General features: G+C 32.9%; 1 protein-coding gene across 1 annotated transcript; it reads right to left on the bottom strand.

The window, feature by feature from the left end:
- Window positions 1-10,934: 10,934 nt before the first annotated feature.
- Window positions 10,935-49,175, bottom strand: LOC134684399 (uncharacterized). Its single transcript, XM_063543682.1, has 15 exons — window positions 48,182-49,175; window positions 47,133-47,459; window positions 45,922-46,227; window positions 45,015-45,062; window positions 43,889-44,185; window positions 42,003-42,365; window positions 35,805-36,029; window positions 35,197-35,529; window positions 32,791-33,165; window positions 20,710-21,054; window positions 19,556-19,903; window positions 18,422-18,658; window positions 14,706-15,011; window positions 12,131-12,422; window positions 10,935-11,856 (listed from the first exon to the last, which is right to left on the bottom strand). Exons 1-15 carry the CDS (start codon window positions 49,173-49,175, stop codon window positions 11,439-11,441), a joined length of 5,214 nt encoding a protein of 1,737 aa, XP_063399752.1. The 3' UTR covers window positions 10,935-11,438.
- Between the last annotated feature and the right edge of the window lie 11,773 nt (window positions 49,176-60,948).

The raw sequence follows: 60,948 nt of genomic DNA, 5'->3' as shown, positions 1-60,948 counted from the left end.
TTCCTGCATCAAATTTTGCTAACTTGATAGAAAATCTGGACCTCTGGTTCTATGTTTTTTTACAATCCAAGATTGAGGAAGATTCCCATACCACCTTAAACTGGGAAAACCAACGGTCTAACTAATGCGGGGTTCACACATTGCCGATTATTGCTCCCGTTTGAGATCAGACAGCAATACGATATGAAAAGTGAAAAAGTCGGATTGGTATCCTCAATTATCTGGAATGTCCTATCATTGTCTGAACGCATTCGTTTTAGTTCGTAACAGATTCCTACGGATCGGCAAGGGTCCGAATAGTTCGGCAAAGCATCCCGACAGTTAGGTGCGTCCCGTAACATTCGGGGCAACTCAGCCGATTTTGTCTAATCGGATTACAATCGTGGCTATGTCGTGACAGATTCTGCTGTATCGGATCGAATTCCGAACAATGTCTTGTGTATTCTGGACGGTGTCCTGTGAAACGGGAATGATCCGGAGTAATTTTTCATAGCTGTTTTTCTGCCGATTGAGTCCAGATTGCATCCAGATCTTGTCGATTGCGAACCGTTTTTTGCCGAAACCGTTCCGAAACAGTCCCGTTATTAATACGAAATTCGTCAACGATACCCACGTCAGAGTCCCGACAACTACAGAATACAATACGACTGAGACCAGACAAAGCCGTTTGCAATACGATAGAGCGGGCCATGATAGGATTACGTTCCGACAGTACCTGATCATCCCGAATATGCCGACAGTTTTCGAACAAATACCTTCCGTCAGCGTCGGTTCACAGTCTGGTCACTGTCTGATCTCAGTCGGATTACATTCGGTAGAGTCGGGACGCAGTCGTGACAGACTCGGTCGAATTTTACCTGGCGAAAAATACAAATCGGATTAGAAGCGGATTCAGAACGGGATTATCGGGACTTATTCGCTTAAAAACGGTTGAATATCGGTGCTTCCTGGACACTATCTGATTGTTGTCGTGATCAAATTATTTTTTTTACAAATTTTAATTTAAGTTTGAATTTCCATCCACGATTCACAGGATCTTGATCAGACTTTGATAAATTTTAATCGGGAATGGTCCTATCAAGAACGGTAGTAAAAATCGGGAATGTGTGACCCCAGCTTAATAGAGAAACACAAACAGATGACAACCACTGAACATCAGATTCTATCTGACCTAAAACAGGTGCAAACAATTGCAGCGGGATTAAACGTGTTAATGGTTCTCACAGACAAACAATCCATAATTAAAAAAAATATGTTCTGAGTTCCTTTATCAGTAAAATACAAAATACAGCTGTTAACATAAGACAAAAATATTAAATTTTTGCTGTGATTAGTATCTTATAATAATAAAAATTCTTTGTCTAAGCTTCACAAATTTCAATGAATATTTGAAAAAAATATTGATGTCTTGCAAACTGAAACCAACGATTTTCTTTAAATAAACTGTAGGAACATCCAGTGACAAAAAGTAGCAGGCTTAAAACAATTATGTTGACGGGATCTCACCATTTACTGTCATAAGAAGCTTGACATCAAGAATGCAGCTGCAAAATTCTGCCAATTATCTATTACATATGTATCAGAAATGACAATAATTCAAAATGACCTCTACAAGAAGGAACAACAAGCTGCTTGCATTGTCTTGTAGTATAAAAACAAATAAAAAATATCAAATATTTCTGTTTTTTGTTTGACTGCTATCTTATCAATATTTAACATGCTGTATTTCTCATTAACACCAAATGAACTCAGCATCTTAAATAAACTCATCATAGATACCAGGACTAAATTTAGTATATACGCCAGACGCGCGTTTAGTCTACAAAAGACTCATCAGTGACGCTCGAATCAAAAAGAGCTAAGGCCAAACAAAGTACGAAGCCTAAGGGCATTTTAGGCACCAATAACAGAAGGGGATAATGGTCTTTTTTCTAATGCAACTAAAAACTCAACAAACTAGAAAATCATTTCATTAGAAATCCACAAGAATCAACATTTTGTTATTGTTTAAACATAAAACATTTTATAAAGATCACATATGAATGATCACACAGCCTTTATGACTCGATCATGGTTCACACGCTGTCGATAATGGTTCAGACTAGGTCGAGTATGGTTCAGACTATATAGCTAGGTTGAGAAGGTTCAGACTAGGTCGAGTATGGTTCAGACTAGGCTGAGTATGGTTCAGACTAGGTCGAGCATGGTTCAGACTAGGCTGAGTATGGATATGACTAGGCAGAGTATGGTTCAGACTAGGCAGAGTATGGTTCAGACTAGGCAGAGTATGGTTCAGACGAGGCAGAGTATGGTTCAGACGAGACAGAGTATGGTTCAGAGTAGGCAGAGTATGGTTCAGACTAGGTCGAGCATGGTTCAGACTAGGCTGAGTATGGATCAGACTAGGCAGAGTATGGTTCAGACTAGGCAGAGTATGGTTCAGACTAGGCAGAGTATGGTTCAGACGAGGCAGAGTATGGTTCAGACGAGACAGAGTATGGTTCAGAGTAGGCAGAGTATGGTTCAGACTAGGTCGGGCATGGTTCAGACGAGGCAGAGTATGGTTCAGACGAGGCAGAGTATGGTTCAAACGAGACAAAGTATGGTTCAGACTAGGCTGAGTATGGTTCAAACGAGACAGAGTATGGTTCAGACTAGGCTGAGTATGGTTCAGACTAGGTCGAGCATGGTTCAGACGAGGCAGAGTATGGTTCAGACTAGGCAGAGTATGGTTCAAACGAGACAGAGTATGGTTCAAACGAGACAGAGTATGGTTCAGACGAGGCAGAGTATGGTACAGACGAGGCAGAGTATGGTTCAGACGAGGCAGAGTATGGTTCAAACGAGACAGAGTATGGTTCAGACTAGGCTGAGTATGGTTCAGACTAGGTCGAGCATGGTTCAGACTAGGCTGAGTATGGATCAGACTAGGCAGAGTATGGTTCAGACTAGGCAGAGTATGGTTCAGACGAGGCAGAGTATGGTTCAGACGAGACAGAGTATGGTTCAGAGTAGGCAGAGTATGGTTCAGACTAGGTCGGGCATGGTTCAGACGAGGCAGAGTATGGTTCAGACGAGGCAGAGTATGGTTCAAACGAGACAAAGTATGGTTCAGACTAGGCTGAGTATGGTTCAAACGAGACAGAGTATGGTTCAGACTAGGCTGAGTATGGTTCAGACTAGGTCGAGCATGGTTCAGACGAGGCAGAGTATGGTTCAGACTAGGCAGAGTATGGTTCAAACGAGACAGAGTATGGTTCAAACGAGACAGAGTATGGTTCAGACGAGGCAGAGTATGGTACAGACGAGGCAGAGTATGGTTCAGACGAGGCAGAGTATGGTTCAAACGAGACAGAGTATGGTTCAGACTAGGCTGAGTATGGTTCAGACTAGGTCGAGCATGGTTCAGACTAGGCTGAGTATGGATCAGACGAGGCAGAGTATGGTTCAGACTAGGCAGAGTATGGTTCAGACTAGGCAGAGTATGGTTCAGACTAGGCAGAGTATGGTTCAGACTAGGCTGGGTATGGTTCAGACTAGGTCGAGCATGGTTCAGACTAGCCTGAGTATGGATCAGACGAGGCAGAGTATGGTTCAGACTAGGCAGAGTATGGTTCAGACTAGGCAGAGTATGGTTCAGACTAGATCGAGTATGGGTCAGACGAGACAGAGTATGGTTCAGACTAGGCAGAGTATGGTTCAGACTAGATAGAGTATGGATCAGACTAGGCAGAGTATGGTTCAGACTAGATCGAGTATGGATCAGACTAGGCCGAGCGTGTTTCAGACACGTATAAAATGGTTATTTACTGTTCAAGTAAAGGTCCAGTACAAGTTCAGACTGATAAGTATGGTTCAGACTACAGTCGAGTATTATCAACTGAATTTTAACCAATTCAGGCTAATCGAGTGAAAATCAGTACAGTCAAGGTCAGATAGACATTTCATACTTTAACTGGCTTTTAGTGTCCCTCATATCAATATGACGTTGGCTCTATAACTTATATTTTACGAAATGAACTGAAAGCGGATTACGACATATTGGTTTGAGAAAGATTGTAACATCATGAAATGAAGTCATAGAAAGTAACACCACGACATAATGCTGTTGTCACAGATCATCACAAGGGTAGAATAAATTGTATGAATGAAATGTTAATTAGTTTAGTTTAAACAATATTGTTGAGCTAACTCAACAAAGTTAATGTTATATTTCAAGAAAGAAAATCGAATATTTGTTGATTACTTTTAGAATTTTGTATTGATAGCAGAGTTTTGATAGTCTTTGCGAAAACTATTCCCAACTCATCTTGAGTTAAATATAGAGCTTTCACTAAATAATGTAAGACATTAAATTAGGAGATTTGTAAAGTTGAAATGCACACTTAGTTTCTTATACGCTTTTGAAAAATGAAACTTTACAGTAATGGTAGAAGTCTGGTTATGAACATATGTTAAAAGTAGGTTTTACGGTGTAGAGATATTCTTTCCGTATGCGAAGTTTATCAAAAAAAAACTATCAAAAAAAAAGTTACACGAAAATATTATTTTCAACATAAGGAAGTTTTCATGAAGATACATATGAAAGTTAATTATTATGAACATGGTTATTGTTAATTCAAGATTTCCGAGAAAGGATTTTTATATTATTTTCAATTATGACATTTGCTAGCTGCTCGAAGAAATTTACCGTCCGGAAAAACCAGAATAATAATGTAGTGTGTGGTTTAGTAGAGCACTTGGAAGACCCTGCAATATACCGTTGTATGTTTAGGTATCCAATACAGTGATGGAAGATCCAGTTCTTCATCTTTATTTGAGAATCCAAAGGAATGTAGAACAGAACTATGATTATCCAGGATTTTCTCTCGGTAAGTGTCGCAAGGGTATATTTTGAGATTCCAAGTGAATTGTCAATACCTTATTCATTTATCAAGCAGTTTATGTAATGATATTTACACACTTAAACGATGTTGTTTGGGGCTTTATCTGCGGGGATAACATCATATTTATAAGGGAGGCAGGAAAAGTATTTTGCAACATTTTGGTTTTAAAAAAAAAACGTTGCTCCAAATATTCGTTAGAAACAATAAAATAAAATGGAGCTTTGAAACATCCAAGGTATTTTTTTATGACTCAAATTTGTTTTTACTGAAATACTGCAATGCAATTTACATCCTACAACTGTCAAAATTCAAGCGAATATCCATTTTCAAACCTTTTTTTATGCAAAATTACATTCACAAAAATACTGAACTCAGAGGAAAATCTAATCGGAAAGTCCATAATCACATAGCAAAATCAAAGGACAAAACGCTTCAAAAACGAATGGACAAGAACTGTCATATTCCTGACTTGGTTCAGGCATTTTCAAATCTAGAAAACAGTGGATTAAACCTAGTTTTATCGCGCCAAACCTCTCACTCTGATGACATTTTGATCAAATTGCGTTATATCCACAACGATGCATGAAACAAACAGACAGGAGAAATAAAATAGTCAAAATATGGGTACAACAGTCATCATCGTATAACTTGGTGTGATTATACTTCATTTCAAAGATCTAACAAATCAATTGCATAATACTGTGCAATTGAAGATTTCTTCTTGAAATTTTTTTAAGTTCGAAATTTTGAAAATAAAAAATCCTTTAAAAAAATGGTAATGGTAAAATTCCCCCTCCCCTCTTTTTGAAACCCCCTTGAAACAATAACCCTTAAACTCAATCCCATCCTTTCCTTTGTAGTATTGAATCTTGTAGTACAATTTTAGAGAGATCCATTTACTTAAACACAACTTATTGTTTGGAAACTAGAAACATGCTTCTTTTTGGCCCTCTTTTGGCCCCTTATTCCTACATGTTTGGGGCAATCCGAAACTTAATACCAGCCTCCACTTTGTTATATGGTACATTGTGGTATAATTGCAGAGATATGCATACAATTACACACAAGTTATTGTCTAGAAACTAGAAAAATGCTTATTTTTGCCCCTTTTTGACCCTTATTTCCTAAACTTTGGTCTAATAACCCCTCAAATGAATCCAAACCTTTTACGTGTTGTTTTAAATATTGCGGTATAATTTCAGAGCAATTGGAATACTTGTGCACAAGTTATAATCCTGAAACTAAAAAAAATGCTTGTGTTCTGCCCCTTTTTAGCCCATAATTCCTGAACGGTTGGGACCATCATCTCCAAAATCGACCCCAACCTTCGTTTTGTGGTATTGAACCTTCTGAAAACAATTCAGAAAGATCTTAACACTTGGATAAAAGTTATCCGGAAACCAATATGTCTTTGGTCGCCGACGACGACATCATACCATTATACGATCCCAAAAAAAGTTGGGGTCGTATAAAACATTTGAAATCAGTTTTATCTCCGCATGTACATGTAGTATTAAAGTGTTCTACTACTAATCTATCATTGCTTCTAACTTCATCCCTTACTACTTTCAAAGAATCTTTTTTAACTTTCGTAATTAACAGATTAAGCTTATGAAAATTATGGTATGAATTATTTCGGAGTGTTGAAAATCTTTAGATATTAAAGATAAAATACATGCTTTTGTTGGTCCTTTTAATTCTGTTGACAGTTATGATTTTCTGTTCTCTACACTACATATCCCCACAATTTTATCAAGAAAAAGATTTCATAATTGCTGAAATGCTCTTTTGAAAAAATCTCATTGCAAATTTACTTGCTGTAACTCGCTAAAAGCATTTTTGTAACGAAAAAGGAACGTATGCTAGAGACACTTACTAGAAATTCGAATATATATGATTGAACCTTGAAACGTGTCGGGAATAAAGTGTATCCATAGGTACATGTAGTTGGTATTCCCATGGGTACTAACTGTGTTCCATTGAAAGCAGATTTATTCCTGTATTGCTATGAATCTCAGTTTATGACTAAAATCAGTAAAGACACGTCATTGTTATATTTTGTTGATAGAATCAACAATACCTACCGTTGTTATCTAGATGATATGTTTTTGTTAAATAATCCGAAGTTCTCTAAATATACAACCGAAACTTACTGAAACGAACTTACTTTATCTAAACCTACATAATTAATAAATACAAGCAGCTTTACCAGTTAACTTGCCTTTATCATTGTGTATCGTGTGATCGTTGATATTCCTATGAGTACTAACTGTGTCCCATTGAAAGCAGATTTATTCCTGTATTGCTATGAATCTCAGTTTATGATTAAAATCAGAAAAGACACGTCATTGTTATATTTAGTTGATAGAATCAACAATACCTACCGTTGTTATATAGATGATATGTTTTCGTTAAATAATCCGAAGTTCTCTAAATATACTACCGAAACTTACCCAAACGAACTTACTTTAACTAAACATACATAATGAATAAATACAAGCAGCTTTACCAGTTAATTTGCCTTTATCATTTTGTATCGTGTGATCGTTGATCAAGAGGTCATACCCAGGTCAACGAGAATATACAGAGTCAAAGCGGTTCACGAATGTAATTTTTTCTGACAATTTATTTCTGTAGTTATCTGTTGTATAGTATTGATTAATAGAATGTCAATCTAACCATTTATTATCATTAATTTACTGAAGAATCTCCTTGTTTGTTTAGTTCTGTTCCCGGTCAAATCATGTAAACATGATATTCATTATAACAGCAACAGTTCAATAAATCATAGTTTGGATAAAAAAACACCACTAAATCTAAGTTTAACAGCAGCAGTTGTCCTTTTCTTGTTTTAGACATTTCAACTTCTAAAGGAAAACTCCATACTAAAACTTACGACAAAAGAGACTATTTTTCATTCCCTATTGTTAATTTTCCTGTTTTAGACGGCTCTATCTATCAATAAGGTGTTTTTATATCATAATTCGTTCGGTATGCCCGTATGTGTATAGATTTTAACGAACGTAATCAATGCATCACTGGTAAATTTTCGTTACTATAAATTACTTAAAACGTTTACTAAATTCCTCCAAAGATACAAAGATTTGATTAGTAAAATTTGGCTGTACCATTAAAAAACTTATTAAAAATGACATTTCATATTTGAGATCCGTGAAAACTCATCGAACCTTTAAACAAACTTATAAGTAAGGGTTGTTTTACAAATCTTCGAATATAGTTAACATTGGTTTACATTGGTACAAATATCGATTTCGTCATCAGCAAATTAAAGCATAACTGGATTTGTATTCTTTTCAAACGGGATTTATAGAGACACACACACGTTCATTTTATCTATAAAGAAGTCAACTCTCCAACTATCCTTTTCGCTGTCGATACATTTGTTGTTGGCATTGCACAAGTCATGTCTCCTTTGACTGTCCATTACGTCAAAATTAATTTTTAGTTACTGATTGTTTTGGCTTTTAACTCGCTGTCAGTAACTGCGAATACTCTCAAATCGTACTTTCTTGTTAATTTGACCTGTTGACTACTATTTGTAATTCTTTTATAATGTATCTGGTCTTTATAGCAGCTTTGATTGTTAATGATGTGAGAACAGCGGTATATTACTGTTGCCTTTATCTACAACAAACAACCTAAGAAAAAAAATGATGGAAAGGGCGCAACTGCTTATATCAATACAAAGAAGTATACGCAGACCGGACGTCGAAGCGTACTAATGCATTCACGCAACAAAAGTAAGACTCGATGTACAGATATGCAGTTACTGGAAGTTAATGACAACTAATTCAAAGCCAAAAATAGCATATAAAAAAATATGCATCTAAGACTTACGTACACATTCAATATACAAACATTTAATATAAGGAGTCAATGGAAAACATAATATTTGTACTGCCAAAATACAGGTATCGACAGATTGTAGAGCCATGAATGCCATATGCATTAAACACATATATAAATGAATTGTAATTTACTATTAACAAAGTCGATATTATAAAAACGAAGTCTAAAGATCGAATAACAGTGTTGTAGAAAAAAAAATAAGGAATAAGTGTATTTAAAGAATCAATATTCGGATCGTATCTAAACTTGCCGTCTCAGTTAAAACTCAAAATATCGGGAATTTTATGTTTAGGGCGTCTTGAAATCTTTTGACAGCTTCCGAAGTGCTAGTTTTAAACCTTTTTCAGCTGGACCAAATCACTACTTTCATTTAAAATTCTGGACTCAAACTTTTTTAGTGTCATTCCCCCCCCCCTACTTGCAATTTAAGGCATTAAACATGGAGAAATAAATTTGGAAGGAGTATAAAAACTAATGGCAAGTAACCCACTGTCAACACGAGGGACTATATTTTTTGAACAACGAAAATCAAGGGACGACAATGGTGGTCTCGGACCTAATGGTTTACTCTGATATATTGTTTCTTGGATGGAGAGTTTTCTCATTGGCACTCGTATCACATCTTCCTATATCTATTAAACATAGGAAAGGATTCATAATAAAATTGTTCCTTGGATGGAGAGTTTTCTCATTGGAACTCGTATCACATCTTCCTATATCTATTAAACATAGGAAAAAAATCATGAAAATGATTCAATTACAATGTAAAATGTTATAAAAACTATTATAAAAACTAAACATCAAAACATAGAAAAGATAGTACTACTGACGGCATGTAAAGTAGAACAAATACAAAATTTCAATAGCTCACCATCTCTGGTAAAACGGAGAAATATAGGTAAAACTAAATCTTACTAAGACAGAAAAATGGACGTACAGACAGACACACAAAAAATCCTCGTACTGGAGGCAGGACATGAAAAGGTTTGCGAAGGGAATCTATACACGTGTAACTCCAGTTGCGCAAAGTATAAATTAAAAGAGGAAACAGTATTTCAAACGAGAACACTACAATACACATCAAAAGCACACTTTTTATCATCAAGTCGTATTACTGAATTAAGTATGACATATATATGAGATAATTTGAAAAAATTCCATGGTAAATGAACTCATCATAGATACCTTGTCCTTGGGTACTAGTAAACTATAAGTGTATCAAAATTTAAAAAAAACGGAATGGGCATTTAACTAATTCGTGACAAAAACACTTATCTTAAAACAAATGCATGAACTAAATCGTCATAAAACTGTTTTTTTTTTAGTTAAAAAAAAACCGGTCTAGAGTTTTTAATTTCATCTACAATGGAATCATAACGACGTCTGATCCCTGTTTTGTGGCAAATGCAAATTTAATTAATGTTATTCTAAAGTATCATGATTAATAAAGCAGACTGTTTAACTAATCAAAGCAATCGAAGGGTCATTCCTGTCAAAAACAACCATCCAATATTTGCATTTCATAGGCAGAAATCTAGTGCGCAATTTTTTTATGAAAACTATACGGTTCGGAAAGTGACTTTACAATAATATCAGATTATTACATGGCATTTTTCATTTCAGATGAATTATCAGCCAATGTTTACCATATTGACCCTTTTAAGTAGTCAAGTAGAAGTTAACAAGAATGTGTCCCCAGTACACGAATGCTGCCCTACTCGTACTATCATTTACTATGTTCAGTGGACTGTGACATTGGGTAATAACTCCAATTTGGCATGAAAATTCGAAAGATCATATCATAGGGAACATGTGCACTAAGTTTGAAGTCGATTGGACTTCAACTTCATCAAAAACTACCTTGACCACAAACTTTATCATGAAACGAGACAGACGGACGGACAAACGGACGCAAAGACTAGAAAAACAAAACATAATGCCCCTCTACTATCGTAGGTGGGGCATAAAAAAAGTGAAAAGTTTACGGACCTTGGACATCCGATATAAAATATTTATAGCATATGCATGAACAGAGGAGACACACAACAGAATAATATATTTTCATATTGACGATAGCAAAATTTTTCAAAATATAATGAACCTTGATTGAAAAAGTCAACACTTGTAAAGTTCCTTTCTTAATAATGATGGAAACGATAAAAACCCATTATTGTATAATTTATTTTTACATTAAATATTATATATTTTCCTTTTTCCTTAAAATTGTTTTGTACTCCACTTTGTAATGTTTTTAACTAAAATATGTCGTTGATGCGTTTTTTACATTATTTGCAGAGTACCGCCAGAATGCCATGCGATAATGTTCAGGAAAGGCATGTGATAATTGCATTTGCAATAATGTCCCAATCATGCCGCTAAACACCATTTCGTAAAATATGATTTAATACTATTTTCATGCGGTAAAATTAAAAGTAAAATACTCCTTGATTATACGAAAACTCTTAAATGAAAGTGCGAAAAAAACACCAAATAAGATATTAAAGACATGATTGAACAATGTATGCACAAGTAGTTCTGTTTCTAAAGTTTTGTACTTAGGGAAACATAATTGTTTAATGAAGAAATTGTTTGTTTCTGAAAGATTCGCCACATCGGCGACTAAATGTTTCCCGATTATTTAGAGAACCATTTTTCTAGATAGATGAAAAACAATCATATATTTTATTCAAACTGAATAATTTCGTTTTCCAATATACATTCTTTCAACGACAAGAAACGTTTTATTTTCTCTGGAAGTGGAAGTGTTGAAATCTTTGTTTCAATCTCAGAACCATTTGATACCAGTAGGAGTTGCTGTCGAATTTGTTTTATACATATTGTTGTTAAAAGTTTAGGACCCTTGTCAACAGTCTGCAAAAATGATTTGAATTCTGCCTTTTTTGCCTCAACATCATGCCGTTTATAGCTGCTGTAATTCATTATGTTATTTTCAATTAAATCAAGCTTTGAGACATCAAAGGCATCAAACCATTCTTCCTTCTCCACATCCCATCCACTACGTAGCAAATATTCCGCAGTTTGGAAAAGTCCGTTACTAATTAACAAATACAAGGCAGATTTATTCCTGTTTCGATAGTTCCTGAAAGGCGTTAAAGAACAGTGAATATTACAAGGTTAACAGTAAGATATCGAAATAGTTAATCTCATCAAAATTCATGCATATATAATTGATATTATCCTACTGGATGAAATTTTAACCTACTACACAGTGTTTTATTTTCCTTTCAAATTCAATTCCATATCCAATTTATTTATTTTCCAAAAACTGTTTTAAATACCAATCCTGGGGACGCTAACCTGGAGCGACTTTTATATTAATTGAAGAACCTATAATAAGTAAGTTGTATACTTACAATGGTGTTGCATGTACTGTAAATGATGAACTTTCATAGAATTGTTCAATTGTGCCAGTTATTACAGGACATAAATCTGCACCTCCACAAACGAGTACATTCAATAAGGACAAATCTACCGTGTAAGTGCCACAATTGTTTGCCCTTGAAAAAAAAGCAGCATTTGTCATTTCTTTGATCATATTTTCCACGACAATATCCAGAGGTCTTTCGCCTAAGATGGATGCTACATTTAAATTTGATCCATGTTTCACGAGAAGAGTTGTTATTGCATATCTATCTTTCGAATGACCTATGAAAATACAATAGTGATTTAAAATAAATATAAACACGAATATTTATAAATAAGAAATGAGTAACATTCATAGTTAAAATAAATTAAAACTAAGTACAAGAGTTAAGTTTTTTTAATCAAAGGCTTTCAAGTTAAGAGGGTATAATCGAGTGTATTTTTTTTTTTTTGAAGTAATCATACTTTATTGATATTTTTACATTTGTTAGTGGATACATCAAATACCGGTACCTTATCCCGGCCTCGTTAACCGTTAGTAGCATATAATTAATTTGATTAGTATTTGTTAGTTTCTTTAACTGTGACATATACATTCATAAATCATTGTAAATTATAATATATCCAAAGAATAAATAAATAAAAAACAGTGTATTTTTGGTACGAGGTCTGCGAAGTTGATCAGCTTTTCAACATCAAAATTAAACAATGCAGCGGTTTTGTTATACATTATATACATTTGGTGTGTACTGATTATTTGTAATTGGCTTTACGATATGTGTAAGTATTCTTGTATAGATGAATTATATTTGTTGTATTCTATTGATTTTTTATGGAACTTTAAATCGAGGAATAATAACCATTAACATTAATTTTTAACCCAACTACCTTATGCGGGGTTCACACATTGCCGATTACTGCTCCCGTTTGAGATCAGACAGCGATACGAAACGAAAAGTTAAAAAGTCGGATTACTATCCTCAATTATCTGGAATGTCCTATCATTGTCTGATCGCAGTCGTTTTAGTTCGTAACAGATTCCTACGGGTCGGGAAGAGTCCGAATAGTTCGGCGAAGCACCCCGACAGTTAGGTGCGTCCCGTAACATTCGGGGAAACTCAACCGATTTAGTATAGTCGGATTACAATCGTGCCTATGTCGTGACAGATTCTGCTATATCGGATCACAATCCTTACAATGTTCTGTGTATTCTGGACGGTGTCCTGTGGAACGGGAATGATCTGGAGAAATTTTTCATTGCTGTTTTTCTGCCGTTTGAGTCCAGATTGCATCGAGATCTTGTCGATTGCGAACCGTTTTTGCCGAAACCTTTCCGGAACAGTCCCGTTATTAATACGAAATTCGTCAATAATACCCACGTCAGAGTCTCGACAATTCGACTGAGACCAGACAAAGCCGTTTGCAATGCAATAGAGCGGACCGTAATATATAGGATTACGTTCCGACAGTACCTGCTGATCCCGATTATGCCGACAGTTTTCGAACGGATAACTACCATCAGCTTCGGTTCACTGTCTAGTCACTGTCTGATCTCTGTCGGGTTACATTCGGTCGAATCGGGACGCAGTCGTAACAGACTCGGTCGAAATTTACCTAGTGAAAGATACAAATTGGATTAGAAGCGGATTGAGAACGGGATGATCGGGATAACTTCGCTTGGAAACGGTTGAATATCGACGCTTCCTGAACAATATCTGCTTGTTGTCGTGATTAAATTATTTGTTTAACAAATTTTAATTGGAGTTTGAATTTCCATCCACGATTCACAGGATCTTGATCAGACTTTTGACAAATTTTAATCGGGAATGGTCCTGTCAAGGACGGCAGTAAAAATCGTGAATGTGTGACCCCAGCTTAACATACGGCTAAATCATTTGCAAACTCGCCATGCATATATTTGTACGGTGCAATTTCTGTCAAATCGAAGTAATGGTCAAAGACGGACAATTTGTTGTTTCACAAGACGTACGCATTTGTTGCATATTCTGTCTTTTGAATAATTAAAGTCTATTTGGAAATATGAAAATATAAAAAAAACAAACTTTGAACAGTGACTATTAATAAATTGCCAAACGCACTTTAAATCGAAAATAAACTGACAACACCATGGCTTAAAATGAAAAAAAGACAAACAGACAAACAATATTACACATAACACAACATAGAAATAAAATTATTAATGACTAATATTTCTGTAACATCTACATGTTCTAGTGTTGATAAAACGCATTTTAAATACTAGTATATGATAAAGGCGACTTTCTGTTGTTACATGGCTATAGTATAAGTCAAATCGAATAAGATAAAAAAAAACTAATTTCTCAATTATGAAATGTTTATGAAAACACAGTGACTAAGTCAGCATCCTTTCTGTACGTAAGTGTCCATAACAAAACATTTTCTTTATCAACAAAATATACATTATGTAGCTCGAGTTAAGTAATATTACTCTTATAACCAATTCCAGTGCAACGGACCGCTCCTATGATAACTCCGCCATTTTAACACCTTAACCTTTTTCACAAATAAGTTAACTTCACTTACCGATGTTACAGGCATAATGAAGAGCTGTTTTCTTAAAATTGTCACACCCATTTACGTCGGCTCCATACTTGATGAACTCTTCAACAAGAAGGATGTTTCCGTTTTTAACACAGTCAATTATATTAGATCCCTCTATTCTACGTCTATTTGGATCCGCCCCTTTTTGGAGCAGTGAAGATATAAGCGAAAGAAAACAACTTTTATTTCCGTATATCTGCAAACTCTCCAATAAATTTTGAAGGCAGCATCCTTTCTTTGGACTTGCTCCGCTCTTCAAAAGAATGTATCCTATTTCAACATTTCTTCCTGTGTACAAAAAACAATACTATTACGGAATGACTGTAAAAAAAAAATCTGTCTATGAAGAAATAACATAATTTTTTTTTAGTGTACACTGAATTACTCGCGTAGCGGGTTATTTAACAGTAAGCACCACATTTTCTATGTTATTTCGAATAGACAAAACAATTATTACAGTCGTTTCTTATAATTTAATTCTAAATTCCATCTTAAACCGTAGAAAACCATGAATAAACGTTCATGATGTCACGGTCACATGACTTAAGTATGTCTATGAGCTGATAACAAAATAACGTCAGCCAATTAGAAGACGCGTTACTAAAAAACTAAATTATTACAATATAATAATGGCAAATTGTTTTAATCATGACATTAAGTGTTGGTGCAGACTAACACAAGAGGATAGCAGAATAGCGCAGTGAAACAGGGTTGAATATGGCAACATTCCTATCAAAGTATAAAAATAATCACAAGGCAACTTATGGATCGTCAACACAAAAAGGAAATTCCGCACCAGGAGATGGGCTTCAGTTGACCAAAATAGGGGCCGGTAACAAGAAATTTTATTAAGAGAGATCGTAAGTATTGAATTAAGGGGAAGAAGAGATAATTCTAAGATCACTCAAAGAGTGTAAATCAAAGCTCCCTCATGTTGTTCGTAGATCGCTCTTATTTCTCTCTTGAGTTGCATCGTAATAGTTTTCAATAGAGTTCTTAATAATTTTCTGGTGTCTCCGTTTTTGGTTCCTCGCAAAGAAATTAGAATCACCTTAAATGAATTATAGAAACGTTTTAATGAACGATTAAATGCGCATAACAGTCAACTAACCATTTAACCTAAGGAAAACAATTGGCCGCAGACCACCATTATTCTTCCGGCCCTTTTTTGATAAAAGTAAAATTGAATCCAAAAATTTGCACTGCTTCAAGCATGAAATTATTTTAACTGCTTATAGAACATTATTATTTTAATAAACATATGCTTGTCTCAGTACAATCCTTTGAGGTACCTATTATTCACCAGGCCAATGGTAGGATTTGAATCGAGTATAAATGACGAGCCTCAAATGACGTAGGATTATTTTTCTATCCTACCGTTCATTTCGGTCAAATCACTACTAGAACAGTTTACTTTTATAATTTGTAATTTCGATGGAGAGTTGTCGCATTGGCACTCATACCACGTCTTCTTATATATTTTTCACTTTAAACAATATTTTTTTTTCACATTTTAAAAGCCTTCTTACAAAAAATAAAATCACAAAAATACTTTACTCCGAGGAATATTCAAACCCGAAATTAAGTCCTTAACCAAATGGCAAAATCAAATGATTAAACACATTAAACGAATGGACGACACTTGTCATATTCATATGATGGAATGAACCTGGTTTAAAGTGCTGAACCTCTCACTTGTATGACATAAAATTGAGAAAGGAAATGGTCAAGGTGTCAAAGCGATAAAAATCTTGTCAAATTCCATGATATTGATAACGATTCGTGAACAAAAAAGACACAATAGGCAAAAATGTAAAAAAAAAAAAACGGTATACAACAACAACACCCAACCCACTTAAAACTGAAGATGAGTTTAGATGATTCGGAAGGGTAAGCAAATTCTGCTCCACGTGCGGCGCCCATCGTGTTGCTAATTGTATTACAAAGCCAGTAAATAATTGGGCAACCAACTCATGATGGCTTCCGTAAAATTTAAGAAGTGATGATGTATACTTCACCATTTGGAACTCTTAATTTAAAATTGAAAAAGGTCACACATTTCTCCTTGCTTTATATTTAACACTTCCGTCAACAAGCCAAAATTATGATGATTTACAAAAAAGAGAAACTACCATCCTCCACATACATGGCCAAGAAAACACTGATATATAACTTCCTATTCAGATGAATTAATAATTATAATAAAAAAAGTTCTAAGGTTGATGTATTAACTTTTTTAAGCAACTTGTTCTAATATTAACAAATGAACGTACAGCTAAGAGCAGTCGGGACCACTCTTACAAAAAATGTCAAGTAAAGATATTGCGAATTGTTCTTGGTGCACCCCTAAGTTGCTAAGTTTGTTTTAAGAACACTTAATAACTGACCAAAATTTAAGAATGATTTTGTGTTACCGGAATTAGTAAGAATGCTTTAATGTAGACGTAAGAATCGTTCTTAAGTCATGCACTTTTGCAAAACATTAAGGGGTGTCAATCATTCTAAGATAGGTCTGAGGTAGGGTCTTGTTACATTCTTAAATATTAAGAACCCCGTTAGACGTTCCTAAGACATACGAATGCTTCTTGTTACCGGCCCCAGAATAGTAAACAGGTATACTAATTTATCGAAACGGACAGTTCACTTAACTCCAAAAATGTCTATGTACTGAAATAAAAAAAATAAAAACTAATGATTGCAAGAGGTCACATCTCAATTAAAGACTAAATTTAAAATAGCTTTTATACAATTGCCCAGAAGATGTATATCGTTTTCCGTATGGTTAGCATTGCGATGTGGTAAAAAGGCTAAAAATACTTTGGTAAAATATAATAAAACATGTTTTTTAACAGATGGGAAAGCTGACTTTCTTCATTTTTTGTTTTAAGGTTTTGAGACTTTTTTTTTTTTTTTTTTTAGTATGATAACTTTAAAATTTAAAGACTTTTAAGAGATTTAGGACTTTTCCAGTCAGATTGAAGTCACATTTTCAAGTGGAGCGCAACGAATCGAGTTTTGAGGATCAAAGAAGGTCGGGAGATACTAAAGGGACATTCAAACATTGTAAAATGAAAACTGACAATGCCATAGGTCAAAAAGTAAAAAGACCGATTCGCCGAACAAGTACGTATTTTCGCTTATAGAACGTGTTTTTTCTCGTTGTGTTAAAGTCCAGCTAGTGGCTTTGGACTGGGCGTAAGTTTTACTGATGTAATATCCGTTTCACTAAGATAATGGTTATTCACATAATCTTGTTATTACAATCGGTTCCTTTATTCCGAATGTGACCTATCGAATTAGATTTATAACCGGGTTTGTAAGAATATAAGCAACACGACAGTTGCCACATGTGGAGTATGATTTGCTTCCTTCGGGAGCACCAGCGATTACCCCCGGTTTAAGCTGAATTCGTGTTACTCAGTCTTTAGTTTTCTAGGTTGTGTTTTGTATAATATTGTTTGTCTATTGGTCGTTTTCATTTTTAACCATGGCATTGTATGCTTATATTGGACATGAGCGTGAATGTCCCTCTTTTCTTGTCTCATTGACACATTCTCCGTTTGCATCGGAATTTTATTACAATACAAAAGAATGTTTTATATCGTTTAATAACTTATTCTTGATTTAGATAAAGCTGTGCATAAAAGAAATGTAAAGTAAGTTGAAAAAAAGTAACACACATAGATGATTCAACTGACCAGAAGAACAGATATAGCTCAATACTGTCTCGTCTAACTTATCAGAAAGATTGAGATCCGCTCCATACTTCAGGAGAACATTGAGAATTTCCTCAAATGAGTTGACATCTGAATCGGTAAAACCATGTCCAGTGTACCTATTAACTAAAGAGAACAATGCAGATTTTCCTGATTCATCCACCAAGTTAACATTTAGACCGTTTTCAAGCAGCAATTGTGTCAGGGAAAGTTTACTATCTGAAAAAAAGAAGAAATTTTGACTTTTTTTTAAAATTGTACTTCTTAATAGATATTCTATAAAACGTCTGATAAATATCAACTATAATTTTTCGTCCTACCAAACAAAATATTTATTTCACTGGATCACTAAAGATCACAGGTAGGTCTTTTCAATTCTGAGCACCTTAAATATATGGCAGCACTCCTTTTGCGCCAATTACTGTTTTTCAGGGGTATCATTTGCGCCAAATCTTTTTTTTCAAATGTATCAATTGCGCCAGTTTTCGGAACTCATTTGTGCCAATTTACCTGAACACATATTGATCGTACATTTTAAGAGTAATATATATTTAGTATCATTTTTGTCTGAGTGGAAATCTTGCACATACACATGAGACAGACCCACAAAAGCTAGAGCGTCAAATACTATGAACAGCATGCAAAAGAAAAGCTACAAAAAATATATCCGAAAAACCAGCTAAGATATTGTGTGCGGAGCTTTTTCATCATGAAGAGGAACATCTACAGAAAAATGACTCGACGTGCATAAGACAGTCTATGTACAGAGAGAGAAGATAACTGTACCCTGCCCAACCAAAAGTTCAGTAGAATTTCAAGAAATTTAAAGTGAAGAAGTAGTGATCACAAATATAGAAGAAGAGTTTGTTTTAGAAAATGATATTGAAAGTGCAAATTTAGTGGATGTAAGAATCTAGATGTGTTTTTTTAATTCAGTAGTTTCTGTGATTGGTTTGTTGTGTCTTTGACACATTCCCTCTTGCTGTTCTCAATTTTATAGATACGTATGTCAATAAAATCCCTATATATATATAATTAGAAACAACATTTAAACAAGATAGTGATACATTATTACAAAATTGATTACCTATGTTCATGTATATTAATTGTCTTTACCTGTTGCCCATGTATTTTCATATATAATGTGAAGGCTACACTTTCCTCTTCTATTTGTTGCATTTATGTTTGCTGAAGCATTTAAGAGAAGTTTTGAAGTCATAACATCTCCTGTCTCCAACGCAACAAATAAAGGTATATGATCCCTGGAATGTTCATTGGGATCAGCTTCGTTTCGAAGTAATGTTTTTACCAGTTGATACGTTACTGATTCAACGTTGTTAGTTCGTATTCTTCGCCCAGCAACCATAGCAAGGTAGAGTACAGACTCATTGCGTAAGTTCAAACCCAGTTTTGCACTGTTATTTTCTAACAATATTTTAATAACATCGCATATATTCTCCTTTGCTAAAAGATAAAAAAAAAAAGTTGAATATTTCTATCAATATAAAAAGAATTAAAGACATTTTTTTTACAGAAATTTGTCTTGGTAGTTAAGACTTCGATATCCCAATTTGAGTTTACGGCCAATGCATATGCTTTCACGATGTTTCATATAAAAGAAACAAAAGTGTCGTTATTGGATGGTCGTTATCCGTTATAACGGATGCAGATGAGGATAAGATCGTTATGCTAAGCAGTTTCATTTTAACATGTATACCTTTATTCTTAACACAACAAAAAATCAATGTCAACACACATGCATATATTTGATTTTCAAAGATTAAAATCATGCAAGATACGTCGCCCCTTAATGTCGTCTTTATGGTTTAAAAGAATTTATATAATCAACAAGACATAATTATAGCACTGCTCAAATAGACCCCCTAAAAAAGACATCCACACACAGCGGTGCAAACCATAAAAGATTATTAAAGACTAAGCACTGTTAAGTTTACTTCAATTTCGATTACACAAAGATCATCATGCATCTATAAAGGCATATGCATGTGTGTGAAAATGAACATTTTCAACGGTTTTTTTTCATCAAGATAAAGTTCCATAACTCTGTATTACTAACAACTGATACAATTAACAATACAAAAAGTTATATCGTGGCAAAAAAGTTTTTTTTTAAATCGATATAACTTATTTTTTAGTTACAGAGTGTTAAAGAGAGAGAGATAGTTATAGATAGATGTTCAGTTAATCAAAAAAGAAGTATATGATAATTTTATTGTTCTATCTAGCCACAACATTATCCAATTACTTACGATGTTTTAAACAGATATGAACCGCTGTATCACCTTTTTCGTTCTGATCATATAGTGAGACACTGTCCAATTTTAACAGCACACCAATAGTTGACAGGTATCCATTCTTAGCAGCTAAATGTAATGGCCCATTTCCTTCTTTATCTTTCACACAGCATGCTCCATTTTGTATAAGGAAAGATGATATTTCTGATATGTCTTTATCGTTTGTTACAGAGCCATATTCACGTATCCCTCCAAATGTCAATAATGACGATAATATGGAATTGTCTACCGAATCAATTCTTTTCAAAGAATGTTCAGATTCGATAAAGAACCTTAAAAAGTCTAATCCACCATCTAAAGCTAAAGGGTTTAAAGGGAAGACTTATTGAAAATTTCAAAATACGATAATATATGTATCATGTTTAAAATGTAGCTCAGCAATGCAAAATAAAAACACATACATTAACTAGAATATGTGTAACACTATGCAGTGATCGAAAGTATTGAAATTATTAAATATAATTTCTAAAGTTTATAAATGTATGTATTATTGTTAAACTACAAACGTGACTTTCTATTTGTAAATGTTTTAGTCTAAGGGATATTCAAGTTTATGACAATTGCTTTTTCATTCAGCAACGTGTGGTCATCGTATTTAATTAGACTTTAATAGTTTGGCTTTAATTAACCTAACGTTAAGTATATGAGGCCAAAAGTAATGGTCACTGTTTAGAAACATTTTATTTGTGGCTTTGGGCTTTTTAAAAGTAAGTACCTGTCAAAGGTAGAAACAAACAACATTCTTTTTAAATTCAAGTCACGTGTGTAGATGTATAAAAGAACTGTCCCTAACGAGACAGTTCAGATTGTAACTAGGCACTGAATAAAAATAAGTTCCTCTTTAGCCATTGGTTTTATAGTGCCACATATAGGGTTGTTTTGGTGCCGTGACCAGGATCTTTACTCTTGTCAGAAAAGGTAAGACAGATGTTTGCATTTTTAAAACCGTTACTTTCTCACCATGGTTGAACAAGAGGGACAACAATTTGGGGTAGCATTTCAAAATTTTTCACATCAATTACAAGGCTTATCAATAAAGTTAGGGGCTCAAGGAGTAAATCAGATTATTCCAACATTTTCGGGCGATCAAACTGAATTCAAAAATTGGATGAAAGCAATCGAAAAATATGCTATGTTAACAAACTTGGAACAAAACGATACTAAATTAGAAGCTTATCAGTCAAGCACAAGCTCGGTAAGCGATTTCATACATAGATCTAAGGATTGTAGAACAAGAAAACAAGTAAATGCTTTTAAACAAATTTCAAAGTTAAACAAAGTAATAGAATGCTGGAAATGTAGAAGAAGAAAATAGATATCAGGGAAATTAGGACGCTCTCTTTGTTTCCGAGCCGACAAAGAGAGAATTAACAAATCAGTAACGACAAAAACTTATACAATAAATTTATCAGGGAATCCTAATAGTTGCATCATAAATATTAATAGACAAAAAGTTTAGATCATTAGTTGATTCTGGCGCGGAAGCGTCTTTGATGCGTTTAAATGTTTATAAATCTTTAGCTAAATTGCCAAAATTAAATAAAAAGACAGTTCAACTGAAATCAGTAAATGGAAATTCTCTTAACGTTTTAGGGTGTATAGAAATAGACCTTTATATAAGAAGTACAAAAATATCACGATTATTTTAATATGTGGTTTCCGACATGAACAGAAATTTAATACTAGGTCGTGACTGGCTTGTTAAAAAATGGAGTAAGGCTTTAGTTTGATTGAGGAATGTTGAGAGTAGGACATGAGTATGCTAATTTAGAGTAAGATACTCATATATCAAGTATTTCAAGACTTTCAAGACTTTCTAAAGTACATGCACATCTTAACTGCACTCATTAAAACGTGGGATAATCCAAAATCAAATGAAATTAAAAAGTTAAGAAAAAAGCAGATTCGATGCTCCACCGGAATCGAGCGTAAGTGAAACAGAGGTCGACAATGAAGCAAATGAGACAGCCGAAAATAGGATCTCATTTCAAAATCGGTTATACAGAAAAAATAATCATATGAGTGAGACACATCTTCGGATGGAGATGAGATTCCTTTAATGGATTTAAAGGAGCGAACAAATACATGTATTCGTAATAAAAGCTTAAATAGTAAAGACGTTTTAAGTAGTGAGACTGATGAGGATGATAGAATTCCTTTATTGGAACGGATATTAAATTCTGATGCGCGCGACGAGTTGGATGTTACCGACATTTTTTCAGATGGAGAAAGTATATCAGTTTATTTTGTAAAAGTAAAATCTGTATGTAAACAGAGTATAAATAACGATATTTTGTGGTTGCACCATGAGAGTAAGTGTGCTCAGCACAAGACGCAACTATTTAAAATCATTTTAAGGTTTTATAACCAGAGAAATGAAAATTAGGTATTTTGTTTAATTGTAGGAAATGGGACGGACGGCTGGACATATAATTCTAACACTTCTTTTTGGTTTTGGCGAGCTGGCTTTCATATCTGACAATATTGTATTTGACAAAGTAAATACTGTTACCACCACAAGGTCGAAATGGTTGGTAACCTTCATAATTGATTTAAAACCTTTTGAAGGATTTTTGACCAGAATTTCCCATGACATGGTAAAATCCTCCGCATTAGCACAAACTGTTTTGAGACGTTATGAACAACCTGGAAAAGAACACTTTTATAATACTTTTTTCAAATTTGGAACAAGAATTTAATCTGTTAATGGACATGCATCGTTCGATAACTGATACATTCGATGATTTCAAAACTTTACATCGACACAAACGTTCTGTTTTGCCGTTTATAGGTAGTGCAATGAGTTTTTTGTTTGGTACATTGACAGAAGACGATATTAATTTAATTAAGGGCAACGTTCGTACATTGGCACAAAATCAAAAGCAAATTTCACACATTTTGACTGAGAATTTATCAATTTTAAACGTAACTAGGCTAGAGGTATCTCAAAATAGAGACGCCATTAATAAATTATCAAGGGGGTTGCAAGATTTAGACATCCGAGTGGTTAATATAACTGAGGCTATTGAAAAGCAAATAATAGATTTGGAAAACTTTGTGCAAATATATATTCAATTATATTTAATAACTGGGGATTTAAAACAATTAATTCAAAGAGGACTTTTCTATTTAGAGCATATAAAAAAGATGAGTTAAGCATGCTTTCATTGGGCCATCTTTCACCAAGTACAATAACACCAAATAATTTACAAGGTCTTCTTATCGAGATAAAAGATAAACTTCCAAAATATTTAGAATTGAGTAACGATCCAAAAGAAAACCTATGGTTCTTTTATAGGTTCTTGACATGTTCCACTACCCTGTATGACAGTAGAATATTAGTTTTCATTTCAATACCTCTTCTCGATTCAAATAATAAATTTGAAATTTATCAGGCATTTAATTTACCAATGCCCATGCAAAAGAATCATACAAGTATAGGTATGGTTGCAAAATACGATTTGGATGTAGAATACTTTGCAGTTGATGCAGAAAGGTCAAAATATGTATTGCTTAAACAGCAAGAAATTCAAACATGCACAAACACCTTTACGAAATTTTGTAAAATTATAAGTCCTGTTTATCCTATTAATTTAAGTTAAAATTGCATAACTTCTTTGTTCCTAAAGAAACGAATTGATATTGAAAAAAATTGTCGTGTCGTAGTTGAACCAAATTCAGTTCTTCCAATGGCAAGTTATATATCGTCTGGTTCGTGGTTAGTTACCACTAACACACCCTTACGCTTTGCCATTGTTTGTGAAAAAAATAAGCAAAAGACAACGTTTACTAAAATAATTAACCCTCCTTTGAATATTTTAGCGTTAAATGAGACATGTACCGCGACAAATGACTATCTTACGCTTTTGCCGTTTTATAGTAGACAATCTTCATATACTCTTGAGGATGATCCATTTACGAAAGTTATTCAAAATAATGCGAAAACTTTGGAAGCCATTTCATGACTCCTTACCAAAGTTTAACTTGACTGAGCTACCAAAAGAGTTGAAAAATATTAAAGAAATCCCTATGGATAATCTGATTTACCAATTGAAAGATTTACAAACCATACAAGAAGATTCAAGTTTTCCAAATTGGGTGTATAACGTAATTTATCTAGTAATTTCTCTTTTGTTAGGTATTATCATTTTCATATTATGTAAATATAGAAATAAATTACCTTGTTCAGTCAAACGAGGAAGTGGTTGCAAGATGCAGAATGTCGCCCCTAAGTATGACAGAGTGAGTAAACTGGTGTCGGCTAAGACCGAGGGTGATGTTAACACCTCCAGAGATGTTCCCTCTGCACCAATGTTAGACAACTCAAAGGAAGAAGTGGCTAATAATTGATATCCACTGCTAAAATTAGCAGAACACACAGTGCGAATATAAATTGAAGTAATAGCATAACACACAACGTGTAAATACTGAAGTACTATTCGATTATAACAAACAATGTTTTAAAACACTATACGATCACATATATTGACTTTATATTTATTCATATATATACAAACATGACAATTAACTGTTCTTTATACATTGTATATACAAATGGCGGAGTTATGGATGATGGAGTAATGATGTCGGAGTATGGATATCGGAGTTATGGATATCCGCATTAGCACAAACTGTTTTGAGACGTTATGAACAACCTGGAAAAGAACACTTTTATAATACTTTTTCAAATTTGGAACAAGAATTTAATCTGTTAATGGACATGCATCGTTCGATAACTGATACATTCGACGATTTCAAAACTTTACATCGACACAAACGTTCTGTTTTGCCGTTTATAGGTAGTGCAATGAGTTTTTTGTTTGGTACATTGACAGAAGACGATATCAATTTAATTAAGGGCAACGTTCGTACATTGGCACAAAATCAAAAGCAAATTTCACACATTTTGACTGAGAATTTATCAATTTTAAACGTAACTAGGCTAGAGGTATCTCAAAATAGAGACGCCATTAATAAATTATCAAGGGGGTTGCAAGATTTAGACATCCGAGTGGTTAATATAACTGAGGCTATTGAAAAGCAAATAATAGATTTGGAAAACTTTGTGCAAATATATATTCAATTATATTTAATAACTGGGGATTTAAAACAATTAATTCAAAGAGGACTTTTCTATTTAGAGCATATAAAAAAGATGAGTTTAGCATGCTTTCATTGGGCCATCTTTCACCAAGTACAATAACACCAAATAATTTACAAGGTCTTCTTATCGAGATAAAAGATAAACTTCCAAAATATTTAGAATTGAGTAACGATCCAAAAGAAAACCTGTGGTTCTTTTATAGGTTCTTGACATGTTCCACTACCCTGTATGACGGTAGAATATTAGTTTTCATTTCAATACCTCTTCTCGATTCAAATAATAAATTTGAAATTTATCAGGCATTTAATTTACCAATGCCCATGCAAAAGAATCATACAAGTATAGGTATGGTTGCAAAATACGATTTGGATGTAGAATACTTTGCAGTTGATGCAGAAAGGTCAAAATATGTATTGCTTAAACAGCAAGAAATTCAAACATGCACAAACACCTTTACGAAATTTTGTAAAATTATAAGTCCTGTTTATCCTATTAATTTATGTTAAAATTGCATAACTTCTTTGTTCCTAAAGAAACGAATTGATATTGAAAAATATTGTCGTGTCGTAGTTGAACCAAATTCAGTTCTTCCAATGGCAAGTTATATATCGTCTGGTTCGTGGTTAGTTACCACTAACACACCCTTACGCTTTGCCATTGTTTGTGAAAAAAATAAGCAAAAGACAACGTTTACTAAAATAATTAACCCTCCTTTGAATATTTTAGCGTTAAATGAGACATGTACCGCGACTAATGACTATCTTACGCTTTTGCCGTTTTATAGTAGACAATCTTCATATACTCTTGAGGATGATCCATTTACGAAAGTTATTCAAAATAATGCGAAAACTTTGGAAGCCATTTCATGACTCCTTACCAAAGTTTAACTTGACTGAGCTACCAAAAGAGTTGAAAAATATTAAAGAAATCCCTATGGATAATCTGATTTACCAATTGAAAGATTTACAAACCATACAAGAAGATTCAAGTTTTCCAAATTGGGTGTATAACGTAATTTATCTAGTAATTTCTCTTTTGTTAGGTATTATCATTTTCATATTATGTAAATATAGAAATAAATTACCTTGTTCAGTCAAACGAGGAAGTGGTTGCAAGATGCAGAATGTCGCCCCTAAGTATGACAGAGTGAGTAAACTGGTGTCGGCTAAGACCGAGGGTGATGTTAACACCTCCAGAGATGTTCCCTCTGCACCAATGTTAGACAACTCAAAGGAAGAAGTGGCTAATAATTTATATCCACTGCTAAAATTAGCAGAACACACAGTGCGAATATAAATTGAAGTAATAGCATAACACACAACGTGTAAATACTGAAGTACTATTCGATTATAACAAACAATGTTTTAAAACACTATACGATCACATATATTGACTTTATATTTATTCATATATATACAAACATGACAATTAACTGTTCTTTATACATTGTATATACAAATGGCGGAGTTATGGATGATGGAGTAATGATGTCGGAGTATGGATATCGGAGTTATGGATATCCGCATTAGCACAAACTGTTTTGAGACGTTATGAACAACCTGGAAAAGAACACTTTTATAATACTTTTTCAAATTTGGAACAAGAATTTAATCTGTTAATGGACATGCATCGTTCGATAACTGATACATTCGACGATTTCAAAACTTTACATCGACACAAACGTTCTGTTTTGCCGTTTATAGGTAGTGCAATGAGTTTTTTGTTTGGTACATTGACAGAAGACGATATTAATTTAATTAAGGGCAACGTTCGTACATTGGCACAAAATCAAAAGCAAATTTCACACATTTTGACTGAGAATTTATCAATTTTAAACGTAACTAGGCTAGAGGTATCTCAAAATAGAGACGCCATTAATAAATTATCAAGGGGGTTGCAAGATTTAGACATCCGAGTGGTTAATATAACTGAGGCTATTGAAAAGCAAATAATAGATTTGGAAAACTTTGTGCAAATATATATTCAATTATATTTAATAACTGGGGATTTAAAACAATTAATTCAAAGAGGACTTTTCTATTTAGAGCATATAAAAAAGATGAGTTAAGCATGCTTTCATTGGGCCATCTTTCACCAAGTACAATAACACCAAATAATTTACAAGGTCTTCTTATCGAGATAAAAGATAAACTTCCAAAATATTTAGAATTGAGTAACGATCCAAAAGAAAACCTGTGGTTCTTTTATAGGTTCTTGACATGTTCCACTACCCTGTATGACAGTAGAATATTAGTTTTCATTTCAATACCTCTTCTCGATTCAAATAATAAATTTGAAATTTATCAGGCATTTAATTTACCAATGCCCATGCAAAAGAATCATACAAGTATAGGTATGGTTGCAAAATACGATTTGGATGTAGAATACTTTACAGTTGATGCAGAAAGGTCAAAATATGTATTGCTTAAACAGCAAGAAATTCAAACATGCACAAACACCTTTACGAAATTTTGTAAAATTATAAGTCCTGTTTATCCTATTAATTTAAGTTAAAATTGCATAACTTCTTTGTTCCTAAAGAAACGAATTGATATTGAAAAATATTGTCGTGTCGTAGTTGAACCAAATTCAGTTCTTCCAATGGCAAGTTATATATCGTCTGGTTCGTGGTTAGTTACCACTAACACACCCTTACGCTTTGCCATTGTTTGTGAAAAAAATAAGCAAAAGACAACGTTTACTAAAATAATTAACCCTCCTTTGAATATTTTAGCGTTAAATGAGACATGTACCGCGACTAATGACTATCTTACGCTTTTGCCGTTTTATAGTAGACAATCTTCATATACTCTTGAGGATGATCCATTTACGAAAGTTATTCAAAATAATGCGAAAACTTTGGAAGCCATTTCATGACTCCTTACCAAAGTTTAACTTGACTGAGCTACCAAAAGAGTTGAAAAATATTAAAGAAATCCCTATGGATAATCTGATTTACCAATTGAAAGATTTACAAACCATACAAGAAGATTCAAGTTTTCCAAATTGGGTGTATAACGTAATTTATCTAGTAATTTCTCTTTTGTTAGGTATTATCATTTTCATATTATGTAAATATAGAAATAAATTACCTTGTTCAGTCAAACGAGGAAGTGGTTGCAAGATGCAGAATGTCGCCCCTAAGTATGACAGAATGAGTAAACTGGTGTCGGCTAAGACCGAGGGTGATGTTAACACCTCCAGAGATGTTCCCTCTGCACCAATGTTAGACAACTCAAAGGAAGAAGTGGCTAATAATTTATATCCACTGCTAAAATTAGCAGAACACACAGTGCGAATATAAATTGAAGTAATAGCATAACACACAACGTGTAAATACTGAAGTACTATTCGATTATAACAAACAATGTTTTAAAACACTATACGATCACATATATTGACTTTATATTTATTCATATATATACAAACATGACAATTAACTGTTCTTTATACATTGTATATACAAATGGCGGAGTTATGGATGATGAAGTAATGATGTCGGAGTATGGATATCGGAGTTATGGATATCGGAGTAAGAATGTCGGAGTATGGATATCGGAGTAAGGATGTCGGAGTATGGATATCGGAATAAGGATGTAGGAGTATGGATATCGGAGTTATGGATGTCTGAGTAAGGATGTAGGAGTATGGATATCGGAGTAAGGATGTCGGAGTAACGGATGTCGGAGTAAGGATATCGGAGTAATGGATGTCGGAGGTATGGTGGACGGACATTGGAGGATATGTAACACTATGCAGTGATCGAAAGTATTGAAATTATTAAATATAATTTCTAAAGTTTATAAATGTATGTATTATTGTTAAACTACAATCGTGACTTTCTATTTGTAAATGTTTTAGCTTAAGGGATATTCAAGTTTATGACAATTGCTTTTTCATTCAGTAACGTGTGGTCATCGTATTTAATTACACTTTAATAGTTTGGCTTTAATTAACCTAACGTTAAGTACATGAGGCCAAAAGTAATGGTCACTGTTTAGAAACATTTTATTTGTGGCTTTGGGCTTTTTAAAAGTAAGTACCTGTCAAAGGTAGAAACAAACAACATTCTTTCTTAATTCAAGTCACGTTTGTAGATGTATAAAAGAACTGTCCCTAACGAGACAGTTCAGATTGTAACTAGGCACTGAATAAAAATAAGTTCCTCTTTCGCCATTGGTTTTATAGTGCCACATATGTCCAAAGTACACGCATGCTCCACTCGCACTATCATTTTCTATGTTCAATGGACCATGAAATTGGGTAAAAAATCTAATTTGGTATTAAATTTAAAAAAGATGATACCATATGGAACATGTGTAAAAAGGTTTAAGTTAATTGGACTTCAACTTCATCAAAAAACTATCTTGACCAAAAACTTTAACCTGATGTGGGACAGACAGAAGAACGGACGATTCGAAGGACGGATGAACAGACGGATGGACGCTCAGACCATAAACAATTTGCATAAAAAATGTATATTTTAAGGTCGTGTGCAGTAGTTTAGCCAACGAAACAAAAATAGTCCAGAATTATAAACAAGAGGCTCTTAAGAGCCGGAATCGCTCACCTCTTTTTTGTTTGCTTAAATCTTTCATCAATGATTATTTTTGCTTTTCAATATATATTAATGTATGGCTTAAAGATGCCAATTTTTTTACAGCAACCAAACAATGGTTTGTTTAGTTTGTTGATAATTACTGGAATGATAGATCTTGACCTTTTGAACATTTATAACCCATGACAGATTTGTTATACATGCTTAAGTTTCAGAGATATAAGCAAAAAACTACATTTTACCTCTATGTTCTATTTTAAGACATGGCGGCCATGTTTGTCGATCGATGAAAACTTTGGATACAATTTATAAACTACATTCCAAAGGAACATTCTTCAAAAGTAAAGAAGTATTAGGCACAATAGTTTCAGAGGAGAAGACTTCAAATTTCAGAAAACTTGATGTACAAATTGTGTAAAAATGGTCTTTAAAGGTCAATAACTTCTAAGAGGTTAATTGACAATTTTGGTCATATTAACTTTTTTGTAGATCTTACCTTGCTGAACATAATTGCTTTTTTTCAGTTTATATATATCTATAATAATATTCAAGATAATAACAAAAAACTGCAAAATTACCTTAAAACCACCAACTTAGTTGCAGCAACCCATCAATGGGTTGCTCGATTCGTGTAAACACTTCAGGGCTGATAGATCTCAACCAGTTGAACAATTTGTTTTACATATCAGATTTGCTCTAAAAGCTTTTGTTTTTGAGATATGAGCCAAAAACTGCATTTGACCCCTATGTTCTATTTTTTAGCCAGGGTTTGTCGATGGATCAAAACTTCGGATATAATTTATTAACCAGATACACCATAAGGAACATTTATTAAAATGCTAAAGGTGTTTGGCCCAGTAGTTTGAGAGGAGAAGATTTTTAAAATAGTTTACGCAAAATTTCCTTACAACTACCAACTAAGTTGCAGCAACCCAACAATGGAGTTGTTCGATTCTTCTAAAAAATTTAGGGCTTATAGATCTTGACCAATTGAACAACTTGGCCCTTTGTCAGATTTGCTATAAAAGCTTTAGTTTTTTTTATATATAAGCCAAAAACTGCATTTGACGGTTTTTGACCTCTATGTTCTATTTTAAGCCATGGTGGCCATGTTTGTCAATGGATCAAAACTTCGGATACAATTTATAAACTAGATATCCTAAGGAACATTTAGTTAAAGTTTGAAGGTATTTGGCTCAGCAGTTGCAGAGGAGAAGATGTTTAAAATAGTTTACGACGACGGCAGATGATGTCAGACGACGGACGAATGAGGACGCCAAGTGATGGCATAAGCTCACATGGGGCCTTTCGGTCCCAGGTAATTATATAAGCTAACGATGGAGATTTTATATACAAGTGTACATGTAAGGTACAGTCATTGTTAAAGCGAACATTGGTAAGTGGAATGGCCGTACTCATGCTAGCATTTATGTCTAATTTTGTTCAAAACTTAATGATATACTGTTTTGAGACAACATATAGCATAAAATGCAACCATATATATAACACAAAGTGTTTAAACTGATAAATTCCCTTTTAATAACCATTACTGTTTTTTAAACTGATTTGCTTAGTATCTTGTATAAAGAAAGAAAAAAGAAACTCTGCATGTTGATAAACATAGCCATTTAAAGGTTTATCCTAAAGTTATTTCTATCTTCTACAAATGAATAAAATTAAATATAGAATTATGTAAATTGAAAGCTAGAAATGTAATACATTTTGAAATTCAAAATTAATGAAGTGGCAAGATTGGAAAAGTTTCGTGTCTGGAAAACAGTGTCATTCCTTTTCGATAGATAAAAGGGTCAGCAACAACTCGCAAATCTGAAGCAAATGTTAAAGTTGTATTTTACCAATCTCTTGAACGTTAACTTTGATCTATTGAGTACCTGCGAAAGTTTAATCACCAACTTGTTTCATGTGCACACATTGATTGAACATTCTAACAGTGTCTTTACCTTAAAATAAATAAATTTGGTGTATTTACTGTCTTCTGATTGGTAAAAGTATTACTTTTATTTTCAATGTTGTCAATTTTTATGGCGACACGCCCACTCTAGCGTTGTGTATTTATACGCCAACATGTGTGTACGGTGTTATTGTTAATATAAATAATATAAAAGGTTATTTGAGCCTTAGTTTTGATAGAAATTTATATTTAATGAATGGCAATTATTTATTTTCAATTTATTGAACCATAAATTAATTGTTTTGACTCTTCACATTTTACATCATCCGCTTCACGAATTATTTAATGTGAAGATTACAAAAATAGTTTTATGGTTCAATAAATTCAAAAATAAATGATAGCCATTCATTGAATATTATCAACCTCATTGATTATATGTCTAAAAAAATGGTATATACTTACAGGCTAACCAACATAGATGAAAGATAGAGTTTCCCATTATATCTTTTCTATAAAAGTCCGCTCCATGGCGTATCAGGCATTTCATTCCCTTGAAATCACTTTTCTCAGCACACATCAACAATGCATCATTTAGGTCCTTTGAATCCAGAGTCACACCTGATTCTAACAATTTTTGAAAACATAAACTAATATTTTTAAAGCTACGTTCATTCATAGGGAAATAATATTGATAACCCAAACTCGATGATGCACTACGCTTTCCGCACAATATATCAATGGCTTTCTCTGCAACTGTCTTGCCCATGTTGTCAGAAATGTTCATCTTTGGTTGTTCTTTAAGCAAACAGTCGAATAACAACACAGCATTATCATCATCTACAGAAAATAATAAAATCAGAAAGATAACCCCGATTTTGTTTTTTGTCCATGAATTTATGAGTTTTGAACAGCGGTATACTGCCTCTTGTTATAATTGTACATCCATCGTTTTAAATTTTCAGTTACATCTATTCAAAAAATCAAATATCAGCAATTCGCTGCCAATTGGCAAAATAAGTAAAATAAGTAAAAACAAAACAAACAAAATAAAATGCAATATAATGCATTTTAAATTGTCATAAAATTCAAATTTTTCTTCATTTGTGTCTATAAAAAAATGTATCGAGACATAATCACGAGTTGTTTGGTATTAAAGACTATATGTTTCATAGTTGACGACGCATTTGTTCCTTATTGTAGTAACTACAATCACAACCTCTTTTCCTCGAAATGTGACATCATCGATGTTGTACCTACACGAGCTAAAAATATCTGATTTTCCTTCAAGGGGCACATGATACCATCCCTTGCCTTTGAGGGGGTCAGTGTTAATCAGTCTTAAGTTTAATATCTTGTATTTTGTATAACGTTGTTTGTTATTTACATTTGTGTGCGCCAATGCTCCGTTTTGAAGACCGTACATTAACCTATAATGGTTTCTTTTAATAAATTGTGACTTAGATGGAGAGTTGTCTAATTGACTTCATACCAAATTTTCTTATCGTTTTTGCAAAGGCATTGTCAGTTAATTATGTAATGTTGGATTATATATTTGGTATATTTTGTCTCTCAAAAAAATAATAGTAATTTTTTTTAGTAAATCTTGGTACATTTATGCATTCTACAGTTGAATCACTTTTAAAAATGAGCAACTAAATACATGGGAAACTTCTTTTTTGTGGAATTAGAGTAAAAGTTCAATAGCTGCCATATCTATTTTAAGTAAGATATTTACATAAAGTGGCATTTGTATTTGGTAAAGTTAAAAAAAACAAGACCTGCTTCTTTCCATATCAGTTGTGGTAAAGAATCTGCGTACCCTTCAAAAACAAATGAAATTTCATGATTTTTTTGGTTTGTTTTGTATCGCTCCTTTATGAGATATCTATGTTGTGATTTATATAATGTTGTTTGTTTTAAATCGATTTTGTATTTTGATATACTTACAATAAATGTAGATATAATACGTTATTCTGATTGGCTACACTGCATTCTCGCGTTATTTCTTAATCAACTGCATTACACAATAATTTTTATCATTGATGATCACACGAGGTGTCAAATAAAAATACACACTCATATGAATTAAATAAATTTAAGAAAACTCATGTTTTGATGATCATATTAAAAAAATGCAATTTAATACTTTTGAATGCTTCTTTTTTTAACTTTATAGAGTCATAAAAGCGTTGACCGTTCGCAAATTTTACGAATGAAGCGAGGAAAATGTACTTCGGTGTAAGCTTTTATGCCTCAATGAAGTTACAAAAAGAAGCATTCAATTCTTAAATGATATTCTCAGTTTTGTTTTCGACTATGAGTTTGAATATCACTTTAGGTTTTTTACGCCTCTCTTTAATCAGCTGATGTATAAGCTTAAAACTAATAAGCTTTCATGTTAAATCTTAATCTTATGAGATCTTAATTTGTTGTTGAATCACATAAATCATATATTTAGTAATCTTATATTTCAAAACATTGCTTTCATTATTGGTAAAGGTAATGACATTTTCCTTTAATTTCTATGTATATTTTGATTTAGTTTTCAAGATGTTTTAAATATATGTACATTTATGAGTTTTACATACATGTACTGCTATAGAACAGTCTCTTACATCTGCTTTATCTAAATACCAAAATAAAGTGTAATATCAGCTGCAAAAAAATATCAATATTGTTTAATAACTTTCTTTGTGATAAATTGGACACATTCATCCCTTTTTCACTAGCAAAACCACCATAGATATTGAAGACAATTTTTATCAAAATTACTACAATCTCATGTTGCATTTCTATACCAAAGCTACGTTTTCATTTCACATATCAGTATTGTATACATAGAAAAAAAAATATTAGATGTACTCTCACCTGTCATATCTAACAATTCGTGGAGAATAGTTCCCCTCATTCCAACATAGTTAACATCTGCTTTATGAGACAATAACATCTTCACAGCTTGAAAGCATCCAAAATGACAGAAGTACATAAGTGGTGAGTATTCTGAATCGCTTGCTAAATTAACTTGTACCTCTTCTTCAGTAGACAAAATCTTATACGTTACGCTGTCAAGAACTTCCCTGTTCCTTGAACAATCATGTGTATTTAAGTATTTCCAAAACTTACAGAAGAAGACATCAACAGTATTGGCCAAGTTTAGATGATCAGAAAGAACATCAAGAATTTGCAAGCACACTTGTGGCTCTGTAAAAATATAAATACAGTTATGTAAATAAAAAGAAGAACATGTATATACTATTGATTGAAATTGCTTGCAACTAAATCTCAAGTGCGGTCCTGTTCTTAAAAATTAAATACTATATGATTGCCACGTTAAAGCTTCACCATCCAAGATGATGCAATTTAATTCTTGTAATTACTATGATTACATTTATCATTTATAAAAAGATACTTTTGCAGTTTATTATTCATTGATTTTATTGTTAGTCATTCTATTATTCGTTTTCACAACTACAAACCGATCGTCAAACACATTTCAAATGCTTCTAATTTATCACTGTCTTCAAACGGCATGATTGGATTGGAAAATAGAAGTTTTTCCACTGCTTCAGTCATCTGATTGCGAATTGCCAGTTGTAAGGGAGAAATTCCATCATTATCTTTAAGATTGACATTTGGTTTCTTCGCTAACAGTGCATCAAGTATTTCTAAGAGGTATAAGCCATAACAGGAATAACTTCTCTCTAAAACGAAATGAATAAATGAAAAGAAAAACAACTTCGGTTCTATAAATTGTTGATGCTTCTAGTGCATGAATGACTAATTTAACCTCTGATGATTCTTGTGTGGATGAAATGGGCATCTGGCATATGAAATTATCCGCCTTTGTACCTTTGAAATGTATTATTGTATAGGTTATTTGTGTATTTCTCCGTCATGAACGTTCTTGCATTTATTTATACGCAGTATGTAGTTCTGTCATGTAATGTTGTCCTTTTAGTGTACTAGTATGTTATATTTAATATTGCCAATAAAATGCGAGGTTTGGCTAGCCACAATACAAGGTTCAAACCACCATTTTGTTTTAATGTCCTGTACCAAACAGGAAAATGGCAGTTGTTGTCTTATAGTTTATTTCTATGTGTGTTTCAATGTCATTTGGTCTAGGACTTAAGTGTTTCTGTTGTTTCTATGTTTTTTCTCTTATAGTTGCAATTGATGTGTTTCCCTCGGTTTCGGTTTGTAACCCGGATTAGTTTTCTGTCTTTCAATTTATGACTTTCGAATAGCGGTACATAAATAATAATAATAATAGTAAAAATTTCTATAGCGCCCTATATAACAATAAAATCACTCTAAGGCGCTTTACATATATATATACATGATAAAAATATAATAAGTTAACCACAAAACAAAATGAAATAAAAAATGTTATGTTTAAAAGAAATATAAACGTATATATGAAAGATATATGAACATAAACAATTATATTGATAGAAAAATAATTGAATTAAAATCAATGATAAGTACAAAAAAAAAAAAAATTAAAACATAGAAATCGAAAATATATTAAAAATTTAGCAGAAAGATTATAATAAATAATTGAAATGGTCATGAAAACTTTTGCTAGAATAAAAATTGTACGAAGAAAACAAAAAACAAAATTCACAGCACATTTTCAAATAAAAGGAATAAGAATTAAGATAACAGCTTATTAAACGCAAGTCTGTAAAAATATGTCTTCAATTGTTTTTTAAAACACTGAACAGATTTTGAGTGACGAATTTAACAGGTAAATTGTTCCATAGGGTAGCGGCAGCACGATTAAATTGTCTTTCACCGTACGTTTTTGTTCGGACATGTGGCAGTTCGAGTCTATGGCTGCCCTATGATGTAATAGTTCCTGTATATAGTCCGGGGCAGTTCCTTGCAGTGCCGTGTACGTATAGACAAGGATTTTGAACTTTGGCCGGAATTCAACAGGGAGCCAGTGCAGTCCAGCGAGAATAGGTGTAATGTGTTCTCTTTTCCCAGTTTTCGTAACAAGACGGGCTCCAGTTTTCTGAACTCTCTGTAACCTTTCAATTTGACACTTGTTAACGCCGAAGAGTAGACTATTTGCGTAGTCAAATCTGGAAGTTACAAGGGAATTAACCAGAGTTTTACAAGCATCCGTAGAGATGAAATATCAGATTCGTCCAATGTTGCACAGATGGTAATTACACGATTTTACGATAGACGCAACTTGTTTTTCCATGGTAAGACGGCTGTCAAAATAAACGCCAAGATTACGTACCGATGTGACACTATTGATGACATTTTCACCTACTTTAAGTTGGAAAACAGGCATGAAAAAAGAGTAACTTATCCATTTATTATGTGTTTATACATATAGTTATATAACTTTCAGAATGCTGTGTTAACAAATAACCAATACGAAAACAATATATCGAATTAATATATCGAAAAAAATATACGTAGATAGATTGACTGATTGAAATTTGAATGAATATAACATGGCGACAAAAGAAGACATCACTGACCTTAAACAGATAATGATGAGTATAGACAGTAAGGTCACAAACTTTTCATCTAGGCTTGACTCCGTTGAGAAAAACTTGACTGAACTTATTAGTGATGTGAAATCTGAAGTAGGCCAATTAAAATCTGACCTTAGTATCACAAACACTGAGGTAACACAACTTAGGCAAGACCACAATGAGCATGAGAGAGGTGTGGGTCATTTGGAATCTCAGTTCAATTGTTTAGAAACTGAGAAATTAGAAAAGCTCAAATTAGACATAGACAAAAAACCTGCTTCACTCAAAGAATGGCAAGTACTACTTGAGAAACATGATAGGAAATACAAAATGAGATAATTTGGGAAGTGCTTGAAAACTTATTTGTTAAAGATCTTGGTATTGAAAAATTTAAAGCCGACAGTTTCCCTATTGCGAATGCACATAGAATTCCTGCAAAAGCTCCAATTGACGGTACAAAACGCCCTGATGCAATTATTGTTAGGCTCATGCACTATGACGACAAGCAATTTATTATGGTCCAGGCTTACAAAGTTGCAAAAAAAAAGGATAAGAATTATTGATGATCTCCCCATTGTTATGAAAGAGGCACGTAACGATCTTGCGAAAATAGCACATAACATCAGGACTAAAGTAAAATTACAAACAAGGATAAGAGTAAGAGGGGTACACTTTGTTTTAGAAACCCGTCTTAATGCACGAGATGTCTGGAACGTCCGTAAAGACATCAGTTGTGTCTGATCAACATTTATACATGTAGAACAAACATAACACAAATTATATATATGTATCTCCGTTTTTTTTTGTTTTTTTTTTTGTACATTTTACTTGTTCGGTAGAAATATGTGTATGCATAAACAAATTTGAATGCCAAAATGTATACTTAATACTTTAATATCTTTTAGGGTGTAACATAGCAGTAAGTATAGTTGTGTTAATGTTCTGTTTTTGTTTTACTATTTGTGATGTGTGTATGTTGGTGTATTTTTTTTCGTTATTTGTTTGCTTAACTATACAGCTTTATATTTTTTATTTTAGTTCTTTCCAGCATGTAAAGTAGATAAAACAGTAATGTTTTCCTACCCCACTAAAATAGCCTAAATAGGTTAAACTATGTATGTCTTATATACATATTATATAGACTCCAAATTATGAAGCTTAAAAACTATTTGTTTTTCTCACGCTTAAATGACTGGTCGTAAGGTCAGTACTCACCCAATAATAGAAACTGTAAAACAGTTAGATTTACACAAAATCCATCATTAGAAGCCTTGTTCTAATGAAATCTTGTGCAACAGATTTTTTTTATACTGTTATCTTGTCTCAAATAATACCAGGATAGAAGGTGAGATTATTACAAATGAACGAATAAGTGAAGCTGGCTTAACAAAGAGTACCATTAATTTAAAATTTATTGAGAAATTTAAAAAATTCATTTCTTTCAAAAGAGAATCAATCGCTTATCCTTATCAAACGTGCTTTATGTTTTCCACTAGTGCTTACTGCTTACTGCTTAGCTTATATTAATATGATTTTTATTTGTGTTGATTTGCCTGACGCTTAATTAAAATGTGCATGACTGAAGCTTAATTTGTACATGTTAAGAGCGTTTAAAGTAGCTGCTATTAATTCTCAGTTACATATACATGTTATCCTGTGCTCATGGTGTAAATATCATGAAGTGTATTAAATAAACACTTGCAAAATCCTGAAAATGTTAACACTACATGAACAATATCTACTGATTTTATTGAAAACCAAACATTTGTTTGTCTGTTTGTACAAATCTAAATATACATATATATATTGTCTTCATTAACCCTTTATTTCTTTCGGTCTGAGTCATTTGAATTGAAATGAAATAAAAACCTACTTTCATCAACCAAAACAGTGTATATTTAATGCTTTTAGATTTTGATATGAAAACACATTATATGATGGAGATAATTTGTACACAGTATTTCTGTATTAAAAAATATTTGAACACAAGTGGATAGGTTGCTCTTCACTACAATAGTAATTTGTTCTTAATTTTTATTAGATCTTTGATATTTACACTATGATCTCAAATTTTCTTTCTTTTTGTTTCTTTTATTTTTTATGCTTGTTTTTCATTTTGACACAGTATTACTTATTGTATGGAAACTATGATGTATTTAGGATACAGCAGGAAATTAATGCAGACAACGTAGAGGAGGCCAGACATTTCAGAGTTACACTATCATTTATTTATATAAAATACTATGGGAGAATACAATCGCATTACACTAATCAAATCTCAAGACAGTTAGTATTTATTATTCAGCTATAAAAATAAATGAATAAATGAGTGATAATGGTATAAAAATTGTTTTATACAACTGTCAAGGTTTAAATTCAAAGGAGAAGAGGAGAGATGTTTTGGATTATTTTAAAGCAAAACATTGCCACATATATTGTTTACAAGATACACATTTTTCAGAAAAAGAAGAAATATCAATAAAAAATCTATGGGGAGGAGACTGTATTTTCAATTCTTTTGCAACAAACAAAAGAGGGGTAGCAATATTATTTACCAAAAACTTTGAATACAAGATACATAGGATAAAAAAAGATGATCAAGGAAATCTGTTAGGAATTGATATTGAAATTGAAGGAAAAAGAATAACTTTGATAAGCTTATATGGTCCAAATAAAGATTCACCTGAATTTTATTCTAGAGTAAGTGATACAATAGAAGACTTGAACAACCAAACAGTTATAATAACTGGAGATTATAATTTAGTCCAAAACCAAAATCTTGATACTTAAAATTACCAAAATGTAAATAACCCGAAAGCCAAAGAGGAAGTTTTAAATATAATGGAAAATTATGATTTAACAGATCCCTATAGGGAATTGTACCCTGAACAAAAAAAAATTACATGGAGAAAAAATAATCCCATTAAACAAGCAAGTTTTGATTTCTTTTTATTATCGCAAAGCCTTAATCAACATGTACATGATATACACATTCTTAACAGTTATAGATCTGATCACTCTACAATAATGTTACATTTAAAGATGAATAACTTTATAATTGATAAAGGTCTATGGAAATTTAACAATTCACTTTTACATGACATTGAATATTCAGCTGCTGTTAAAGAGACTATATATAAAGTAAAAGAACAATATGCATCATTAGTATACAACAGAGAAACATTAGAAAAGATAAATGACTTAGAAATTCAATTTACTATAACCGATCAACTCTTTTTAGAAACTTTATTAACAGAAATTAGAGGAAAATCAATTGCATATGCTTCTTTTAGGAAGAAACAAAAAGATAAAAAAGAAAGAATACTTTTAGAAGATATTAAAAAACTAGAAGAACAAATATTGTCAGAAGAAATATTTTTTGAAACTGAAAAAAAAGAAAACTGAGCTTAAGGTATTAAGACAAAAAAAGATGAGGATTTCTTACATCAGATCTAAAATGCAATGGATTGAAGAAGGAGAAAAACCTTCAAACTTTTTTCTAAGGTGTTAAAGCTAAATAGGGTTGCAAAATACGTGAAAGTTCTTAAGAAGTACGTAGTCTTCACAATTAAAATAATTATGGAAAAAGTATGTTTTCAAGATCACATACTAAAACATGATTGATGCTTTAGGGGACAAAGTTCGCATGTACCACTCGTATTTTATTATTTCAAAAGCTCCTGAAGCCACTGTAAGGTGTTTTGCCTACATTTATTGTCTTGTATTTGAAAGGGTCAAATGCATGCCTACTTTTACTATTATACACTTGGATGTGTTTTACTTAAAGAATTTTATAAGCCTGAGTTTACAATATTACAAAATTAGTGTTGCATTTTCATCTTGTATAAATGTATCCGAATAAATAATGAGAGACTCGAGAAATCATACAAAAACATGAGTAATCAAACACTAAAGAAGTGAAACACTATAAATAGTCAGGTATCTGAAACCACAACTCTTACCAATACTATCTCAAGGGCTCCAATATAAAAAAAAAACACTCTTCGGGGGCACATATAATGAGAAGAAGTTTCTGTGTTACCGATATATATTTGTTCAAACTTTGCTTATCTTCATGTTCAAATTTAACCAATAAACAAAAATATGTAGGCGTCTTCCACCTTTACGTTTCTGCCTTCAGAAATGATATGTATATGAATTTCTAAATTATCAAACCTTTTATGTGATACGATTTGAAATAAACATGCAATGCCGTCAAGCCCATCTGACCAGTATGATTGACGTCAGCACCTGCTTCAACAAGAGTTCTAACTAATCCAGGTAATGCTAGTCTGACGGCATGCATCAATGTAGAATCGCTTCCTGATTCTTCCATATTAGGATCAGCTCCAAAATCTAGTAATAAGCTCACATAATATTCCCGTCTGTCCATGGACAATCCAGGCATGTCAGTTATAATTCTTGTTAATGTGTTTTTTCTGCATTTGAATCCTGAACTACTTTGAAGAACACACCTTGGTTGTAAAAAACAACTTTCGGAACAGTCTGAAAGCCTCATGTGTTTAGCACTTGATGGTTCTGATAAAAACAAATCGGATAAAAGATATAAAACTCTATTTATACTTTTTAGTTTGATTATTAAAATCTGAATATATTGAAAAATGTAAAATTCATTTCAAGATGGAAATGTACATGTTAAAACATGAAACATGTTACATTTAAATGTATATATATAATGTCTAAAAATAGCAACAATCAACATTCAATCTATTTAAGCGTAGATCAGGTTGTGAAAATAAATTGATACAGTTGCTGAATTAAAGTTATATAAATGTCTAAGAATATAACTTAAACACGCTAATTTTCTAATAGATTTAAATAGAAATACGCAATATTTCGCTAAACAAATAAGCTATATCAGGCGTGTGCATCTCTCAATGTGAAATTGGATGCATGACAAAACAAAATTATTTTTGTAGCTTCATCTCTACAAGAGTTGAGGAAAAGTGCAACATATTGATTGATGTTGCATAAAATATGTTTGTAGCTACAACTACATGAAGTTGGAATAAAAGTTGAACACATAAATAGGTGTTCCATTAATTGTATGAATTTCTATAAATTAATTTGTGTGATTTCAAGATAATTATGGTTTTGATTTGCTTTTAAATCTTTTTTCGTCTCTCTCATTGAGTCCATCAAGTTTAAGAGTTCCTAACTGGTGCATCCAAAATCTCTCTCTTTTTTGTCTTCCTTGTGTATCCCAATTTTGATTTTTCTCAATGATTTGAAATGTGACGTTTTCAAAATCATGTTCTGCTCTTAAAAAGTGTCTTGTAATTGGGCAGTTCCTTTCTTTTGTATATAATGACCGATGGTTATTTAGTCGGATGTTAAATGGTGTTTTTGTTTCACCAACATATTGAATTTGCAATTAGCTAGTTTGTTTAGCAAAACATTGCGTATTTCTATTTAAAATCTACAATATAAAACTAGCGTGTTTAAGTTATATCCTTAGACATTTATATATATATTATAACAAATGGTTTTTATATTGCTTTGTGCCACAAAAGTTATAGGATGAACACGTTACATATTGTTTTTCAATTGTCCCGGCTATATTGCTGGTTTTGTTCAGCTTATACAAGTTTGGGTCAAAATCTTTTTGTTTTGTGTTTGAAAATTGTTCCAATATTGTAATTCATAAAGCATAACGCATGTATATACGAATTCAAGTAGGAAAGGCCAACTAATAACCTAAATGGCCATCTCATCTACGTCGCTTTTAGAAAATTGTTGAAACAAAACTGCAAATCTGCAAAATAAATCTTAGTATAACGCCTGTACCATGTCAGGACTATGACAGCTGTTATCCATTCGTTTGATCTGTTTTAGCTTTTTACTTTGCCATTTGATTAGGGACTTTCCGTTTTGAATTTTCTTCGGAGTTCAATATTTTTGATTTTTTTTTGGTGATTTTACTTTTTAGATATAATAATAAGCATTGCTTCCAATTTTAGTTTTCGTTTCTATTCAATCTTTTGCATTAAGTCGTAATTTTCAGAGCTGAACCTATTCTCAAATAAAATGTTAGTGTCTACCTTCGTTCAGCACAAGGCTTGGTAGACTCGTTTCTCCACCTTTATGGTTGACATTTGCCTTTGCGTTCAATAAAGTATTCACTATTTCTTCGAGGTCAAATTCCAGCGCAGTAGTCAATGGTGTGTCGTAAAAGTTATCCATTATATTTACAAGTCCTCCATTTTTCAATATCAATTTAACTGTATCTGCACATCGAAGCCATATCGCTATCATCAATGGACAAATTCCTGACAAACTTAACTTATTGGTCTCGAGTCCAGTCGCTAAGAAAGCGTTCAATAAGTTCAGCTTACTCACTACAAAAAGCATTACAGTCTACGTTTTTGTTGTGATGTTATTCCTACGTATTACTTGAATTTTGATAAACCCTTATATTTGTAAAACATAGTTTAACCTTAACGTGAATCTCTGAAAGGCTATTGTTTTACAAGTAATTATTTTTCAAGAATCCTATACAAACCTGAATTATCTTATAGCTTACCTATAACCTTTAACTAACATTTATTTTACATTTCAAAAACGTACAACACGGTCGATGATCAAACTTGAGATCATTGCCTTTAATAATCAAAATATTATAGTCTTTGTACTGTGAACTCCATTACGATAGTAGATATACCAGTGCTATCAACTCTCTTTGTATTTGATTATACACAATACAAACACATTCTGTATCTGACTCATTTATAATCAACTTCACTTCACCCTTGTTTTTTTTTATTTAATATTTTTATTTTTATTTTTTGAATATAACGTTCAGCATTTGACACTTCGTCATCGACACAATTCAACTTTAACCTTTCAAATAATGTGGGTTTCTTCTAAAAAAAGACATAAAATGAGAACGACAAAACTGTAATAAGAATTTGATATTTGATATCGTTGTCAGCATTTCAAAATGTATGAAGCGGAGAGTGTCGAACATAATATGTTATCAATTATTTGTTAACTCGAAGCGACGAAGCTTATAACGATATTTACTAAATGCCGTTCAATGTTCATGATTTAAAAATAAATCAATTTAAAATATTGTTAAATCTATGGAAAACAGATTGTCAATGAGCTTCACTGTATTTATTGCATTAAATCTATTATAAACTGTACGTATATATCTACAATGTTTACCTGATTCTCCGTGATTGAAGTGCACTGTATTCGTCTCCGGGAACATTTCTATAATTAAAATAAAGAACATGTTTTGTTTTAAGCTGTTGTGTGTATTATAAATTAATTTGAGTTATTTATTGTTATTCTGTGATTAACATGTCGAAACGTACGATTAATTTTTGTTGTTAATAGATATAGGAAGATGTGGTGTGAGTGCCAATGAGACAACTCTCCATCCAAATAACAATTTAAAAAGTAAACCATTATAGGTTAAAGTACGGCCTTCAACACGGAGCCTTGGCTCACACCGAACAACAAGCTATAAAGGGCCCCAAAATTATGCATTTTTCTGTCTTAAGTGTTCTTACATTTATTTATACTGTATTCCCGTTATGAAATGTTCGCGGTATATTTAATATTGCCATGAAGCGCGGATGTTTGACTAGATTTAAATCCAAGCAGAACCCATTATTTTTCTTAAAATGTCCTGTACTTAGTCAGGAATATGGCATTTGTTATCTACTGCTCGTTTCTATATGTATGTTGCATTATCGGTAGGTTTTTGTTGCAGATAAGTGGTCTGTTGTTGTGCTGTTTTCCTGTTATAGATGCCTTTTTTTGCCTAAAATATCTATGAAATTTTTTTTTTTTTAATACATACAAATTGGATATGAAGGGAAATGAAGTACAAATATACTGTACAAAAATAACAAGATGATCGCCGGTGCAATAACTTTACACAGTAGACCAAATGACGTCAAAATAGCACCGGTCGGTCATCGTCCGGTCTCCAACAAAGATCGAAACACAAAACGGATAGCTAGCTTTAAAATACACAGTACCGATTATGTATCGTTATAAACTAGTTTAACGGTGAGTTCGTTTTACATTTATGCAGCTTTTAAAGGTTGGTTCTTAAATTTACCTGCATAAATGTCAAAAGCAGTCTCTCCGTTTTCATTCATGTATGAAACATCAGCCCCTCCTTCTATTAGAGCACAACAGACTTGGAACCTTTTTTGTTGGACGCATTTCATTAAAACCGAATTATTTCTATCTTTCACTAAATTTGGATCTGCGCCTTTTTCAATCATTGATATCAGCACCGAATCATCAAACCATGTTTCAACTATAAGATCGAAAAGATAGTTTCCACAAGGTTGTTGGTTATTCAGAAACAATCCTTTGTCAATCAGAGCTTTCATTGTAATACTTTTTTTAGCCATCGGTCCTAGAAAATAATAAATGTTCAGTTTTAAACATTTCTGCATATTCCAATACGCCCCTTTTCAACATTACGGTAGAGATTAAAAACGTTGCATCACATCTCATTTTTATTTGTAGGAAAAATAGTATATTGAATTATTTTTACATATGTCTCCAAACATGTTCCAATCATATGACAGTTGATGTCCATTCGTTTGATGTGTTTTATCATTAGATTTTGTCATTTGATTAGGGATTTGCATTTTGAATTTTCCTCAGGGTTTCGTATTTTTGTGATTTTACTTTTATCGAACATTCAACATAGTCAGGTGAAATTACCAATACGTTGTCATTGTGTCGACGTCGAATCAACGCTTTTTTATTTCATAGTTTAATGTCATAACGATTTCCGGATAAATCTGTATCGCTCGTAATCTTTTTTGGATAAATGGGAAAATCTAATTTTGTCACCGACCCGGGGGTATCGTATATCACTGAAATTGGTACGATTAAATAACACGACATATACGTTCATTACTAATTTTAAAGTAAGAAAGTCGCTTGCACAAGTTAGAATGGACTGCCTTTGATAGATGTCGATGATTTAATCATACACTGGGATACCTCAACAAATATTTAGCTACTATAATAAGAAGCAAATGTTAAAACTGTTTTAGGTCACGGATTTATTAAAAACGTCTCAAGAACCAAGATTACTAATTTTATACACTTAAAACCTTAAATGTTTATGTAACGATACCACCAAATGTTATAAACCATGCGGAACAAGCATGGGCTTGTAGTTAAGTGTGAAATCTTATGTTTTAAAAATTGGTTTGATTAGATACTTCTTTATCCCTAAGCATTTCATTTTGTATTAGCCTATCTACTAAAATGTATTTACCCACAAATAGTCAGACAAACACAAACCTGATTTGCAACAAGCATGCGCTGCATTGTTTCCGTCCACTCCAATATGGTTAACGTTTGCACCTGCTTGAATCAATTCGTCAGCAGCTTCAAACAACCCGTTCTTTATGGCTAAAATCAAAGCCGATTCTTCCCCCTCTCCAGCCAGGTTAGGGTTTGCTCCAACTAGAAGTAACTTTGAAATAGCTATCGAAATTGGTAGTTGCGGAAATTGATTTTGCATTCTTTTAACATCATTATTGAAGGTTGATAATAAAGTTGATACCCCATGCCTTGTCTCAATTTCTTCAACAGTAATACCAGCATCTATGAATAACTCCAGCTGACCTATAATAGTTTTAAAAAAATATAACCGTATATTCACTTTACTCCTTGGTCTATTCATTTATCCTGATACTCAGTTCATTCTTTTCATTTATTCATTCATATTTTTTTTCAGTATTTTAATACGCAATGATCATAGATCTCAACGAGATCGGAATATCTCGCTTGAGCCGGTACGGCGTAAGTGAGAAAAGAAATTGAGTTGAGATGACCAATGATAATCTGTTTATCGCTGATACATATGAAGACGTTGTCAATTTCCTTGATAACAGCACGTTTTCTCTTAGTTTCTAGCAATAATTTTCATATCACTCGACGCCTCTGGGAAAGGAAATTATCAGTCAGCAAGATGAAATAAAACATTCGTTAAATAGCGATAAACTAGAATGTGTCCACTGTTTGCTTAAGCTGTCGGTTTTATAGTGGATATCATATAGGGAGAAGTCATCAATCAAGTGGGCAAAATTCGATAATAGTACCTCAAATGTAATAATTATTTTGTCGAAAAAAAACCAGATCAAAAACAAACAAATAACTGTTGAAAAATAATATGATTTAGCCTTCTAGATCCGCGATTTTTAATGTTCAGAAATAAAAAATATAAAAGCAATAGCATTGTAAAAAACTTAAAATACAACCTTTTCAAGCTTTCCAGCTGAAATAATTTGAAAAAAACAATTATCGACTGTCAAATTTATCACATAGAGTATTTTCATTGAACTTACTGAATGATTTGCAGCACTGTATTGCAGTCATACCGTCCCTTCCTTTACTGGCCCCAGCCTTTATCAAAGCAATAATGCCTTCTCGTGTAACATGTTCACTGAAAGCTATCATCAGAACAGATTTGCCACCGCACTCTTCATTTGGGTTGGCGCCATGTTTAAGAAAATCTTGTATTAATGACGGACAGTTCATAGCAGCCAAGCAAAAACAATTTATCCAACCAAGCTTTGTTACTCGCCCTTTAAATGATACATTAGCCCCCTTTTCTATTAATATTTTTGCGTTTTCACTACATTTATGTTTAAGAGCAATAAAAAGAGGCTGATGACCATACGGTGGGTTTCCCCAGTTTTCATTCACATTAGCTCCATATTTCAGCAACAGTTTTAACATATCTGCGCCATCTTCTCTCTGAGCTAAAAAATGAATGGGTCGGAAATTTTGTTCTTGAAATCCAATGTTTACGTCTGCTCCACATTGACACAATAGATTTGCTGCGTCATACTGATTTTCCTTCACAAGTGTATATAATGCTGTACTCTTATTAGGAAATATCTCGTCTATATTTAAATTCCGATCATTCTCCAAACATCGAACAATATTGATGTTTCCGGATAAAGCCGCATAGTAAAATACATCTTTCAAATTTTTTGTGTCCCAGCTTGTTGTGAGTGCTGTTTTGAATGAACTATCACTAACAGTTTTTAGTAAATAATCAACAATGTCTTCATTACCTTCTTCACATGCTATGTGTAGGGCGTTTTTGTCGTTACTTGTTGTATCCTGTACATAAGCACCTAAACCTACTAACACTTTTAAAAGATCAACAGATCCGAACTCTGCGGCATAATGAATTAATTTTTTACCATTTTCACAGAAATTCAAGATAGCAGTCTTGTGCGATGTCTTGTTACTCAAAGACAGAAGAGAGTCACTACATTTAGAATCAACTGCTTTGCGTAACTCTTTCTTGAACAAAATGTCGTCCTCCATTTTTATTTCATTTTAAACAAAACAACTGTTGACATCGATCGAAAGATAAAATTCTAAAATGCTTAACGATATCGTAGACAACAGAAGAATGCGTACACCTGTGTCTTGCATACACAAATCCGAGACACAAATGTAATCCTGGTATATTTAATGAGTTTGTATCGTACATGTATTGAATAAGATATATAATGCATTAACATTGATTGTATCATTTTTTTTAAGGCAAACGATAAAATGGCAGAAGAATTAACAACTTCATACTTTATTTGCGACGTCAAATGTGAAACATTGGAATATATGTGTGTTTTTACAATTTTAAACATAAATTAATAACGAGAACATATACCCCCTTTTCTAAAATGTCATTTTGGGTAAATTAAGAGTTAATCATGTGCGAAAATTGTCTGAATCAATATTTTATGTGAAAGATGACTTTTGAATCAGATAGATATGAAACAAAACATCCTTTTTTATTATGTAAATTTAGTTTATACCAATGGTTACTTTGATTTAGCGAATGAGACGTCAAATGCGCGATTCTACGTTAGAGCCAATGTTAACCTAACCATGTGTCTGTCAAAATAAAGCTTCGATCCCAGTACTTCTATTCTTTTATTCCTTTACGAGTGGATTTTAAATAAATAAAAAAAAAATCGTACAACACAGCAATGAACGAGGTTGTTAAATTTGATGTATGTCATATTCAGCTCACTTGAATAAAGAGGGCCAAGCGAGCTTTTCTCATCATTTGGCATTTGACGTCCGTTAACTTTAAAAAAAAATCTTCTCCTCTGAAACTGCTGCGCCAAATTGAACCAAACTTGGCCTATATCATGGTAGCTAGTGTAAAACATGTCCGATAAACTGAATTAACATAAGCAGCAAAATTTTGAGGAAAAAAAAGAATTCCAAAGAAAAAAGGCGGAAGGTCGATTCCTTTTGAAAAGGCAACATCAAAAGCTCAAACGCATCAAACGAAGGGAAACAACTATTGTATCATTACTTGATGCAGGTCTTTCATTATGACGAAAATATTTGTTAAATAATATATTGGTTTTCAAGCAAGCTAAAAAGTAAAATAGCAAAAATACTAGTACTGAGCTCAAAGGAAATTAAAATCGGGTGATCCCTTATAATATGCATCAGAAAAAGCTCAAGCGCATCAAAAGTATGTTTTCTATAAAGCTTGCTTCTTTTAGGTATTCACAGTTTGTCCATTACTTAATCGATTGGGTAACAATAAATTATATACGGCGGTTGGTCTTATACAAAGCGGAGGTTAGACATTTCTAACTCAGATAGATATTTGATTGTTTATTTTCGGTATTTCTTGACATTAATTTTTCTTCGATTTTACATTTACATCTACCATTATTAGAATTCGGGTTTCATTAAATTATCAGAGGTATATAATTGTGATTTCTTTTTTTTTTCAATCTCAATAAGGCTTAATAAAAAAAAATCACATTTGGTAAACTATGATGCATATTCCCTGTTGAATACCAAAAGTTACTATAGCTTCAAAATAAAATGGGAATCGACAACAAAAGGCATACGCCTGTGACGGATTTTTTTCCTAGAGAAATAGCCTCTTTTGTCAAATACATATTTTCAATATCAATCTACATTTATAATAAAAAAAAAACTCGAATGGCTACAACCGTTAATGTGGTGATTGTTAAACAACAGAATTATCAGTATGAGATGACAAAACATTTTAAAAAAAATATTTCTTCAAAAAAATGTGTATTCAAATTTGTGAATTCGAACAGAGTTTCTTAGGGATGTCCTTAGGAAAGGTTTTTGAATAAGTGTCAAATGTTTGGACTCCTAGGTGTTTTTCAATACGATACAAGGTAAAGCATCGTAATAAAAATGTTTTCCCATAATAGAGAAAACAACACAAGCGACATAAGTATTTACTTTATACGTTAAATGTTACTTAACAATAGTATTTGTACGTAGGAAGCGTCAACTTCATGTTATTTATACCTTCCAAGCGTCATTTCAACATACATTATACATATGAAAGTGAACATTTTTAATTTGGATTGTCTTTCTTTTCCCAAAATCATTTTTAGGCCGTTAAACAGGTGAAAACGTTCATGTTTTAATAATCACTGACTTTGCATACGTAAGATGGTAAGTCCGTGATTGTTTTTACAGATTCATATTTTTTTTTACAGTAAGCTAAAAAATACGATTTTTATAGATACAATGAAATATTTCAGTATCTTTTAATTTAAGTTGTCATTTTGGATATCTTTTTTTCCAAATTGATTAATTTCAGTTTTCGGTGAAGACGACATATGTATCTTTACAGTTGTTATGTTAATGCGCAATGTTATGTATCAACCGATGGACACTTATTTAGATTACTAGAAGATCTTTGTAGAGTCCCAAGTCATCAATTCCAATTGTTTTAAATGCGTTGCAGCGCATACTACAGGAAATCGAACAAACATTGAAGTTTATGCAAGGAAATAAATCAAGATTATAAAATTATGAGGAGTCAAAACAGATAAAAGGAAATGTAGCTGATGGCTGCATTTTTTTCCCTCTTTGAAAGTTTTTTTTTATGCAGAAAGAGCAAGAGCCATTACAACATATGTAAAGAAAATTTGAGGAAATTTCAGTTATACACTGGTACACACGATTTTATATTACATTCGTATATTTTATAGTCTGAGTAAAGCCGTTTTCAATTAATATTTTATAGTGCGTCTTTTCTGTTTGTAATGTTATTATACTGCTGTATCAGGTTTAGGGTGAAGGTTGGCCCCTGTTAACACGTTCAAATCCGCTGCATATATTCCTAAGTTAGACAAAAGTTGCAGGAGCATTGAAAACATTTTATTAAAAAAAAACTTATTATGAGTATTTTAGGCAGCAGCAACAACAACTCTCTATCCTCGACTAGCGGCAGCGGCAAAACACACACAAGAAGGTAGTGAGCACAAGAGCTGTAGAGGAAGTAAAAGCATTACATGGAAACACCTTGTATATGAATCAACATGGAGCAACAGCAGCAGCGGCAATACTTTAAAGTGTGAAATGAGCACTACTACACTAGGCCGATATTTAATAACACAACTTGAAAACGTCACAGAAAGCACCCAAATTAAAATTTTAACCTACATGTATCAATATAAATAAAAAGATATGGTGTGAGTGCCAATTGGACAATTTTACATCCTAGTCAAGTCCATGTATAAAGGACAAGGTATGATAAGAGGCGTTTTTGGCCCCCTTCCCAAATAAGTTTATATATATATCATTGATAGTCTTAGGATAAACACTCTTATAAACTGTGTTTTTTTATGTTCCGGTGAAAGAAAGGTTGCCTAGCAACGGTTTTAATAAATAGCCAAATTATCACATATGCATTGCTTTCTTATTACAAATAAGCATAATTCAAAATAGTATTGTTTGTTTAACAATAACTTGAGTTTGCAAAGGAAAAGTCACTTCAATTTCAGTTTAAAAAAATGCTTAGCAACAACCTAGCAACAAAAATTTTGCCTAGCAACGGTTCAAAAATGTGTAATTTCGGCCATATGAGGTATTGATATAGCAATATTTAAAGATTTAGCTACCGTAACTGATTTTTCTTTCGTATATATGATGTCTTGGTCATCATTTTTTTTCTCAAGAAAATGAAATTGACCATAGCAACCTAAAAGTTGCTTAGCAACAGTCGAAAAATATAGAAATCAAATTGAACTACAGAAAAACAGTTTTGATTTTTAATTGTACAAATTAGAGTACAACCAGGTTTATAGAAATGTTAAACATGCAAGAATAACTAGAAGTAAGAAATGAAAGTAAGTCAATTGTATAGCATGCTGATAAAAAGATTAGCAACCAAAACAGTGCTTTGCAACGATTAAATAATGGTGTATTTTTTTTTGTATACCGAAGTAGGTTTTTTGGTATCATATTTATATCTTGATGAAGTAAATATTAAATCATATGCTGTTACAAAAAACAGGGTTGAGATCTAAAAAAATATTGTTTAACCCCGAAGCATTTAAGTCAGGAGCCTCTGACCTTTGTTAGTGTTTTACGATTTTTCATTTTAGTTTCTTGTGTATAAATCGGAGTTTAGTATGACGCCAAATATTACTGAACTAGCATACATATTTGATTAGGGACCAGCTGAAAGATGCTTCAGGGTGTTGAAGTTTCTCGCGGCATTGAAGACCCATTGGTGGCCTTCAGTTGTTGTTTGCTCTTTGGTCGGGTTGTTGTCTCTTTCCCCATTTTATTCTCAATTTTAGTGTTAGATAAAAGATAGCTATCAAGGAATTGGTCTGTTTAATAAAAAAAAAAAGCATAAATAGAAATTATATAAGAATGTGTCCCCAGTATAGTATACCATGAAAATGGGGCAGCATCTCTAATTTGGCATTAAAATTAGAAATATCATATCACACGGAACATGTGAAGTAAGTTTTAAGTTGATTGGACTTCAACTTCATCAAAAAATTACCTCGACCAAAAACTTTAACATGAAGCGCGACAGATGGACGAACGGACGGACAGGCGGACGGCGGACGAACGAACATACGGACGCACAGACCGGAAAACATAATGTCTATAAATGGGCCATAAAAACTTCAAGTTATACAAGAAGTGACAATTATTATTCATAAATAATTGTGAAAGTTATGAATATAGCATTTCACATTTACATGATGATTACCGGTACATTGAAAAACTGGATTACTATTGAAGATTCAGTATCAGATTTATACAGTATGTAGAGCAAATATGCATAGCCTATACAATGCCATTGTTTGTCACTTCAATAATCGTACACTGTGAACTTTTTAACACTTAACACAATATTTTAAAGAAGGAAATGCTTAAAAAACAAAGTTCAAAATGTTCGATGAGGTCAGGCTTCAAGACGATAAAAACTCATGAAGATATGTAGACGAAAGAGGCATGAACATCTTCAAGCTTCTCTACAAATATATTATTTCTACGATATATATCCTGAAATTATCATGTGCAATCATACCACATCTCCTTATCTTATCCAAAATGTTTTGGTTTTTTTAATGAAACAGTTATTGGTAAGTAGTATTTCATACCTAAAAACATTTGAATTTGATAAGAAACGTAGACACACTTCATTAAAGACCATTAAAGGGTCTTGGTGGCCGAGTGGTCTAAGAAGTTACTTCTGTAATCCCTAGCTAGTCAACACTGAAGTTGTGAGTTCGACCCCCGATGGTGCGGGTGCACTCGTTTTCAACCTGAATTTATCCTTTTTAAGTTGATCTATTTATTATTTTTATTCTGAATGTCTGAATGTCTAACCAAAAGGTTTCAATTTTCAAGATTTGCAGCGATTTCATTTAGTGTGTAGCCAAAGGGATAGTCTTTGGTAAGCTTGCTTGTTAGCTGAACCGTGAAGTCATTATTTTGTCAGGTTTACTACCCTCTTTTCGAAGGAGCATAGTCCATCAGCAAACAAACTAAAGATATTACCTTTGACTTCACACTCAATGATGTCGGCTGTAGAAGTCACCAAGTTCAACCTTTCCGGTATTGAATAAATATTTAAAATTACTAAAAAAAATCTTATTTATTGCATTAGGGACATTTAACTGTAGTACTAGTAGTGCAATTTTTGTCTTCAGTAATATATATATATATAACTTGTGAGAGGGAAAACAAGTTCAACTACCGTTTTTGGTGAATATTCAACAACTACCCTAATTGGTTTTTTTAAGTACCAAGAAATATTGACTAAGTCCAAAAGCCTGACATTTTTAGAATATTTGAAGAATAACAAAAATCCGGTGGCAATGCATGCTTCAATTAGGTGCACAATAAAGGTATTAAAGCTGTATCTCTAAAACTGTAGGATAACCAAGTGGTGGATCCAGAAATGTTCATAAGTGAAGGCCCACTGGCTGCCTAAGAGAGGGCATGATTTTGTCAAGCTTCAGTGATTCCCTATATATAAGCAACCATTTTATTTCTCAAAAGGGGAGCCGATCCCCTCCCCTCCCCCTAAATCCGTCTCTGTAACCGACTCTTCATATATATAGCTTGTACCAAAAAGTTAATGTGTCAATATACCGGACATTTAAAGAAAATTTTATGAAAAAAAAATCAAAACCCTGTAGACATATACATCTCTATTATAAATAAAAAGCTTTTTAGGTCAAAATCTTAAGGCGATAAATAGACGTATATGTCCGGACAGAAACAAACGGACGGATGGATGGATGGACGTACGGACAGATCTAAATTAACGAACGTGCTCGACATTAAAAAGTAAAATATGTTAAAAGTAATTTCGCTATAGCATGTTTTATTTGAAAATCCAAATTGGATCTGAGTCAATTGAATGCTACATGTGTACTTTTTTTTTATGGTTACAGCTTGTCAAAAGAGTGCTCTGACACATGTATAAGAAAAATCATTAGTGTACCGATATATGAAAAGGCTGGAACACATAATTTACAGTATTGTATAAGTGTAGTTAACTCATTTTCAGTATCAACTGCTCTTAAATTGACATGGAATTATGTTTATAATTACATTTCATACTTTAGATTCAGCATTAATACTGTTTGCACTGATGCTTAACGTTTTAGTTTAGTACTGTATTTAGATATTTTTCTATTAACAAGTCATAGTATCTATAGCATGAACGATATTATGGACAATTCACATATACTTAATTTAAACCAATAGATATGTAACATATTTTTCTGTAGATGGTAAAATAGAAAACTTCAAAGTGCAAAATACATAAGTTTTGATGAAATGATTTTCTTCAGAACTACAAAAAGGGTTTGAATATATTGTGAATTTATTATAAAATTCATTTGTAAGATTTCGTTGAATATTTGAAAATAATAATGAATAAAAATTAATTCACCATATTTCAAGGGACAAAACTCCGTATTTGGCTGCATAGTGTTGGACTATTTTGATTTATATGGGTCTAATTTCACGTACAATATATTTCTTTAAGAGAGTGACATGTCTTGATGACTGGATACGGCGTAATACTATCCGTACGTGATATTCTTATCGATTATGTATCCCGGAATAATTTCTTACCCGTGCCGTTCCCTATGACGTATTACAATGACTTGCCAAAATAATGTAAACAATCGGATTATTTTTCAAATTTTTAGACATGAGCGCCAACGTAGACCACCATGATATTTTGTTATGGAAAAGATACAGAAAAGTACCGTTGATGGTTACAAATTTCAAGATGGTCTACGTTGGCGCTGATGTCAAATTTCGTCTCCGAACTTGACAAAATTGTAGATTTCTTACACTTTTCGTCGGTTTAAGACTATTCAATGTCTAAGTTTGAACATATTTGAGTACATAACACCTAAAAATAAGGTTCTACAGGGACGAACAGATATTGAAGTTCATTACACAAGCGTGATGGGATTCAACTTTAAAGTTTAAAAATTCTGGAAAAAGGGGGGCCAAAAACGGCCCTTATCAAATTTGAGAACGCGGACTTTACAGAAAGCACTCCAGCCCGTAAAGCCCTGTCTCGTAGTTGCAACGTTATAACGCCCAACATTGATCGATTCTTGTCTGGAACTATTTTAATTTACTCCATCTTCTAGTGAAGAGTTGGCCTGAGCTGGAACTGGCAGTGATTTTGCATTGTAACCCAAGATAAAAAAAAAAACAAAAAAAAACAAAAAACACCAAGAACTATTTCTATAGACATCTACCCATCCGAGAAGTTTAGAACCAAAAAGGCGGAAAGATGTAGGGACTCCCAATCGGCACTCCAGGGACGATAAAGAAACTAACATCGGCTGTATAACGTTATCCAACATTGAAGTTTAAATATATCTTCTCACAGATAAGATGAAGTCTTTTTTTCCCTACAGATTCAATTTAGTTTCGCGAAATGTTGCACAATTCTGAAGCGCAAATTCAATGCATGATTTCTCGAAAAACCTTTTGAAATTAAATGATACGGTTAGTATTTCTATCATGGTAGGCCAGTTGCTGCATCACAATGTAAGGGGTATATTCACATCACGGCTTAATGTCATACATCTGATTTTCAGGAAGCTACCATTTGATTTTAGGGGGTGGGGGGGGGGGGGGGGTTGCTACAATAAAAAAAAATGTGTCCTGCACTTTTTTTTAGTTGTAATTTCTGTCCTGCATTTTTATTTTATTTGGTCCTGGGTTTTTTTGCCCAGTTGCTCCTCCTGCTTTTTTTTCAATAGAAACTCATGTATACTCAGTCTGTATTTTTTTAAATCAAAATTTCTGTTCTGCCTTTTTTTTTAAAATTTCATCTAACCGGAACTTGTACAACCTTATCTAAATAAATCTAATGATGAAACAAATGTTTTAAGCTCTTTGATGAAACAAATATTTTAATCTCATAGGTTAAATCCGTTTACCAGGTGTCAACAAGGGGGTATAAAAGCGTCAAAAGGGGGATATAAATAAAACAAAAAGTCATATATATCACAGAAAACTATTTCTTATAGGAAATTGTTGTTTAAATACAAATTACATTCTTGCTTCGTATCACTAGTTTCCAATTAATTCTTATCTGTCAAGTTCATAATCCAGTCGTAGCTACATGTATATGAGTTACGACAACAATTACATGAACCGTCAATGAATTGTAGTCTAGGCCTTTTATCTGCATAATATGGTAATATGCATTTTCTACACAAAATGTAAAGCTCTGGATCGACTCAGTTTTGAAGAGACCAATAATTGTGATAGACTCATTTTTTAAAGATTAACAATAAAATATTAAAATTCTTATTAATGTACAAAAAATAAACGAAAAACAAATATGTAGCATGGCACCAAACGACAACCACTGAATTACAGGCTCTAGGCTTGGGTACAGGCACATATGTACGTAAAACGGGGTTAAACATGTTAGCGGCGGAGTCCCAATCCTCCCCCTTAAAGATAGTGGACAATGTTTAATGAATAAAAAGTCTAGAGAAAATTGATTCCCGCCAAATTTTCAACGACTTATATCTCGAAAACATGCACACGGACCCTCCATTTTTTTCTGCTTTTATAGTTTCTTTCATTGTATACTATCAATTTATAACAGTCTTTTAAAAAACTTGTTATTTTAAAATAGAGTAGCAAACATCCTTAAGTTTAACTTGGGTTAATTAAACTAAATTGATTATCATTTGTGTGGGACTTGTGCTTAATTATCTAAAAAACATTTTGTTGATTGATATAGATCGTTACTCATCTAGACTAAGTGTTAACTGGTTATACAAGTTCCTGACCTGTGAAGTGGAGCTGTAGAAGACTTTATTATATCTGTCTGTCTGTCTGTCTGTCTGTCTGTCTGTCTGATTGGTGGTAATGTCTGGTTGTCATGTCTGATTGTCTTGTCTGTCTGGTGGTCTTGTATGTACATTCTGTATGTCTGTCTGATGATCTTGTCTATCTGTCAGTTTATCTGGTCTGTCTGTCTGTCTGGTGATCTTGTCTGTCTGTCTGTCTGTCTGTCTGTCTGTCTGTCTGTCTGTCTGTCTGTCTGTCTGTCTGTCTGTCTGTCTGTCTGTCTGTATGTCTGTGTCTCCTTGGTGGTCTTGTTTGTGTGTCTGTCTGGTGGTGTTTTTATGTCGGTCTGTCTCTCTGATGGTCTTGTCGGTCTGAGGGTCTTATCTGTCTGTATATCTGTCTTTCTGGTGGTATTGTCTGGCTGGCAAATGTCCATGATTAAATCCAGATCAAGTTCGAATTTGTTTGGGTCTTATGAGTTTGACATTGTTATTCTTTATATGCTGGATACAATCCACGCTAGTCTGTGTCCACTCTTGTTTCATTCGATATTTCATAAACGTGTTTGCAAGAAGTTCTTCCGCCAAAAAAACTTCGTTACTTATGTGTTCAACATTACTGTAGATACTTGTTTAAAGAGATGATTGATACAATATAACCAGGAGATTGCCACTCAGATGTTCCGTTAATTTTCTTTCTAATTTTGACATCACAGAAGGAACGCACAATCTTTTTATTTGTTTGAAAATTTGTTTCGGAGGGGCATCTTATTTCGTACAGACATTTTGATGAAGTATATATGAAGCATAAAGAATAAAACTTTTAAAAAATCCTATGTTTAACCACAAAAGATGAATGGTCGATATCTAACGATATAAACAATCAGATAGCTAACTACAACGGGGAGTATGTTGATTTTAAGCAACTATTGGTTACCGTATGACATTCATTATTGAGCTTTAGTCCAGACCCAGGGCTCAATTTCAGATTGCCTTAATTATGTACTGACGACAATAAACAAACAAGAACTATCTTGATATAAGATATACGACACATGTATATGTTGGCGTGAAGTTTTGCATCAACCAGTCCATAAATATTCATCTTTAGATATTTTTTATAATTTCACACATGTATGGTGATTCTTACTTTACTATAAGGTCTATCTGACGGGGTTAAAAAAAAACCTTCAAAATACTAGTTATGATAAAATACGCCAAACACAACTTTACGTCAAACACAACTTTGAATTAGAGATACAAACTATTTTGGTGTAAATATCGTCAACAAAGTGAGATGATATTTGTATGTTGAGATTTTCTATTTCAATTATAATATTATGATAATAATATGCTTTCTTTTGACTTAATTATTAACCCTTGACATTTAAAACAAAGTATAACAGATGTAGCAGTGTCTCCAGTTATTGAATCCTGAACTGGATATCAGCTCTTTATACCTTCCTTTGCTTCCATTAATTACGATTATTTTTCTTGCGATTCAATGGTCAATAATTTAAAGTTACCAGAATCACTAAATACTAAAAAAATCAAAACTGCTTTTTCAAGTTTAAGACGAATAATTGTGCACTGACGAAATCTCTTTTTTGGAAAGGGTATTAAAACGAGAAAGCAAACATGTGCAAACCAAACACAAATATTATAAGCAGCAACTTAATCAAGCACTGAGTAGCATACAATGTATGACCGAGCATAAATTATGGCGGTGAACAAACATGTTTACCGACTCAAAATTCTCTCCTAAGTTTAGAAAGCGATGCAACAGCAGTCGGTAAAAATCAGTTTAAAAAGACAGTTGCAACAATTCACAATACATAACTCGTAAGAAATTGTCTAAGCTATGACATATATTAACGATCTGAGATATTAAAGCCCGGGATGACGAAGTATAAAAAAAATGAAAGACGAAAGCATTTCATAAAGACAACCCCAGACCATAAAGCAGAATTCAGGCGATTAATGGCATTGGGCTGTATCTGTTTTTTGATCGGTTTGTTTCTATCAAACAAAAAAGACTTACACGTACAGTATCAACCAACAAAAGATTGTTTAATTATCCAATGTATTTATGATTCCCTAACTGAAAATCAACGTTTTCCACTAATGTTGTCTTAATTCAAATATCCTAATTAGATTAAGGAAAAATATGAAGATAAAGGCGAAATTATGGCTGAATGCATTTCGGAAAAAGGGAGACAATTCAATCTCAAATATATAGATATAGGAAGATGTGGTGTGAGTGCCAATGAGACAACTCTCCATCCAAATAACAATTTAAGAATTAAACCATTATAGGTTAAAGTACGGCCTTCAACACGGAGCCTTGGCTCACACCGAACAACAAGCTATAAAGGGCCCCAAAATTACTAGTGTAAACCCATTCAAACGGGAAAACCAACGGTCTAGTCTATATAAACAAAACGAGAAACGAGAAACACGTATATATTACATAGACAAACGAC

The sequence above is a fragment of the Mytilus trossulus genome, chromosome 9, assembly GCF_036588685.1.
Source record: "Mytilus trossulus isolate FHL-02 chromosome 9, PNRI_Mtr1.1.1.hap1, whole genome shotgun sequence".
NCBI lineage: Eukaryota > Metazoa > Mollusca > Bivalvia > Mytilida > Mytilidae > Mytilus > Mytilus trossulus.
The sequence above is the reverse complement of the archived record's forward strand: the minus strand, read 5'-3'. Positions and strand labels throughout refer to the sequence as shown.

Excerpts from the sequence above, each read along its gene's own strand:
- LOC134684399 (XM_063543682.1), bottom strand. The coding sequence starts at position 49,175 with ATGGAGGACGACATTTTGTTCAAGAAAGAGTTACGCAAAGCAGTTGAT. Across the intron at positions 47,460-48,181 it reads ACAGTGCTGCAAATCATTCA|GTCAGCTGGAGTTATTCATA; the intron begins GTAAGTTCAATG and ends AAACTATTATAG. Across the intron at positions 42,366-43,888 it reads AAGCCTTGTGCTGAACGAAG|AACCATCAAGTGCTAAACAC; the intron begins GTAGACACTAAC and ends TGTTTTTATCAG.